The sequence below is a fragment of the Pituophis catenifer genome, unplaced genomic scaffold, assembly GCF_029215685.1.
Source record: "Pituophis catenifer annectens isolate HBS135680 unplaced genomic scaffold, rPitCat1.0.hap2 SCAF_1, whole genome shotgun sequence".
Classification (NCBI taxonomy): Eukaryota; Metazoa; Chordata; class Lepidosauria; order Squamata; family Colubridae; genus Pituophis; species Pituophis catenifer.
This window is the reverse complement of record NW_027256881.1, coordinates 240,505,804-240,575,061: the sequence shown is the minus strand read 5'-3', so window position 1 is coordinate 240,575,061 and position 69,258 is coordinate 240,505,804. Positions and strand designations below refer to the sequence as shown.

At 37.9% G+C, this 69,258-nt stretch overlaps 2 protein-coding genes across 3 annotated transcripts; one reads left to right on the top strand and one right to left on the bottom strand.

Moving 5' to 3' along the window:
• Positions 1-8,535: 8,535 nt before the first annotated feature.
• Positions 8,536-32,667, bottom strand: INCENP (inner centromere protein). Of its 2 annotated transcripts, XM_070957339.1 has the most exons (18): positions 32,531-32,667; positions 31,916-32,023; positions 26,900-27,654; positions 25,186-25,234; positions 23,681-23,714; positions 22,270-22,366; positions 19,884-19,941; positions 17,905-18,019; positions 17,687-17,821; positions 16,855-16,890; positions 14,472-14,581; positions 14,262-14,382; positions 12,905-13,027; positions 12,091-12,263; positions 11,785-11,899; positions 11,564-11,662; positions 9,899-10,049; positions 8,536-8,777 (listed from the first exon to the last, which is right to left on the bottom strand). In XM_070957339.1, exons 1-18 carry the CDS (start codon positions 32,665-32,667, stop codon positions 8,572-8,574), a joined length of 2,622 nt encoding a protein of 873 aa, XP_070813440.1. In that variant the 3' UTR covers positions 8,536-8,571. The 2 variants fall into 2 exon arrangements, with proteins under 2 accessions (XP_070813440.1, XP_070813443.1); XM_070957342.1 differs by lacking the exon at positions 16,855-16,890.
• Positions 32,668-35,952: 3,285 nt separating this feature from the next.
• On the top strand, positions 35,953-60,335 carry LOC139327500 (inner centromere protein A-like). Its single transcript, XM_070957338.1, is given in 20 exon segments — positions 35,953-35,993; positions 35,995-36,060; positions 36,636-36,776; positions 38,273-38,389; positions 39,113-39,828; positions 40,980-41,028; positions 43,625-43,655; positions 45,264-45,381; positions 45,733-45,826; positions 47,674-47,809; positions 48,645-48,764; positions 49,582-49,593; positions 49,857-49,966; positions 50,181-50,301; positions 51,464-51,550; positions 52,497-52,594; positions 52,973-53,054; positions 53,638-53,742; positions 59,191-59,350; positions 60,121-60,335. Coding segments are annotated over 20 exon segments (2,619 nt in total).
• Positions 60,336-69,258: the final 8,923 nt, after the last annotated feature.

Sequence of the window (69,258 nt, the reverse complement as noted above, 5' to 3'; positions counted from 1 at the left end):
ATGTTAATAGTTTTGTCTGGTTCAATTTATCTCCTTTCAAAATATTTTAAATGATTTTGTTATCGGAATGTTATGGACATTACACACATGTTAATAGGTAACTCGTTTGTATTGTTTAAAAGCAGTTCAGAAACTTATCTGTGCACTATGCAGGAGAGAAAGCAGGGGGGCTGGAGGAACTGGTGGTGGAGCTGGGGAGATTTGCAGGAACAGAGAAGGAAAAATATTTTATTGTCCAAAGCACTTGACAGCAGGACAAGAAGTAATGACTGGAAGATTATTAAAGAGAGATCCAACTGAGAACTAAAGAGAAATTTCCTGACAGTGGAACTGCTTGCCTCCAGAAGTTGTGGGTGATCCATCACTGGAGGTTTTCAAAAAAAGATTGGACAGTCATTTGTCCGGAGTGGCATATGTAGTCCTTCCCTGGATAGGGTTTTAGACTAGAAGACCCCCGAGGTCCTTTTCAACTCTATTGTTCTGTGATCTATGTTCAACTGAGTCAATGATCACCATAGTCTCTAATATCTTTTAGAGTTACTTTTACCAGGAATGCTGTAATAGCTTAATTGATATGCCACTTGTTTTGTAAATAGAAGGTTGCTGGTTTGAAGCATACCAAAACACTTTTTAAAATTATGATTTTTCTTTCTCTGAGCTAGTTATTTTCACTTCACATCTATTAAAAGTTCCATTTGTGTTCCATTTCATAGTTTTTATAGTCACCTGATGTAGCAGGATTTCATCTCCAAATAATCCATAGGAATATATGAATGAAATTTGCTACTGATGATTTATTTTCCACAGGTCTTTGTCAAGGGCCTGATTAGTATATAGACTTGACCTTTCTCCACATCTCACAGTTCCAACCCCTATCTTTTTTTAAACTTTCACCTAATCTTCCTAGCTATTTATTTATTTATGAGATTTGTTGCCCAGCCATCTTGCCTTCAAGGAACACTTCCCTTGTTCTGTTCCCAATCTTCCCAATTGCTGTAATTTTCAGCCTTTTTAAAGATGATACAACCTTCAAATTCTTCCGCCTTTCTGAAAATATAAATGTGAACATTAGGTTTAAATGTCACAGATGATGTCTCCATGCTTGAGACATCAGTAGGTTTTTTCCCCTCTGCATTCCTGAGTCGATACCATTGGTATTTGCCACACAATGATCATAAAGATTTTAAACATTTATTTAAATAACTTTCAAGATGGTTAAAACAGATAAAATCAACTATACCCTTATAAAAATTTTTAAAAATATATTAAAAGTCAGAATAATGCCAGAAAGCAAGTCAAGCAAACTCATAAAGCAACATTTTTAAAAGATATATCTCAATTTCTGCATGTGCCAGGAGCATTAAAAAGCAACCAGGGAATGAAATTGCTGCTGGGGAGAAAGAAGACAGCCATGTGCAATCTATGCAGAAATGCAAAGAAAGCCAAACATTTAACATTACAGCCTTATTCCCCATTATAAACACTTCCTTGTAGTGTTGTGGCCCTGGGCTTTCCTAGTGACCTGTGGTCTTATATTCCAAGTCTTTTATAAAGTCAGTTGATATGAGGAGACAGATTAATTATATATGCGCTAAGTCAGGGGTTTCCAAATTTTTTCAGGCTGTGGAACTAGTTAAACAAAATCTGGAGTTCATGATGAAGAGGTAAAGTTCTAGCGATGGAAAGTTGACTGTGTTCAAATAATTTCTCTCCCTGTTTCCCTTAGTTTCTCATGGAACTCCATCAGGTTCCCATGGAACTCTAAACTTCCCATGAACAGTCTGAAATCCTTGGGCTAAAACATACCATACATATGAATATAATGAAGGCGTATTCCTATTCACAAATAAATCTAATATTTGTCCTTTTGACCCAGGATAGGATTTATTGGGAGCCATTCTACTTTGAAACATACAAAATCCACACAGAATAACCAATAACCAATGCTTGGAAAAGGCCTTAGGCTTAGAGGAATTACATTATATCTCTAAACAATATTTCAATATTTCAATATTCATTTCCAAATCCCCACAGATCTCTGTGGAAATAAAAGTGGATCTTACACATAAAATAGCCTTGGTAGTACAGTGGTCTAAGGCACCCTGTTATTAAGCTGGTTGTTAAGACCAGCTGCCTGCAATTACTGCAGGCTCGAATCTCGCCAAGGCTCAAGGTTGACTCAGCCTTCCATCCTTTCTAAGGTAGGTAAATTGAGGACCCAGTTGTGGGGGCAATAAGCTGACTTTGTATAAATATACAAAAGGATGAAGGCTATTGCTGAGCACATTGTAAGCCGCCCTGAGTCTCCGGAGAAGGGCGGCATATAAATCAAATTTAAAAAAAAAAAAACATAACAAATACTGCACAAAAAGAAGTAGAAGGCACCAAAAAAGCTGTTGTAAGGATGAATTTGGGCTACTTGCTGAAGTGAAAATATATAGCCAATGTATAGGAGATTGCTATACATTGCTATTTATATGGTGCCACAAAACGCAATCCTTGTTTTTTCTAGCATTTTTTTTTTAAATTATTTTATGGCAACACAATATCCAGGAGGATTCAATAAAAAACATGGCATTAAATATTCAATATATTATTGTTAGTAATAGTTTCTAAGTACTACGCCAAACTGGACCTAGCCTTATGTATACCTAAAATTTATTAATAATGTATATAGCCTTAAGTATTATTGATGTCTATTTCCTTAAAGAAAGGTACATGGAAGGAATGCGCCTAGAGGCTTCTCTTTAAATTAGATGAACCAAATCTGATTTTGTACTAACTCTACAGATTATCTACCTATACTGTAGCATACCTGTTTGTCACATTGTGGGTGGAGCAACCCTTTCTTTTTCCTCTCTATATATAGAGATAGATACCTTACTTGCAGTATAGCACATCCTGATTTTCTTCCTCTACTATGAAACTGCCACTGGTCCTTCTGCTCCTCACCCTGGAATGTAGCTGTTACTCTGGTAAGCATTATTACAATCGCTGGCTCTTGGCTCACTACACCGAAAAACCACATGTAAAATAATTCAATATATCATCTTCATTAATGCCATTGATAAATGAGATACAGTAGAAACTCCAGAAATGACCTTCTAAACCAGGACATTTCAAACTAATGCTCAAGGCAGGCAACATCTCTTCTCAGGTATCTGCTCCTCTGGCTAGAGGTAAGATGAAAAAAAAGGCAGTCATAACGGCAGCTGATGGTTTTATGGTTTCAGGATTCTGCTCTTATGTAAACAAGTGGATCTATCATAGTCAGGTTCAGCTTTGTGTTGTGCTGTTGAAGAAAATGTATAAACTGTCCCCCAGAAATATCAACCAAAATAATAAAGGTCAGCAGCTTATAAACTGCTAAAGGTTTGGAGAATGAGATTCATATGCAATGCATACTCTTTATTTCCTGTGATTTGGAAGAATAGTTGGGTTCCCAACGGATGAAATCTACTTACCTTCCCTACCAGTTCGCAAGTGCATGCGCCGCTCGTGCGCATGCATCATGTGTGATTTTCTGTGCATGTGCAAAGCCTTCTGTGCATGTGCAGAGGATAACACCAGGAAATAACGACATCCAGGCGGTGGGCAGAGCCTTGCGCTGCCACTGCTACCGGTTCTCTGAACCACCTGCCGCCGTTACTGGTTCGCCCAAACCGGTGCGAACCGGTAGCATTTCACCCTTGGTTCCCAAGAATCATACAAAGATGTATATTTGGGGGAAGAAAAGTGGTAGGATAAATGTAAATGGTCCTCCTGTCAATATTCTGGGCTTTTGAGTTACCTTCTGTCTTGAGAGGAATGTGGCAATTAAAAAATGTGGGTGGGGGAGTGAGAAGAGGCCTTCCTAGAATGCTAGGCTTTCATGCTGGCTTATGTATTTACTGTGTAAAATCCATAGTCTTCAAAGTAGAAATTTGATTTTAAATACATGACTATATAGAAGGTTCTAAAAGGAAATACAGATAGCTCAGGGTTGAACTATGGAGTCCTTGGAGCTCTCTGAGCTTTATTGTTTGCAATTATTCATTGACCAACTAGGTAATATCATCAGTACACTGTTTAAAAAAATCAGAACCAGAATTAGAATAAGAGAGTTGGAAGGGACCTTGGAAGTCTTTTCGTCCAACCCTCTGCTCAGGCAGGAAACCCAATACAATTTCAGACAAATGGTTGTTTAATCTTTTCTTAAAAACGTCCAATGTTGGGAGCATTCACAACTTCTGGAGGCAAGTTGTTCTAAGAAAATCTTTTTTTTTTTTTAAATACACCTATTTCTTCTAATCTCCTTTTCATTTTATTTCCTCTCTTAGCTTATAGCCTGTGCAGCTCAGTTGAAAAATTCTTATTTTTACTGTATAGAGGACCACAGGCTGATCTGCTTCAAGAGCTGCAGCTTTATAATCCATCGTATTTGGAAACAAAGATCATAAAGAACATAAACGAGTTCGCTGATGCTTATTCACTGCAGGAAAAAGAAGATCTATATAAATTGGTGGTAATTGCACTTTTTTCGAACTAGACCCCTACAACAAGATGCAGAATTTCTATAACATTTTTTCGTAAGCAAAATGATATTGATTAATGGAACATGCAATTTATTCAGCACCGTAAAATTATCCATTGTATTTTATTTTTTTACCTCCAACTCTTTTTCCATCTTCTCTGGAAGTTAACAGTGTTGTGTCAGATACCTCAAAGCTTTCATTAGATATACTTACATAGTTAAGATGTTGTTGCATTGCGCTAATTATAGCAAATGGTCAGTTTTCTTGGCAGTGCTACAGAAGTGACTGGCTAAAGTTGCATTTTGGAATTTTTTTGTGATTTATCAATCTAGCCAATGCCTTTGGAATTTCCCAGTGGTTTCCCCCATCCAAATACTAACCAAGACTGACACTGATTCTGAGTGTCACAAATTCTGAGATCAGGCTAGGACGGTAAATCAGGTTGAAACCAACAGGTTTATTTTGGAATAGACAAATGTAGATTTTTATGATTTACATACAAATCACTTACTTACTTACCTAGATACTGACTATACTTGTATGCTACCTATTCCTAAAGGCTCTAGGGCAGGCGGTGAACAGTAATAATAATAAAAAAAATCCTAACCCTCTCATCCCCTCACTCCCAAATACTTATTTAAGGCATAAGCCTTATGGAACCTAGTGGCATTTGCTTCTAAAACATGCCTGGGATTACAGTCAATTTCCTCTTTCTTTTCCCTTCAATATCCTGCGTAATCTTCTTTTATTACAGGAAACAGTGCTGGCTTCATGCTGAACCTTTTGCAGAATTCTGGCTTTTGCAACAAGCTAATGCAAGATGCTGAATACGAACATCAGGAGTTGAAAAACAATCCATTTTAGAAATGTGAATCAGAAATTAATCAATTCATTTAGGGAATCTCTGTGTGTGCTGCTATTTTTTCACACTGGCTGGATCTTGAATACTTCCTGTTTTATTAAATCAATTGCCTAGTATTTCTGCATTTTTGTTTCATTTACTAATGAGTGATAAATGTCTGCCATTGGTACACTTACCGTAATTCTAAAATTGGTCTTGTGGATTGAAGGAACACAATCACTAGGGGACTCAGCATTTTCTCCATCATGGACTAAACATCTGCACTGCTGCACCAGACAGCATGCATATAAACTTGGCTCAATGCTTTGGACCAACTACTCCAATGTCCCCCCACACCTTTCTCCAGTAGAAAACTGGAAAGGTATACCCAGCGCAGAACATAATAGGATGGAACCTCAAGGAGTAATTTAAGTGAGGTACTGCTATTGGGCATCCCCCAAAGTTTGCATATCTCAAACCTACTAGCTTGAGGCAAGATACATAAGACTTGGCTCTTTTCCTTGTCTCTAGACTGCAGTTTTGCTAATCCCTAGATAAGATTAATAGATCTAATTTAGGGTTTCTTCTTCAGCTCAATTCCTTTCACATTTGGGTTTTATCATTTTTAATGCCATTTAAGCCATCCTGTTTTTGTAGAATGGGCAGTTTTAGAAGTCAATCATTAATCTACAGTAGTGCTATGCACAATAAAGGTGGGAATATCAATTGAGTTCATCCAGATTTTTTGTTCTGATCAAGACTGCAATCCACTAGCAAAGAAAGTGAGAAGCCATACTAAATACAACAATGGACAACAATGCAGTTGCAAGCTAGGCTTTATCTCCATTGTAGCAGGCACATTTCTGAACAATGTTGTATGATTATGTTTACTATTCAGACTGAACTCCAGTTGCTAGGATGTACTACCCAGGTTTTTTTTGCATGTTTTTTCTCTCAGCTGAAAATTCTAACTAGAGCCAAGGTACTGGAAAATTTACTATTTTATTATGTATTACATTTATTATGGTTTACCGCTCCAAACCTTAAATCTTTAATTTAAACAGTTTAAATATCCTTAAATGTTTAATTTAAAGCTTAAAAACCATGAAACAAGACATAACAGCCTGGACTAAGAGAATCAATCCCACACACATCCAAAAAAAAACCCTTACAATAGAGTCCTTGCAAAAATATTACTCCCCAGCCTCTCTCCCTACAAATACTTCAACCTGCTTTGGGATGATTTTGGCTGCTGCCAGTTATCATCACAGTTGCTGTAAAAACTGCATCGGTGCCATATATAACATGCTTTTGTCAAAAGTAATGAGAACATCACTATAGCTCTGGATCAGATAAGTGATCTGATTCCTTAGGTGGCCTTAACTGGGTGTGGGGATGAGAGGAAGGGTGTGCCATGAGGAAGTATCCTTCATATCAAAGAGATTTCAACACCCAGATTAGGGCACCCCGTGGATGGGTTTTAAGTCTCCATCCAATTCAATTCACCAGTTATCCATGTATGTGGACTCTTCTATTGGGAATTCTGTATGGTTGATGGTTCCTAATAAAGCCAGTTGTCCCCTTAGCCAGAATCTCAAAAGGCAATTCTTCAAAGATGAGGTGTAAATAGTGGTATATGCACCCTATGATGAACTCTTGTCAACCTTGATGACTCAAGCACAGATTTGGTTGGATTTCATCAACAGGAGGGAAGCAATGAGTTTTAGTTCCAATTTCTTGGACCAACCTTTAATGTGGACTAGAAAGCTATACAAAGCATAGCCCAAGAAGTGTCTAAGACAGTAAGAAAAATAAATATATATAATGAAATTTTAAATTGCTAGTGTGGGATTTTTTTAAAAAATACAAAAACTATTTTTAGTGTTTTAGTATATTTCTCCTGGGTATTAAAAATGGAATCAAATACATAAATCTAATTTTACATCCACAAGTTCCTACTATGTATAAACATGAGATATGACCATATATTCTCTATACAATAAAAAAGCTGGTAAGTATATTGGTTTCTAAAAACAAACTACCTGCCATTTAGTGATATGCTCTACTGGCTGATATTTTTTTCCTCAAAATTTTCAGATGGTGTTTTTGCAGAAGCATTCCAGAACAATCTAAATGACAGAATTCATGCATTGTGTTAGCTCATAATTGTATGGTATAGAAATGTAACTTGTTGCATGAAACTTTTTTTATTTGTAACTATGGCTTGTGCCTTAGAACGAGGGTGGAAGAGGAGCAACTTTGCTAAGGCAAATATATTATGGGACAAAGTAATCAAAAGACTGATGCAATTTATTAAGGAAACTAGAGATTAATAGCAGCCAATCCTATCCATAGCTAGACTGAAAACTAAGCCCCTTTATCAGCAGTTGCATTCTCTATCACAGCAGTCCCCTACCTTGCAGCTTGGCAGGGGGGACGGGGGACTGGGCCACATGAGTAATGGTCCAATTCGCATGCGTGTCGGTCTCCCGCTTTGATGGCCTGGTTGTGAATAGATCACAGCTCAGTAGTGGGCCGTGGACCCCTGCTCTTTCACGTCTAACAATAAAGTTCAAAAATATATAAGATGACCTTAGGCATGCTCCATGGTGCATTTCTATCCCCTCTGCCCCCTTCAAGGGCTTGATCTCTCCCAATTTATATTCACAGTTATCTAATGATAGGTTAGAATGAGCAATTACTGAAAGTCATTCAATGCCAAGTGAAGACATGTCCTTATTCTTGGTCCTACATGTCAATCGTACTAGACAGAACAGATTAGAAAATAATATACTTTATTGAGGTAGGCTATAGAAACAGAATCTTGCATTTCTAATAGTACTGTACCCCCCACCCTTCTTCTTATACCTCAGTAAATCAGGCAAACATTTGGCTGAGCTGCTTCCAAACATTATCTTGCTTCCTAGGACTTAAATAATGTTTAAAACCTCTTTGCCTAGGTAACGGTTTGCATATGTTTCTATCAAGGTCAACTCCCTTACTCTCCACAAAGGTTTCCAATAGCTACACAACGTAGGATCATTCTAATATTGTTGTCAATCCTAGGTCACTTAGGCACTGTGAGCACAGACAACAACTTCATTATATGAGTATAATATTTATTAATATGGATAAAAGAGTGTACAACACTATTAAAAAGCAACTCATTTTCTCCTTTGACAAACATAACCAGACACACATTAGACTGAACAGGCATCAGAACCTCTTGAAGGCAGAAGACACAGATTTGCCCCCTTGGAAAGGTGGAGAATTCCACACTGCAGAGCTTGTGCGCTTGAAATAACGTGGCTTGCTCTTATCGAAGATTTCTTCCAACTTAGGACTCTTCACCACTCCAAAGAGCGCTTTGGTGTTTGGTGGATTATAATATTGATGCAGGATTACTTGGCTTAGTTGATTTCCTAAGGAAGGGAAGAACCAATATATTGACTGCCATTGATGGTTTGTATTGTGAGGTTTCAGTTCTTAAAATGCACACAGCAAGGGTTCCCAAGGAAGAATGGATTAAATTTTCCCCGGTCTCACCGAGGAAAGGGTCTTCTTTCCTCATAATTTAAATTCACACAAAAGACAGTAGCAACTATTATGAACATTTTAAAATGAAAAAAACAAAAACCAGATTGAAATTAGAATTGATCTTGATTTTGTTAGCAAAGCATTTCCTTCCTGAAATATTTTTGAACCATTATAGATTCCTACTAGAAGCAGTGAAATCTGCCTGTCAAAATATACTTAACAGAACTGGCCAATAAGAGATGGACATCTTATATACAACTTTAATTGTAAATTATCTGAAATGTATTTATGCTATTTCTATAAAGTATTTTCTCTATATTAAAAATAAAAAGTCACCATTCTAAAATCAACAGGAAATAGAAATTCTGCTTCCTAGCACATTTTAAAAGTGTATTCACAAAGTGTGCAAAAAGACCAAGCTGCTAAATCACATTTAAAAGACTATGTCAAGTCTTCAGGTACATAACAAATATCGTATTGTCACATTACACAGAATTTTCATATTTTTAGTAGCCCAGATCTTTAGAAGAAGTACAATTCCATGTTGTATTAAGCTCTGATTTGTTTTTAAGCAAGCATGTTTAGAAGATGCTTGAAAATCTTATTAGACTACAGAAATAGTTACATTGGTCATATCTAGTCCAGCATCTCACTCACTCTTCCAAAGTACTAATGGCTATTACACAGCTTCTGAGCACAGATGTTCTGTTCAGCACTCAAGGCTAATGCAGGATAAAGATGTTTTCTGTAAACCTGTCTGCCAATTTTTAAAAGCATGTAAGGTGAACTACCATATTTTGTGGTAACAGTTTCCATAAATACTGAGAAGCCTTCCACAACCTAGCACCCTCCTCGCATGTTACTATTTTGTCTCTCTGAATTCTTAGCAATTATAGAAGCTGTACTTTCCATACATCTGCAGAACACTGGATTAGGAAGATCTAACATCTAAGGGAGTGCTTAGCTATAATGTGACTCAAAGAAACACAGATGGGTTTCAACATACCAGAAGCCCAAGCAGGGATGGTTTTGCGGGGCTGACTCTCATCATCTGTTGAATCATCACTGTTCAAATCCATTCCATAATTATTTATATCAATCTTGGGTTGTTTGGGGCCTTGAGGTGTCATTGGATATGAATTACAGAGAGGTGAGTTCTAGAAAAAAGAATGTCAGCAGCAAAATCAAGTCACTGGAACTGGATCCTGGAACTACTAAAAGAGTTACAGCACATGCTAGAGGATATCTGCTAGTAGTTTCCCACTATTTCACACAAGAGTAACCCACATAATTTATTCATCCTCATTCCCAAATAAACTCTCTAGTTCTTCCAACAATGGCAGCAGTAGGTCCTAATTGTCTGAGCTGCACCCTCCCTTCCTTTTAAGCAGTTTTGGACATTTGTGGTAAAGCATAACCCAAAGATCCGAAGTTCCATTCTATTTGATGAAAAAAAAAATATTCGAATAGCCTTATTTTTCCATCAACAAGCTCTAGGAAGCAGGGTTTTTTTAAAAATACAATGTACAAATCCAGATATTTCTTTCTAACAAGTTTATTTTCTTTCCTTAGATTTTAACTTGATACTTTCAAGTTTTTCCAAATCTGTGAAAAGATGTCTCAGAGAGACACATATAGAAACACAGTAAACCCCCTTCCCCAACACAACATACACATAGAGGGAGGAGTGATGGGAGAAGCAGATTTGATATTAAAATGACAGGGCAATAAAATAGGCCATTTTTATTTGTTATTTTTAGGACCAAGGCTATTTTATTCTGATTTATTCAGTGTCAGATTGTGTTTATTGTAGAATAATTAATTGGGAGCCACTCAATTTGTTATAAGATGGGCAATTATACCAGGGGTGAAATGCTCCCGGTTCGGACTGGATCACCCAATCCGGTAGCAATGGAGGCGGGTGGTTCGGAGAACCGGTAGCAAAAATTCCTCCCCCACCCCCATTCCCCAGCTGAGCAGCACAATCATTAGAGGCTTTTTTATTTTTAAAAGCATTTTTTCTACAATCTCTTTGGCCAAAAAAACGCTTTTAAAAGTAAAAAAAAAAAAAGCCCCTGATGATCGCATGGCTCAGCTGAACTCATCAGAGGCTTTTAAAAGCATTTTTTCTACAACCTCTTCGGCTGAAGAGGTTATAGAAAAAATATTTTTAAAAGGGAAAAAAAGTCTCTGCCGATCAGGCAAGTCAGCTGGGATTGTCAGAGGGTTTTAAAAGCATTTCTTTTACAACCTCTTCAGATGAAAAAATGATTTTAGAAGTTAAAAAAAAAAGTTGGCCATGCCCACTCAGTCATATTACCCCCCCACACACACACATACCAAGCCACGCCCACAGAACCGGTAGTAACAAATTTTACATTTCACCACTGAATTATACCCTTTAAATACAACACCACCAACAATAATAAAAAGTGACTGCCTCTCCAGATGCTGCCAAGCTACAATTCCCAGCAGAAGTGTATACAAAGAGATGTTTCTATTCAACAATTGAAAAGGTGGAATTCTACTTTATTGGCATTACTAAAAATGGTTCTATATTTTAAATCTTAAGACTGCTAGAGGTAACCTGCTTTCCAATATAATCTTTAAGACCATATATTTAGGGTTATTGTTACTTTTTGCTAATTATTCAGGGCAATACTGAGGTTACCTCAATAGTCACGGTTACATTCAGTTGCTTATTAGCAACCTTTGCCTGAGCCTCTGAAGTTGTTTTCAATAGTTCCTCTTCTTGCTTCCGTTGCTCCTGCTAAAGAGACCATACAATATTGAGAGAGGTCAGTGCTGTTGCTCCACAACAGGATCCAGATGAGGTGGATGGAGGGCAAACATAACAGAAGACATTCAGAGAGAGATGGAGGAGTCCCTTACCAACTTCCACTCTTTTTCCTCCATTTCTTTCCTGAGCCTCTCTTTTTCTTTAGCTGCTTGTAAAACCTCCCTCTGCAAGCGTGCAGCCTTTTCTTTTTCTTGCTGTTCATGCTTCCTGTAAGCAAACACACTACAATTACCATCTGAAGAGAAAAGCAATCAATCTTTTCATCATTAACATGAACCCCATGGCAGTCCTAGCTATACTTCCAGGTACCCTAATCATATATTTGTGCACCTCAGAACCCTTCCCATGCCTACTTTTATGGGAATTCATGGAAGAATGCTCAGCTACTCTGTTCTTACCGCTGTGCCTGAATCTTTTCCTGCTCTTGCTTCTTCTCCAGTTCTCTCTTAGCAGACAGTTCTTTTTCTCTTTCCAGCTCAGCCTGGTGTTGTTCTGCAATCTTTCTTGCTCTTTCTTGTTCCTCCTCTCTTTTCTTCTGCATCAATTCCTTATGTCTACGTTCTTCCTCCTCCTAGGAAAAGATCTTGTTATTTTCCAACTGAAAGCCAGTTAATCTGCAAATCATAGAGGAGTCACGGAAAAAATCATACATCATACTAGCTACATCTCTTCCATAATCACATATGAGATTGTGAACTGAAGCATCCTGGGGTTTTTTTGCTACTCAATTCTCAATATGTAAGATTGTAAAGAAAAAAAAGAGGCCAAAAAATTATTCCAATTATACACAGTGACATTTTGAAGCTTATCTTGACTATGGGGGAACAGTTTCTCAGAAAAAAGTTCTATATAGGAAGCAAGACTAAACCAAGAATTGAACTTGATCTTCCTAGTGGGTGCACTTTTGCAACCACTATACTAATGTGGGTGCTATCAGGCAAATGACTCATCCAAGTGCTTTTTCCATTGCTATGATTTTGGATGGATTCAAATCTGCATTGGATGAGATTAGTTATAATCTATTTTACAAACCAGGTTTTCCTTGATGCTCATGATATAAACACATTTAATCTGGGTAATCTAAAGACTTCCCCAAATCAGCAGAAATTAAAAGAAACATGTCAATAACAAATAGGAATGTATTCATTTCCCCTTCTTCAGTCCCCTAGGTCTACCACTGCCCTGCTTTTGCCAATTAACCCTCTACTTTACCAGTTGCAGTGCTCTCTGTTTGCGGGCATCTTCCTCTTGCTTGCGCCGGGCTTCAAGTTCTTCTAGCTTCTTAGCCACTGCCCTTTTCTTAATTTTGCCTTCTGCCATTTTTTCCTCTCGGACCTAAAATACACAACTTGCCTGGTACATAGAACATATTTTGTTCAAGATAATAACAGAGCAGATAATACATTATGCCAACTGGGCAAGCAGTATTTCCCCATCATGGAGGGCTGTAGCGCTTAGGACCATGCCACAAACACATAGAAGGGAGTTTTGTTTCCAGCTTTGAGAAAAAATGGGGAAGAGGGTGCTTTGTTTTTCTACAATTTTAATGTATTCCTCACCTCAGATTATTAGAAAACAATTCTACTAACATATCGGTAGGAAAGCGTTAGAGTAAGTACAGAAGTAAGAACCATAAAAGGGTCTTATGATCTATACATGGATGGGAGCCTCTAGAGTTGTAAAGCAGCGGCTTAGAAAAAAACTAAGTCCAAAATATGAATGTGGTGTGGAATTATATTGAAAAATTTGGAACCTAGTGAAGTATGAAGAACATGAATTTATTCAGCATGGGAACAGCAGTAGCTCAGAAGATGTTCTGCTGTATCCAAGTTAAAAGTTTCTACTGTGTTTTCCAAAAAATAAGCCCTCCCCCGAAATATTTAACCGCATGTGCAGCCAGTCTCCGCCATTTCCTCTGGTTAGGGTTAGGGAGATAGAGCTGGAAATCAGGTAAAACGGAAAGAGGATCCCCGTCTTACTCCACACGCCCCCAAATAATAAGACCTCCCTGAAAATAAGGCCAAGCGCTTATTTCAGGGTTCAAAAAATTAATAAGAGTGTCTTATTTTCAGGGAAACACGGTATAGATGAATTCCATCAATGCTATGAGGAATCTGATAAACATGGTTCTGGGCGGCCAAGGTTTAATTTATTATTTAAGAGTTGATTATGATCATATTTCATTGTTCTATGCATACGTTGTTTCTGTTTTTATTACTGTTATCTTCTTTCTAAGGTTTAGTTTTATTCTTTTGTTTTTTTGCATTATCATTTATTACTGTATTGGATTATTTTCTTTTTCTCTTTTGTTACAGATTAAAAAGCAAGTTTTTTTAAAAAAAAAGGAAATAAAAGCTAAAAATTGATATTTTCTTTGTACAAGTCTGAAAAATCTGATATAAATAGTAATGTGGTATAAAGACAAGGAGTAGTTCTGAGCTGAGAGGATAAGAACATAGTTTTAACAATCTTACCTGGCTTTAGCAGAAGATACAGTGCTAGCAGTATCTTACAGCTAGATACTATGTAGAGATCCCATCTTCCCCAAAAGCTCTCTCACTGCATTTACCTTCTCATTCTTCTCTTCATGCTGAGCCAACTTTTGTTCAAGTCGTTTTTTCTTTTCTTCTTCTAACTGCTCTACTCGCTCCCGAGCCTGCAACACCTTTTGTAGGCGCTCTTCACGTTTACTGAGGGCACACAGGAGACCAGTTAGAAGAAAGTCAAAAAGATTGGGAGAAATTACAAAAGGGGCAGCCAGAAGGACTCAAATCCACACCGTTTCATCTCCTCTAATCGCCGTTTCTTTTCCTCCTCCATTTTCCTTTTTCTTTGATGCTCGGCCTCTTCTTTCTTCCTCAGATTCTCTAACCGCTGCCTCTCTTTTTCCTAGATAGAAGAAGAGAGGGAAGAAGCTCATCTTAGGATCTTATGAAAAGCTGCATTCATTTTTATTGTGACTGTAAAGGTCCTCGCTGAGGTGAAAGGTCAAAAGCAGAATTGTGGTTTTAGCCAAAAAAAAAAAAAAAAAAAAAAAAAAAAAAAAGGTAACCTACTCTAGTGAACACATTTCATGGTAAAACTGCAATGGATTCAGAAACTACTGTATTTTTCAGACTATAAGACACAGCAGATTATAAGATGCACCAAGATTTCGAAGTGGTAAACAAGAAAAGTTTTTACCCTCCCTGGCCCCCAGGAGCACTCTTGCAAGCCTCCCAAACCCTCTGCACGTTCCATTTTTCACAAAAACGGGATGCACAGAGGGTTTGGGAGGCCTGCAGAGTGCTCTTGGGGGCTGGAGAGGGCAAAAATGTGACACATTGGAGATTTGGAAGCCAAAAATGGGTCCGTTTTTCACAAATATGGGGCACGCAGAGGGTTTGGGAGGCCTACAGAGTGCTCCTGGGGGCTGAGCAGGGCAAAAAAGCCCGTTTTTGGCCTCCCAAACCTCCCACACATCGCATTTTTGCCCTCCCCAGCCCACAGGAGCACTCTGCAGGCCCCCAAACACTCTGCACATCCCGTTTTTGCCAAAAATAGACCTGTTTTGGGCAAAAACAGAACCCGCGGGGCAGGATTTCAGGAGGGCAAAAAAGGCTGTATTTGGTGTATAAGACGTATCAACATTTCCTCCCTCTTTTGGGGGGGGGGGGAGAAGTGCATCTTATACTTTGAAAAGTACAGTAAATAAACCACCCTATTTGGAAGATGGAAAGTTTCTGAGGGTATCAAGGATTATTTTTTCCTGGACCATGATGTTCCAGCCATTTATTTAGGTTGTTAAAAGCTTTCTGAAATAGATTAGCAGAAATAGGTATTCTTAAATATTTTTGAGTCAATACCAAGACAACTGGTTTAGTGAGGCCTGGGGGGAAAAATGGTGGGATATTCCAGAGTTCTTCTCAACATTACTTCAGGAACAGAATGTTTTCTGTGTATACAAATTAATAGTGCCAATTACTCAGAATTTTCAAAAGGGGGGGGGGAGGGAAATGTAAGAGCTTAAGTAGTTGTTTGCAAGTCCAACTTTGCTCCTGTAAGTCATGTTCACTGCCACTACAAATTCCTGAAATTTTCAAGCAATTGGCATAAAAAAGAATCAGGACTGGGGATTTAAAACAAAGCCTTGATAAAACCCTAAACATATCACATATTTAAGTTTTAGCATCCTTTACAGGTTGCCCTCAACTTATGCCTGCTGGACCAGTTCTCTTCCACTCAAGGAGGTCTTTGGGACCTGAGGTTTCCGCTGTCCTTCAGAAGATATCTCTCCCCCCGCTGGCAGCCCTTTTGCTTTTGGAAACAACTAGGCCAGTGATGGCTAACGTTTTCCGGACCGAGTGCCCAAAGCACGTGCGTGTGTGTGCGAATGTGGGCACACGTGCCCAAACCCTCAAAATGCAATGCACGCACGTCTGCCATGCATGCGCCCCACCCCCCGTGCATGTGTGGCAAAGAACTGATGACCAGCTGGCTGGCAGGAGGCGTGCGCAAATGCGCAGCGCAGTTAAACTGGGGCGACAGCTCGCATGCTCACAGAGAGGGCACTGTGTGCCACCTGTGGCACACGTGCCATAGGTTCACCATCATGGAACTAGGCAGTTAGGCCAAGAGATTGCTAAGCAAAAACCACAACTCTGCTTAACCATTTTACTTCAGTTTTCCTTTGCTTTGCGGACCTGCCAACATAGTAAATGTGAGGATTGATCATAAAGTTATTTTTTAATCACCATTTTAATTGCAGAGTTGCTAAACAAGGCAGTCGCTAAACAAGGACTACTTGTACAAATATACTAAGCATGTCAGCATGAATGTTGTATTTTATTTACACTTCACATTGCACACCTTAAAAGCAGCTGTATTAACAATATAAATGAAGTGATCCAAAGATAGCCTAGTTTTTTTGTTGCAATTTCTTAGCTTGAAAAATGGATCTAAATTGAGACATGAATTAGATGAAATAATGTACAATATTCTGAAATATTGAAGGCTATCACAATAAATAGTACAATTCTAATAATGTATATGCACTATCTGCTTTTTAGTAGAATTTAGTTGAAAAACACTAATATGCTGGGCTTCCCTTAAAAAGATCTCTATGCAAGTTAGGACAGCTTTGGACAACACACACTGGGTTAATTATGCACAAATGCACCTACTGTAAGAGCATTCTTGTTACTTACAACAAACCCTCCCTGTGTAAAGAAAAGATTGAGAAATGGTTAATAAATATATTCGGGTGTTAGAAAATCTTTTCAGTATCTGTATATTGCCCGCAATAGGGCTGAAATAGGATCCTGCCCTACTACACATTTTGTTAATTCAGACTGAATTAGAATCAATAAGAGCAACCTGCTGGGATATTTAACTCAAGAAGCAACAAAGGACTGAACTATCTGCCAGAAACTCATATGGGAAGAATACTGAACTTAAAGGCTATATACAAATTTTGCATGAGGCAAAATTATTGAGCTTTCAGGTTTAACAAAGAGCTAAATCTAAAGACATTGCTCAGAATTTCAAAACAATCCATCTCCCAAACCCCATGTTTGCCTTTCAGTTTCTTTGGCCCTTTGCCTATCGACTTTCTTGCTGCCACTAGTCCACAATTTCACCTGTTCAGAAGTTGCTTACCCTGGTCCTTCTTAAACCTTGTTTCTTTCATCAATTGTTCACATTCTTGCTTTTCAACCTCGCTCTTTTACTAGCTCAACTCAACTGAATATAATCATACAGTACTTCAAAGCTTTTCACTATTTGAACCCAAAGAGCTTCAAGCAGGGACTTTCAAACTGAACATTTGTGTAAACTCCTGAGTTAACTATAAAAATAAATGCAATGTGAGATTATGTTTTTAGCTAATCTTAGTAACAAGACTAAGAACTTGAACTTCTTGATGTTTACAACTTTTGAGGAGGGGCAACTTCCACCATCAATTCAGATGTCCCTCCCCCCTTTTTTTGTCATTAAATACAGAGTACTTTAAATTACCCTGGGAGTGAAGCGGAGTGGAGTGTTCTGCCGGAGGAATGATTTTATTGTGTGGTTTCGATTTACAGAGGCAGGAGTCATCAGCATCTGGTTCTTCTGCACTGTGTGCAAGAATGTTTTGAAAGGACGCACAACCTGAAAAACCCAGAACATTATCAATCCATGGAAGTCAATCCTTTGTCCTGGGTGTGCTTTCAGGGATATAATGCTTGTCTTACCTTGCTGGCAGGACACTGAGGAGATAGAGTCTTTTTTCTTGGTGGGGAGAGCTCCTCTTCTGTGTGCTGTCCATCATCTCTATCACTAATTGCTCTCTTATAGCTTGGCTTTCTCCTGCAAGATTATAAAGGGCTCATTGGACATCGCGACTCAGCCCTAACATTTCCTTGCCTCGATACAGGTGGCAAACATAAAATTTTATATCCTGTGTCTTTCAAACTCACAAATTACTCAGGGGCAAAATAGCTGCTTGGTAACTATTTAATGAGATAGAAGTCCAAGATCAGCTACTTAGGATTTAAGACTGCATCTAAAACCCCTTAACCTAAAATTTGAGATACAAACAGGGGAAAGGATACAGTGTCTTTATAAGATTATCACTTTAGCAGCCTATCAGTAATTGCCTCCCATATAGTACAGGAAAATTAAATGCTAAGGCTCTAGGGAATTTTTTCTTTTTTCCAAGAAAATTCCCTTGAGGTTTCAAAAGAAAAGAAAAGCCCCCCTTTGGTTTTAACTATCTGGAAAGGTTATTATTGTTCTTTTCTCCCATTGGTAGCTCCCGAGAATAGTTTCCTTATGTCTGGGATGCAGAATAACCTGCAAAGCTTATTAAATACTAACTGTCATCAGCATTAAGCAAAGGTAATGCATACTGAGAGATGTGGAGCACTAACATCTGAAAAACTACATGAAGCCCACCTTGGCAGGGGGTACATAGAGGCACCACTGGATTATTTTGGCAGGAAGCTGGTAGAATCCCTGGGGGGACTGCTCTGTGGGAGGCTTCTGCTGAGCATTTCTTAGTATTTGTGCAGATGGCTGGGAAGACTAGCAGCAGGAATTCCCTCAATAGCTTGGCCTGAAACCAATGACTCTTTTTTGTCCTGTGACTTGGACCTGCTGAGCTTTCTTCTTGGTGGGTTTGCTACATCACACACTTCACTGGGGGTGCTGTGAGAAACAGAGGCAAGGAAAACAGAAAGAAACTGTGCAGCCTTTTTTCCTATCGAATTTAAGATTACAATGCTCTGAAAGCAGAGAAGTTTCAAAATCCTTGAAAGATTTGGGGAAGAGGATTGCATCTGTTCTGAGCACACAGAAGAACTGGGAAGGAATATAGCTTTTGATATTAAATCACATAGTTCCCTGCAATTAGCTACAAAGATTTAAAACTTATTGTGATTATCATCAAGTTGTTTTTAACTCCTAGAAACCAGTGATAGATTCTTCTTCATGACAATCTATCTCTAACCTGTCCTTTCAAATATCCCAATGGTGCACTCGTCACCACTGTAAGTGAATCCATCCTTCTTGCTGCTGGTCATCCTCTTTCACCATTCTTAGCATTACAACTTTTTTCCAGAGAGCTGAGAACTCTGGTTTGATTTGTTCAATAATCCAACTGTTTGTTTTTCGTGACTGTCCATGGTATTCTTGGAAGTCTTCTCTAACACCAATGTTCAAAGGTGTCATTTCTCTTCCTAGCCTGCTTTTTAAAATCCAGCTTTGACTTCCATAGAGTGTCACAGGGAATACCATGGTCTGCATGATTTTGATAGTATTGATATATATGGCATTTGAATATCTTTTTCAAAGTCTTTATGGCTAGTCTAACAAGTGCTAATCTTCAATGTATTTCTTGACTGCTTTTGTGTTTACTGTTGAAGTGATTGATCCTGAAAGGAAAAAGCTATCCATTACTTCAGTATCTTCATTGCCAATTCAAAGGCTGGTTGCTCTACCTATTGTAATTACTTTTGTCTTCTTTTTTAAATTTTTAATCCCATTTCTTTCCAGTTTGCTTTTTGACTTTCAGTATTAAGATTTGCAGATCCTTTCATTTTCAGCTATCTTTACTAACCCTGACTACCTTCTATACTCAAAGAACAAAGTAGAGAGGTTTCCTTTCTTATTTTCCTCCATCTCCCTAGATCAGTATTTCATAGCTTTTGTCAAAAAGAAGTAAGAAACATACCGGGCACTTAGAGGCTGCTTTTGTAACTCATCACTCATTTCAGAGCTGTCTTCTGCATCTAAAGAAAAATAGAGGATGAGCATTCAAGGGTTTGACCGAGTTAGGCAGAGGCAAAGTTGTTTCATCAGCAAATAAACACTGTGTTTCTCCAAAAAGATGATTTTCTTTTGACCACCGAAAAAAGGGCTAGGCCTTCTTTTTGGAGAGTTCTAATTATTGACTCACCTCGCACCAGTGGCATTGACAGCTCCGCCCAGAAGCCTGCTGCTGGCTCACTTCTTCGGCGGCCGCTTGCTGCCACTCGCACGCATTACTCCGGCCTCCGTTTTGCATTTAGATGTCTGCCAGAAGGCACCTTCAGCTGATAACAACTCTGTTATTGGCTGCAGATGCCTTCCGCCTGGCATCTGAATGCAAAACGAAAGCCAGGGAGATGTGTACGAATGGCGGCACACGGCCGCAGAAGATGTTGGGGTTTTCAAGGCCTGGTAAGTAGGGCAGCTCCACCCCCCATCCTCACCCTAGCTTATTTTTTTACCTGTGTGCCTTGCCCCACCCCCTGCACCCCAGGGTTGGGGGGGGTCTTAATTAGGGCTAATTTTGTGGGTGGGGCTTAATTTGATCGCATGCATTCAAAAACATGATAGGGCTTCTTTTCAAGGACGGTCATCTTTTTTGAGAAACACAGTAAATAGTCAATTGTCAGGGCAAAATATTCATATGTGTACAAATTATTTTTTATAGAAAATACAAGCTGTTTAGTGTAAACTAAATGATGGTAAACCCATGACATGCTGTCAAAGGTGACATGCCACAATGTTTTGAGTGAGACACCAGCATTCACTCAACAACTATTCTCAAAAACATGTCCATTTGTTGTGTGATTTCTGGAGGCTGCACAAGCATGGGGTGTGCTCTCAAATGGCCTCAAGTGCCTCCATAATCAGGAAAAGGGTGAGCGGGGAGTGAGGGATACTTAAGAATGGTCTCAGAGATAGCAGAGGTCACGGAAGAGCATTCACCTAAGCCACTTCAAGAGCAAAGGTTTTGTTTGACCAGGAACAGCCCTGAATAGGTTGCAGGGCCTGGCTAACACAAAGACACCACCTGAAGGCAAGGGATGCACGTTGGGAGTGCTTAGCCCTGAGGCAATAGTACCAATCCCAAAGGGCCACAGGGAAAAGCACAAGGTGGCCTTTTGGGGGGACAGGGGTGGCACTAGAACTGAAGTCAAGGCCTGGCATCAATTTATCTAAGAAGCAAAAATCCAAATGATCAGTAGATAGCAAAGTTTTAGAGATTTGATCCATGATTGTTGCAACCCCATTATGATAGGTATAAAGTCAAGAGAGCAGCAACTCAAGTTTGGCCAGTCAGCTTCTTGGCAAAAAAAAAAAAAAAAAAGACTGAATAAAGACTCTAAGTAAAAGGTTGACACTCTAATATAAGAGATGCACAGGTTTTTAAACCAATTTTCCGGTGAGCACCTGCGCTGGCCAGCTGATCGGCGTGTGCGCATGCGCGGCAGTAACCTGAAGACTTGTCGGCAGTAATCTGAAGAAACCGCAAGTACATTCTCCAGCAGATGCACACCCCTGGGCAATCCTATTCCTGGTCTTGGCCTAGATAAGTGCACACAAGTGCTCTCTTTTCGGCACTTGGTGCCGCACGCGCGCACCCTTTTTGGCACTTGGTGCCGAAAAGGTTCGCTATCACTGCTCTAGACCTTCTTAAAGGCCAGTAGAGCAAAACACATTTCAGGGTGAAGGTTGTTTGATATGGCAGACACAAAAAATATGCTTCCTGGGCCCCATAAGGTGATAATGTTTAATTGATCCAACCCAGAGCACCGGAACTCTAGTTTTAAAGGATGGCAAAGATAACTAGAAACAGTCTTGCAAATATCCAGCTGACGCACCATGAAAGGCATTATAGGCAGCCATGTTCTGAGATGCACTGTTACAGAGGCACCCATGTTGCATAAGCAGCTACATTCTGGAACAATTTTAGCTTGAGTTATCTTCAAGCTCAGCTTGAGATGAAGAAGATACTGCAGTACTCCAGAAAGACTAAGGCATGAGTGACATTGCTAATTTCATTTTGTATTAGCTTTTTATATTGTTTTGGCTTTACTTTTTTTTATTAGGTGCTTTACTTCACAGAGCAAAAATGCCAGGTATAAATGAAATCTGATCACCAATGGAAGATGGGAGATTTTCCTCCCCACCCCCTGAAATAAAACCCTTATTAAAACTATTACTATTATTAAACTTGCCCTCAAATAACTGGATTAGTACTGAATAAATATGGTTAATGTTTGTATTCCTTAGGCATGTCCCATCTGCTTCAAAGTTGGCTACTTTTGCTACTTAGCTAATATACTGACCTTCCCTGTCTCCTTTATGCTGTTTTTCTTCGGATTGGGAAGTCTCTGGCATACCAGTCTTATTAGAACAAAGGGTTTTGTTGAGATTTTCATCAACCTATGATAAAGGTAATCACATTTTGAATTCCTTTCCAAGCAAGGTACATAGAATTATTAGTTGACTGAGCTATTGCTTTAATGGTTTAACCTAAATTTAAGATGCTTCTGAACTGAATGTAGTACTATAATTTTTTTAATTGAAATTTACGTTTCACCCACTGAAATCAATGAGGCTTAAGTGGCAGAGAATTCTTCTTTTATAAGTATAATTAAACCAAAGTCCAATGCCTGGTTCAGAAATATCAAGCACAAAAATGGGCCAGAAATTTTTCACCGCAGGTTAAGTTTGGTGGATTCAGAAATATTTGCTTTCCAGATGATCTGACACTAGCAAGAATCATAAGGCTCCCAAGATATAATTTGTATATTCTTTCAGATCAATGACCTTTGTGACAATAAAGATTAATAAACAGCTTTTTAGTTAGACAGTCACAAATATGATTTTCATGTCACTTTAATACAAACTGCTTTAAAACAATAAAAAATAGAAAAGAACTTAGGAATGTAAAGCTCCAAACAGAAACAGTTGTTTTTATTGTACCAGTCATCTCCAGAACAGTTTATGTAAGAGATTATACAACTCTCCATTATTATGAATACTATAATACACACTCATAGGTTCCTACTTCCGAGAACCAAAATGTTCAAGGCTTGGCAAGAAAAGTTATGTGTTCTTATCTACACGCCAGACTCTGCTCTATAGTGTCAGTCACATTACACAAGGAAGAATTACATTTGTCCAAGGGTAAGCTGCATATGAATTTTCTCATCCCATAGTACAAGCTCACAAATGTGGTATGATGTAGGAAAGTATAAATTTAATAAGCAATTATATGGTACCAACCATAAAAAAGTCAAACTTCTATCATTTAACGATGAAGTAACCGTTTCCTTTGGAAACACTAAGAAAATACATTTATAGATGGCTACCTGAAATTTAACATGTGCTCTGATATGGGACAGCGAATAGTCCCAGTAGTATTACAGATGTGCCTTTATCCTGGGGACAGAAAATTATTACTAAATATATGAAATCTGATCAGTTAGAAATTATCCAGTTGAAGTTCCAAAATGCAGTTCAGTAGACAGAACAGAGCCAAGCATTCAAAAGAGATCCTTTGCAACGTTTGTTAATGACAGCAAATCCCTCCCATTCAAAAGACTTCTTTGACAGGCTTATATAAGCACACATACACAGTTAGAGTCAGCCTTAGAAGTAGCTACACATTCTATCAAAGTGGCTGATTAATACTTTATGAAGGGGTGCTCTGCTTACATCAACATGCTTTTATAAACATCTGTTTTAACTTACCTTCTGAGAATGAGACATAGAATCTAATGTTGCTCTATGAGAGAAAAAAAGAACAGAGAGATATATAATATCGATTAACTACAGATTTCTTTTTAATAGTAAGATTTTAATAAAGGCTGTGCAACGCTCACAGATTCTAAACAGTTCTGTTACTCTCTAGTCCAGGGATCCCCAACCTTTTGGTCCTCAGGGACCACTAAATTCATAATTTTAAATCCCACAGACCACTAATATGATCTGCCTAATGACTGGCTGGTTGGGTGTGGCTAGGTGACTGGGTGGGCGTGGCCAACTCAATGTCACTCGCGTCGAGGGGTTCCTCACCGGTCTCTACTTGCCCCTCCCCACCCAGCCCCTCCTCGCCTTCCTGCCCGGGCTCCTTAGGGCCCCAACAGGAAGCAGTTGTTGGAGCTAAGCAGCCACCACAAGAAAGAGTTGGCAAAACAGCTGGCTCAGTTCAAATTGGATCTTGTCAAGACGGAGACTCAGCAGAAGCACCCCACTGAGGGCTAGGAGCATAGGCTTTCCAAGCAGAGGGAAGACCTGTGGGAGTGCAAGGCCTGGAGGCTCAGCGGGCTGAGATGGTCAGCCAGTTCCAGGCCATGATGCAATCCCACTGGAACAAGGTCCTCCGGCTCTTCACCACCAGCGGTGCTTCCCTCCAGTCTTCGCCCAAAGCCCTGCACCAGGAGGCCAAAGCAGACCCCATGTGGGAATTTCTGCCCCCCTCTGACCCACACAAAAAGACCCCGAAGGGGGAGACTTTCCGCAGCAACACGAACGTTCATTGCATTTATTTGTCCTAGGGGCCGTAGTTTGAGGACCCTTGATTTAGTCCAATATAAAAAATGCAAATAATTTTTCTGAGGACCACCAAAATTTTCTCATGGACCACCAGTGATCCACGGACCATCAGTTGTGACGGCTGCTCTAGTCCATGCAAAAACTTCCCTCTATCTAGATTGTGTTTTTTCCAGAGGTTGGCAGTTTAAGATTCCAAACTAGAAGTAGACCGAAATGACCTAGGTAGGGTGTTCCAGACCCCATTGACATACATCACTGTACATTAGGCTTCATGGAGAATAATTAAAATGCCACACAAGAATGCAGAAGAATCTATTTTGATAACTAGATTGTATTGTAATAAAGCTAAGAAAGTGAAAGAATTTGAAAGACTGCTGTGTGTGAAAAGCAAGCTCTAATTACCACAGGCAGTATTCAAATGTCTTGTTCCTTTTTTCCAGTCACTCTACATAAGGAAAATAGAAATCATTTGCTTTAATGCAAGAGAGTTTCCACCAATTCTTTCTTTTGTTGATCTAGTATTTATTTTTATTTACTTTTGTTCATGTCTGAGCATCTCTTTGACGCCATGTAATAAATGAATCAAAATGATTAAATAAAATTAACTGCTTATCAAAGATATTCCATATTAAACTACAGTAGCTGTCTTCAATCAATAATTTATTACTTTCACAAAACCTCTTTGACTGAAATAAGCTTACCTGGATTCAGTACTTTCTTTATCCGGAAACACTTCCTTAATAGCCTCAGCTGAAAGCACAAATAACATTTTATCCCCCACATAAGCTAGACCATTAAAATAAAACACAGCAACTACAAATATATGTTTTTTCTATTACATTTTTAGCAGCACCCAGGCCAAAAGATAACTCACTGAATTAGTCTGGGTTTCAAACACATGAAACCTGTTTAAGAAATTTTAGGATATTCTGAGACCAGACTTTTTTTCCCCCCCAAACCAGAAATTTGAGTTATTGAATTCTATTGAATGAATTTTATTTTCCGTAATGAATATTTTTTCATTTGTTAAAATATTTTTTTTACTGGCTTTTTAAAGTTTTAACTACTTTTGCCAGTTTCTGATATTTTTTAAGGATCAACTTTAAAGGTGGTCCTTGACTTTCAAACATTTAACAATGGTTCAAAGTTATGAGGGAGAAAATCACTTGAATTTACAACCATCGTACCAGCACATGTTCACAATTCAGGCACTTGGCATCTGGTTCATATTTACACCTATTGCAGCATTCTGCAGTCACACGATTACAATTTGCAACCTTTTGGTTTGCTGTTTTCCAGCAAAAAAACCCACTCATTTGACAAACTGGATTCACTTAACAACCTTATAATTCACTTTACAACTGTTGTAGAAATTTCCTACATTCAGGCCAGACTTGATTTATGATCACAATGATTTATGATACGAATTCTAGTCCCAGTTGCAGTTGTAAGTTGAGGACTATCTGTATATTAAAAGAAAAGTGGTTTATAAGAATGAACTTTCTCCTGTTGAGAGGCTTCTCCATTGAGAATACCAGCTACAGCTATATTACACTAACTCAGCTGTGCTTTATTTGTCTAATACCTATACCCTGTTTTCCCCCCAAAATAAGACATCCCCTGATAATAAGCCCAATCGGGCTTTTGAGCGGATGGCAATACAGCCAATCTTATTTCAGGGTTCAAAAAAATATAAGATAGGATCTTATTTTCGGGAAAACATGGTAGCTATCCATTTCACAAACATGTGACTGGTGGCATACAAAATGATAAAAGAATCAATAAATACTTAGTACAATTACCATCATTAAAAACATTTAAAAATTTAAAAACAAATTTTCAGAGTGCTCACTTACTAGGCCCTCCTGAAAGTCAGTACAGCAGAGAGATATTAGAATGAGGGACTTTTCTTTGGAGTAGCCCCAATCTGATTAAATCAGTTCCATCTAGGGATACTTTAAGGGAGTTTTGAAAATACTCTAGACTTTAAATAAACCATGCTGTGTTAAACACTTTCACTCTTAAAGTATAACTATAACTTTGGGAGGGATGTGCCTTCAAGTTGGCCTTGACTCTGGACAACTGCCTGGACTAGTCCCTGCAGTTTCCTTAGCAAGATTTCAGAAGTGACTTGCCATTGCTTGCTTCCTAGGGCTGAGAGCTTGACTGGCCCAAGTTATCCAGATATGATGGAACTAGAACTCACAGTCTCCTAGTTTCTAGCCTAATGCCTTAACCACTACACCAGACTGGCTCATATCTAGTTTGAAACTGCATTTAAAAAAAAAAAAAAAATGAACTTCTTTAAAAGTACAGTATTTTAATAGTTTGATAGAGAAATTTATTTTGAATTATATCCTCTGAAAGGACCACGCTTGGAATGGACTTATAAAATTGAAAAGAAAAAAAACTTACTCTTAGCATGCGTACGCACAGATGACTGCTGGATAGATTGTTTGGATACAGTCCTGCTACTGCGTCTCAAGACAATTTGTTCCCTTTTAGTGCTTAGTGAGTATCTGTTGGCCAGAGAGGCTCTAGAGCTTGTGGAGGCTCTGCCCATCAGGCTTCGGCGTACTGAGCGACGGCTTCCTTTACAGACAGTAGGTGTTTGTGGAGATTCATTTAAATTCAAAGTGGCTTTGGGTTCAGATAGCGGCTTATCTGCTTGTTGCTCTGGAAATAATTTTTCAACGCTGGCCGCTTCATTTTCAATAGTTTTGGAGAGACACACATTTGCTATCTTCAACTTACATGCTGTCCGTCCCACCTCTTTTTTTAATTTTTCCTCGGGAGTGTCTTGGATTATGATCACAGAATTTTCAGACAAGGGTTTTGATCTCTTAGCAGGTGATGAAGACAAAGTATGGCTTAAGGCAACCTTTGCTAGTTGAGGTGGCGTATTTTCTATCTGCCCTTCTGCACTGCGCCTCTCGTTGGCACTAATTTCTACTAGTGGTATCCTCCCTTTGGCTAAATCAATAACTGGATTCTTAACAGCAGCAACTGAGAGAGACTTGAAAGACCTGGCAGCCTGTGATCTTGTTACACGAACACAAGGAGAGATGTTCTCTAGTTCAGCTTTCTGAATTTCTAATTCTTTTTTGCGCTGAGTATTTTGGGAAATCCTCTTTGAAGCTCTTATCCTGGCACTGTTTCTTTTAGATGATCTAGTAAAAGAAACATACTGTCAAGTGCACAATGCCAAAACCAGCACTTACTATGAGTAAGCAGAACAAGTCTCCATTTAATTTTTCACACAGTAAAAATGATTGGGAGGAAGCAGTTTGCTAAAATGAACTAGGCAAAACATTTTGCTGATCTAAATAGCCAATCTTTAAAACATTTCCTCAAAATTACGGTGAATACTATTTTACTGAGCAGAAAATTCTAAAGAAATTAATCACATCATACATATAGAAGTCATTTAGTACTACATAATCTACTAGGCAGACTCTACCTAATCAATGAGCTCTAAGGAGCTGCCTTCCTTTAGAACAGGGGTGTCAAACTCGATTTCATTGAGGGCCGCATCAGGGTTGTGTTTGATCTTGGGGGCCCGAGGTGGGTGTGGTCAGCTCAACATCACTCGTATTGGGGGCGCCTGTAGAGGCCCAAGCACTTGCCAGCGAAAATGGGTTCCCGAGCTCTGTTCTCAGCTGCCACGGACTCCTGCAACCCTCTGCCAAATAAAATAAAGCTCGGGAGAGCCAGACATAGCCCCCCCGGGCCTTGAGTTTGACACCCCTGCTTTAGAAGGTCTAATGGAAGTCAAAGCAATTTTTGATGGTCCCTGAGTAGTGTTTGCAAATCTCTAAATCTCCTCCCTTTTTGGCCAGCAGCTGGCATTCAGAAGGCATTCCATTAGCTGTTGTGTGCTCTGTGATCAGAGTGAATATATTAGCTATCTTTCAGAATATATAGATGGTCCCAATCTGAGCAACTTTAGGCAATGAACAGGAAGCAAACCAAAAACAGTTCATCCTAAACATTAAAAAGAACACAATAATATTGTATAATAAATAATAAGTAATGGCAAATCATCTGGGCATGAAGAGTACACTAAAAGATTTAAGAATTTTTCTGAACAAAAGAGCATGAGCCAAACATGTTGTCTTCCATAATGTAAAGAGACTACTACCAAGAATACCTGTTTTCTACTCCAGATTTCAAGGGAGGGTAAAATCCCTACAACATCTTCCTCAACATTCGGACTTGTCAGATAGACTCATACTTCATAAGGCACTCCCTGATATATCTGAGTACCATGCCATCTAGGGCCTGGTAGTCAGTGTGCTAACCTCAAGGTAAGGAAATGTCCTTGATTAGTAATCTGGCACCAGCACTGTGTAACAGCTGCAGTTTTTGAGTTGTCTTCAGAAGCATTCCCAATATTTTGAGGAAGATTTCAAAGAGATTCTTCATTCAAATATCTGTCAAAGCTAAACTCTCCTTCAAAGATTCACCCAGTCCTACCTAAAGTTACCTAATGTCAAACTATCATAGACTCAGAGCTGAAGAAGCTTCTTGGATGAAAAGCGAAACGTCTTCAAAGAAAAACCAGAAAGTCCAGTTGCCTCTTGAAAAAACACCTTTGGAACAATCGTGACATGGATTTCTGAGAATCTCCATAGACAGGCTCTGAAGTCCTTAACAATATATCCAATACATACAATCAAGTAATCAGAACTGCAAACACCCAGATGACTACCATGCTAAGCATTTTCTGTATCTCTTTTGTTTCCATCGAAGTGGTGATCCATATTTCTACAGGCCATATCTGGTATCTCAAAAAATCCATTTTATACTTATGAACCAAATAGTATGTTTGAAAAAATTCTGTAGAATCTTGGGACTTCTGTCCGTCAGCAGGCCAACTCTCTCCAACAGCACATAACTAGATAAATTTGTCAGAGAGAGAAAGCCCGGGGGGGAGGGCGCGCCGGGGATCAAGTTCAAAAATTGGCTGGATCAGAATTGGAGATGTGCTGGGGGGGGAAAGAACTCTTAATATATCCCTATGAAAGTTGCATAGCAACTTTGAATCATAATTCCAAGCATCATTTTGAAATGCCTATTTGTCCAAAGCACACTACTTTTCAAATCTGTTGCCTAAAGGAAACTGGCTATTTTAAAATGGTAATGAAAACTACTTATTTGGGAGGGCTGAGTTTGATTTTTAAGTGCAGCAGGAAATGAAGTATTTTAAAAGCCCCTCTGTGACTGTTGGGTTCCCTAGAATCAGTTCACATTTCCTCCAAACAGTTACATCTAAAAATAACCTATAATAAGCTATTATTCTACATAGAGCAATTCTTGCTCATTAGAGTCATTGTATTTCATATGCTTTTATTAAAAAGAGGTGAATGCAGCCTTCAATTATCATCTTATTTTGCATGTTTTAATGTATGGCCAACTCCACTGACATTCAAGAAACAGTTCCATACATTTGAAACAGGACAACAGCAAAGACACATGAGTTGTGCTATTTATTTATTAGACTTGTATGTCACTTATGTTGCCTAAGTAGCTATGCCATCTTCTCAGGGTTTTTTTTCCTTTTCAACACTGCAGAGACTGCATATATTTTTGTGCCAATATAAGAGTGCATAGAGTTTCAAGCTGCTTACAAACAAAAGAAAATACAGACATGCAAGAACACAAGCTGAATTCCTGGGCCATGCAACTCAAGCAGGCTCAAAATTCCAAAGACCTAAACTAGCCTGCACAAGTTTGCTAAGTCTGTCTTCAGAGGTTGTGGCAAGTTGTTTCTTATCCCCAAACATTATATCTATTTGGCTTACTGTTCCTATGATGTGTGAGCTCATTTCATTATGAATCTATAATCCATATAATTTTAATTATCTTGATTTTCTCACCATCCACTTAAAGAAAATAGTGATCAAAACAAAGGACTGGTTGCTCTCCCAAAGGTGCTTTTTCAGGAGGCAACTGGACTTTGTTTTTTCTTTGAAGACATTTCACTCCTCATCCAAGAAGCTTCTTCAGCTCTGACAGGATAGTGGGGAATGGAAGGATTCATATTCCTTGCAGACAGCTGGTCATTTGCATCCTTTTAGAGGGTCACTGAAGCACTTGGGGGTTTATCTATGTCCTCAGGGTCACCTGAGTAGTGTATAGTTTTGTAGTCTGCAATTTTTTCTCCCGGGAAATCCATTCCTACTCCAAAGGGTGTATTCAAAAGGTGTTCATCCCAAATTGTATAGCTAAAAGTCTATAGAGATTCTCAGATGCCTCGTGAAAGAGCACCTTTGGGACAACCATGACCTGGATGACTGAGAATCTCTACAGACTGGTTGTTCTGCAAGATTTGTAAAGAGGACAGGGATAAAGAAACAAAATGCTGAATCTTCCAAAGATCTTCTGGCTCATGCAACCCAAAAAACACCACAGATCTTTTAGTACATCAGTCAAGCGTCTTTAAAATTGGTTACAATTGAATTCAATTGGGGGGGGGGGAAGCTATGTAAATCCAAGCTTATCGTAGGTAGATTCCAATCTTGAAAACTCACAACAGGGAGACTTCAACTCAGTGGATCAAAGACCTCACCTAGAATACCATTATGCTGAATATTCAGAACTGTCCATCAACAATACATTTCTATCTATGGGGATTTCTACAGGTACACCAAGATTCTGCTCCTGTTCCCACCATCCATCTGGACAGTACATCCTAGTATCTGACAGGAGAGGGATTTGAGAATAAGGACTGAGTCTATTAATTATGAGATCATCATATACCGGTACTTATTTACAAATGAAGATAGGTACTGTGTCTATGTCTTGTAAGCCATAAGCTGTCTCATTAAAAATGGTTTTGTACTTTAGTTTATAGTTTGTAAACCATTCCCAAATGATAAATTTATTCAGTTTACTCTAGATACTCCTAATCCTAACATTTTCCACAATTATTTATTATGCAATTTGTTTGCCTCCCACCTCATGTCCAATGACTCAGGGGGGGAGGGGGTTTACAACATAAAAACATAAAAAATATTAAAATCATCAATTATAAATAACACAGGTGATAAAATCATTAAGAAAAGATGGCAAGAGGGAGTGGGACAGATGAGGAAGTGGGAATAGACTTTAATTACTCAACCACCTCCAGTGCGAAGGTTTCTTGATTCTCCAAGCCTTGGAGGAGCGTGGGAATCAATCTCACCTCAGGGGGTAAGATGTTCCAGAGGGCAGGAGCCATAGCACAGAAGGCTCTTCTCCTGGATCCCACCAGTCAAAATTTCTTAGCTGATGGGATCAGCAGGATGCCCTCTTTGCTGGTGCGGGTGGGGCAGGCCAATCTCATCGGGGTGAGACAGTTCTTCAAGTAGACTGGATCCAAATATCAACTGGAATTGTACATGTAACCCAAATATTCGCATAAATTCAAACATGAAACAGAAATCCTACCTTCTTGTGGCAAGTTGATCATTCTTCATAGAAGAGAGACATTTTTTTCTACTACGATTTTTCTGAGATGGGGTTTTTGGCATCAGCTCTGGTTCTCCATTAAAGCTACTACTTCGACAAAAGAAATAACAATTTAACCATATTTGATAGGTGCTTTTATTAAAAATCCTGTCAATTTTTCCTAGGATATTTGCTGACCACTAATTTAATTGTTCAGATTCACAGTTTTGTTCAACAAGAGGATTGATCATTTTCTTTTTTAAAAAATCATATTATAATGGTAGAACAATCGAGCCATTTGGAGATCTGTTTCAATGAAGGCTGCTGGTTGGTGTGGTTTGATGTTAGCACCTTTTTTGAAAATTAGAAGCAAAGGACCAAATACAATAACTAGGAGATAGGACAAAGGGCCAGGACCAAAACTACTTACTTTTATATATATTTAAATTGAATATAGATAAAATTGTTTCCTGTATTCAATTATTTTCTCCTATTGTTTATAAAGATGTACATTAAGAATTTGAGACTGAAGAGTTTCTGGGGGCTATTATTGTTTGGCTGGGTAGGTAGAACCCACCTTTTTAGTACCATTTCTAGCAATTTGTTAGTTCTTACCTCTTAAACATCTTGATAGCTTCTTCAAGAATCTCATCCATCCATACAAAATCTCTATCATGAACATTCTGGATAAATTCTGTGAGCTTTTTATTTGTCTCCTCTTCTAATGCCATAGGATTCAGCATATTCAACATGTTTTAGCCTGCAAAACACAAATAACAACTTCTGAATAAAGTCGCAGAAAAGCAAGATCGCCATTATAACATGCTGTAAATTGCATTTTTCAATGTAAAATTGCAAAAAGTAACCTTTTCTCAAATTCCATACAATTTTTTTAATTTTACTGTTTATTAATTTTGAAGGCTTGTTTTATTTTGGTTAATTATGTTATATTTTTTCTTTTCCTTATGTTCACTATTTAAGCAGCAATTTAAATGCTTAAATAAATAAACAAACCCTAATAATTGTAAAATACTTAATCATCTTTGATATTATTTTCCCCCAGAAACATCTAAGCTGCAGTAACCTTAAAACCAAAATCTGTCTACAAATACATTCATCAATTTTAAATGCACAGTGGTACCCTGGTATTTACTGTTAATTCCTTCTGGAAGGTGTGATGAGCATCAAAAACAATGACTACCAAACAATTTTCCCCCCATAAGCAATAATAATGTAGTGAATCACAAGTCAGCCAACAACGAAAGTTCTAGCTTGTGCATTGAATACCAAACAAACAATGAGTATCAGGACAAAATTTTCATGTCAATATGTGTTGAGTACCAAATTCAAGGAGTTTTACAGCAACAGGGTACCAAAGTACCACTGTAATTTTATAATATTAATATTTAATATTAATATTTACTATAAAATATATACTGTATAATTTACTTGGGTTTTCAAGTGCTGTGAATTGCAACTTCTTAAAATTTTAAAATAAATCGACTGCTTCCCCAACAAATGAAATTATTATTTTCATTGACTTTATGGGTGGTCAAAAAACAAATATTCTGCTTTCCAGAATACATTTTGACAGCACTCCCTCTTGCTGCACATGGATGGTCTTTTTTCCACCCTAAGTGTCCCTACCACCTTTACAAGTTGATTGTAATCCCTAAGGTTACAACTCAACCTGCAGAGTTTGAAAATCTTTGCTGTAACTCATTGTTTAATCTTGCTGCCAAAATTGGTTTACAGGAGACAAATATAACTAAAAATAAAATTAAGAGACATTAACAATTTACTTATACAATGTGGCATTTATTTGCTATATATTATAAGTGACGTAGATTTCCTTATCTATAAACCAAATCCCAGAGCAAATAATGCAATTTACTACAAACAGCTCAAACAAGAACAGATTATCAGCAAAAAGCTTGGCCAAACAAAAGCCTTCAAAAACAGTACAAGTCAACTTTTGCAATACAATATTTAAAACACAGATTTGAGATTTCAGCATCTACTTAGTTGATCATACAAGTGGTCCGAATGAAGCAAAATACGACATAACTGGCTGAGCTGGTAACTTATTGGTATAGAACCCTAATTACTAGGAGCTGAAATTTTAAATATAATACTGTGGTGTTCTGCAAGATGTCAATCTTGACAAAAGTACCTGGCCAAAAACTTAAAAAAGTGAACCCATCAAAACATCCTTCGGGGCTAATCCCCTTATCAGAGGCAGGTACTTCCTCATATTCTTTTCCAGGTTACAGACCATTTGGAAGGAAAGACATTTATAGGGTGGAATAACAGCACCGAGACTGTATTTGCACAAAACCAACCAAGCTAGATCTAGATGCAATATTTGCAGGTGCAAACTTGGTTCAGTGTAACTTTTGGTTATACAGTATATATCTACAATTCAGGATGGGGGTCCCAGTAGCCGTTTGCGTGGCTTTTACCAATTTACGATTCAACGCATCATGCAAATGCAAAGCGGATTTATTTCATCAACCAAGTTAAGCGCGCTGTGCAAATCCAGACTTCAGATACCGGCCTCCTTTCAAAACCCTCTTTTCAAATCCCCTAGCGATACTGGACTACAATTTTTATTCCTAACCGAAACCATGCTGGCAGGGCATGATGTTCCGGAACTGCCCTCCACATTGTCCGTTACTCGCCACTGAATCCACCGAGAGCAAAATGAAACCTTGAAGACTGTAAAACCCACCACTGTCCCCACCGTCTGACGATCAAAGAGCCAGACAGACACCGATCGTCCTTCTTTCATGAAACCTCGCTCGGTCGCTCATTCACCGCTCCCGCGGCGGAGGGGCAGCCCGTTTCCTCCGGACCCGGCACAGATCCGAGCGAACCGCCAGCCTTTCTTTCTTCCAGCAACGGGCGCGGGCAGGAACATCGGCGAAACAGCCACTTGTGGCGCCCGCTACAAATTTCAAAGAGCGTCACACTGCCAGAGGTCCAATCAGAAGCGGAGTTTTTAAAGGCGGGGATTACTATTGGCCGAGTAAGGGAAAGAAGAACGCCCCAGCGGCAGATCCGCTCGATTCCGGGGGAGAGGCTTTTCGGTGTCATCTGGAGGAAAAGGAGTTGCGAGGGCGCCTGCTGGACGCAGAGGAAAAAAAAGCCCGTAATGCACAGCCAATGCAATCTCATTAAGTACAATACAAAATCGTGGCAGAAAAGCCGTGCGGTGCCTTCGAGTCAGCGTTGACTCCTGGCGATTGCCTGGACTACTTCCTACAGTTTTCTCGACATGGTTGTAGCTGATAATGCAGAAATCAAAAAGTGAAGAAATCTTTTAATAGACTCGATTTAAAAACGGCAGCTCCCTTCTCAAAATAACTCTGCAGTTTCTCCACCTAGTTGAGAAAGTGCGCAGAGAAAAAAGGCGACAAAAGCCCCCTTTCCCAGAAGGGAAAAGGGGTGCGAACGAAAACGAATCCAGCGAAGGGAAGCGAAGTGCACCCTCTTTTGTTATGTGACGAGGGAGCGCAACGCCTCGAAAGGTTACCTGCGGGCAGCTTCCTAAAGATGTTGTAGACTGTAGAGAGGGAGGTCTTCAGTTGCAACTCCTTCCTGAGTAGGTCTTATAACATCTGTTGGTTTTTCCTTCCTCCCCCGAGGCCGTTGCTTTAATCTGACTTCAAAGCCCCTCTAAGGCAGGTGGTCTCCAACCTTGGCAACTTTTAAGACTTGTGGACTTCAAGTCCTAGAATTCCTCAGCCAGTCATACTAGCTGAGGAATTCTGGGAGTTGAAGTCCACAAGTCTTAAAAGTTGCCAAGGTTGGAAACTCCCCCCCCTCCCCCGCTCCTAAGGCACCTGAAACGAAGCCGCCATCCCCTCCCCGCTCTTTTGCGATTGCAGCCTGATCAGACTAATTCAATGACTCTTCTCCCTTTTCTTTCCGTCCTTGGGTTTAAACGTGCAAGGGAGCGGAGTTAGTCGGGGCGCTTTAATTTAGAGTGAAAACCAAAAAATAAAAAAAAATAAAAAAAATTCAAACTATCGGAGATGAGACGCTGCCTGAGATGGTTTCCAGCGGCGCAGCGAGCGCACGCCCACATTACGCGGGAGGCGCTTTGTGTGTTTGGCTCAGGTGTTGTCTGTTGTTCAAGTGGGGTATGTTGTTGCAAATGTGTGCTCTCTTGCGGAAGAATTGACTCGTTTTTTATGTTGTTGTTATTTGAAACCTGCCTTTATTGTTATTAATGGAAAGGGGAAAATATTTATTTATAGGTGGAAGGAGGAAAAAGTGGTTTTTTTTTAAGTTTGTAGGACATTAGTTATTTTTCCCTCAGGTCTGCATTTGGTTCCTCTGTGGTTCTTTCTGTTAAGTTTTTCAGATAGAAATTGTCAAGAAAATGAATGTGCCCCCCCAAACAACTAGCTAGAATTTAACTAAGTCTTCAGGGGATGGTTATCTGTAAGTGTGATTGTGGGCTTCTTAAAAATGGTGTCATTGCACTCTCTTATAGAAAAATTGTAGTATTATTACTTACTTTGTTACTTACTAACTGTAGAAATCAAATCAAGATAAGAAACCCAAAAAATGAGAAAGCAAAAAATATCATGTTTGATTTCTTCACTAAAAATTTGAGAGTGTGGCTGTGCACAACTGACTTTCACATCTGAAAACAAAATATTTCTTTAACATTCTGTTGTCTTCGGTTCTCCTTTTCCTTTGTTTTATGCAGCATCATGGCTGAAGCAAGACAACCCATTCACCTTCTAGATGTTTGCAATCAAAAATTCTCAGAATTCCTGTTCAATGCTGAACATAAGTGCTTGGTGTGGTTGAGAGAAATTGAGGAAGAAGCCATGAAGATATTTGATAGGTATAGAATCTTGAATCTTGCAAAATGGAAAGAATGTTAAGTTTTTATACCGAAGGGCTGTAAATTGATTTGGGGGTCATATTTACACAGCAAAGTTTATTGCCTAGGGTGGGATTTTTTAAAATGATTTATGGAATCCTAGAGTTCCAGGAAAACAGTTGGGAGTTCTGAGAGTGAATAAAGGCAAAACAATAATAAATTACTTGAACCCAGCTATCATTAGAGCATGAATGTCAAACTCGATTTCATTGAGGGCCGCATCAGGGTTGTGTTTGACCTGAGAAGGGGGGGGTATGGCTGGGGTAAGTATGGCTACCTTGACATCACTTGTGTTAGGGGTGCCTGTACTGGACCGGTCGCTCTGCCAGTAAAAATGGAGCTCGAGAGGGCCGCGCACAGTCATTTTGAACTCCATTTTCGCTGGCAGAGGACTGCAGGAGGCCGTCGCAGCCAAAAACAGAACTCGGGAGGGCCTCGCCTCCATTTTTGCTGGCAGAGGCTGGTCCTTCACTTTTTCCAGGGCAGCTCCGTGGGCAAGATCTAAGTATCCCTTGGGCTGGATGCAGCCTGTGGGCCTTGAGTTTGACACCCCTACATTAGAGCTTTGTCTCTTGGTCAGTGATTTGGGTATTTATTTCTAACCAGTAGGTCCTGCAACCTGAAAACATTTAAAAACCTGTAGCACAGAGCAGTGTTTCTACTACAGGTAGTCCTTGACTTATGACTACAGTTGTGCCCAAAATTTCTGTTGCTACGTGAGATAGTTGTTAAGGGAGTTTTGCCTCATTTTACGACCTTTCTTGCCACAGTTTTTAAGTGAATCACTGCACTTGTTAAGTTAATAGCACGGTTATTACTTGAATTTGGCGTCCCCATTGACTTTATTTTCAGAAGGTCGCAAAAAGTGATCACATGAGCCAGGGACACTGCAATTGTCACATATATGAGTCAGTTATCAAGTGTCTGAATTTTTGATACATGACCATGGGGATGCAGCAATAGTTTTAAGTGTGAAAAATGGTCATGTCACTTTTCAATACCGTTGTAACTTCGAATGGTTACTAAACAAACTGCTGTAAATTGAAAGCTACCTTATTCTGCAAGAAAAGCAAAATACATAGATTCCCATTCTTGGGAAGGAAAGCAGGCCTTTCTTATACCAGTCACTGGGAGTCAGGTGACATAAATTTAATAATAATACTGGACTTTCTTTGTCCATTCTCTTCCAAAAAAGTCTTATTAATTAGGAGTTTATTAATTATGCTGAGTTAATGATTCCTTTGTTATCAATGTAAGGAATACAAGTTGGTCAGATAATAACATCAAGTTACATTTCAGCATGGGTCATCTAAGCAAGACTTCCCTGTACAGACTTCCCTGTATTGATGTTAATTGCAGTTCTTGAGATCAATAGTTTTTTTTTTATTATTATTATTATTATTATTATTATTATTATTATTATTATTATTATTATTATTATTATTATTTTGGACCAGTAACAACTTTAGTGCTGAACCTGAACTGATGCCCAAAACCCCATCTCAGAAGAAGTATCGGAAAAAGAAGCGATCTTCATTGTTTAAGGATGAAAATAAAGAACTAATTAGAAAAAGGTAGAAAAATAGCTAACAATATTTAAGCTTTATATTTTCGAATTGTACCCAAAGGTCTCAGGCTGTATGGATTTTTCTTGTGCTATAAATTGCATATATTCTCCAGTCCCTCTGTGTATCTATCCATGTAAAAACACCATAAGACACACTTCCCCCCCCCCCAAAAGAGGGTGGAAATGTTGGTGCATATTATACACTGAATACAGCCATTTTTGGCCTCCCCAAACCCCGCCCCGTGCGTCCCATTTTCACAAAAAAAACAGTTTTAGCAAAAATGGGATGTGCAAAGGGTTTGGGATGCCTACAGAGTGCTCTTGGGGGCTGGGGAGGACAAAAATGTGACACGTAAAAGTTCCTTATGTTCACTTCTTTTCAAGGAAGTTTCCTCCCAAATAAGCATGCAGTAGTTAATCCTATCTATTTTGTATTTTTAAGACACATTTATGTGCTCATGCATTTGTCTAACTACACCTAGTAGTTTCTATACCAATTTTAAAATATGTGGACTTAAGATATGTGGTTGGGGGATTCTCAGAGTTGAAGTCCACATATCTTGCCAAGTTGCCAAGGTTGAGAAAAATTGTTCTATATTTTATTAGACGCCTAGTCAATCTAATAAATATGTGATGTAGGAAATATAGAGAATTATTTTAGTTTTTACGAGAACAATTTTATTGGAATTCTTTTAATTTTTGAATTAATCATTTCTTTCTTTTTTTTAAGATTATCTAAAGGACATGGCAGTGTAAAGACTGAATCCTTTCAGAAGCTTTCGCCAAGAAGAGTACTGAATAACCTCAACGTAGGAGATGCAAAATCTTTGCCAGATATTATGACCAACTCTTCTAAGGGAAGTTCAAAAGTACAGTCTGACAAGATAGCTAGGGATCCAGTAGGGGAATCACTTGTTCCTGGCTGCTGTAAAAATGGTGAAGTAGAAGAAAAAAGAAATGAAGTCATGAATGGAATCCCTGAACTTTTTATTGTGCATTCAGATAACCATTTAGCTGATATTTCGAGGATCACTGAGATTCCCACCATGTCAGACAGTCCTGCAATGGTAGTTCCAGACATCACTGATCCAATAAAGGCAGAAAAAAATGGGATTAAATCAAGATTACCAAGTACACCCACTCTAAAAGAATCTTTAAATGGGAAGCACACACCTGGAAAAGAGATTCCACCCCAAGAATTAGTTAATAATTTGGATCCAGAAGGAGAACTTTCCCAAGGCCTGAAAGAAAGTTCTGCTGCCTCCACAGGGTCTTTGTCAGGCCATCGTCATCTAAGTAGACCACACAAAACTCCAAGGATCTCACTGGTGGAAAAATATTCGCTCAGCAGTAAAAGAAAAAGCACAATTCGAAAATCCATCAGCAGGACAATTGCCAGGAAGCAAGCAGCTCAGGACTCATCATCTGCTTCAAGTCGAGTAAGCTGTAAGTGAAGGCAGTTAACCATGTCATTATGCAATTGTTATAAGTTGGAGGAGAGTTGATAGGTCCAACTGTTTTTTCCCATAAAAATATGATACAGGGCTTTCAAAAGGGACATCTTACAATGCTCAAGACACATTCAGAGTACTTTAAATGTAAGCATTGCTTACATTTCCCACTGAAGTTAACTTGCGGACGTAGAAAACAAGAGATGTGAGTTTGAGTATGAAAGCCAGCTGGGTGACTTTGGGCCAGTCACTCTCTCTCAGCCCAACTCACCTCATGGGATGGTTGCTATGGAGAAAGTAGGAGAGGAAGGAGCTTTATGCATGTTCGCTGGCTTGAATTACTTATAAAATAATAAAGGTGTACTAAAGATAAAAAAAAACAATGCAAAATTTCATCATTTTTTGTCATGCATGGTGAAAGTGTAAATGGCTTGTAACTGGATCATCTGATGTAGTCTGATTATTTCACATATGATATATCGTTCTTTACAATTCAGAGACTTCAGCATATTTAAAACTATATCTACTGCAATATATTCTAATATATTAGATTAATATCTGGGCTTGCCTCTTTTCTAATCTTGCCTCTTTTCTAATTCAAATTCGATATGGATCTGCAGAGCATTATTTGCATCCAACTCTATGAAGTCAAACTTAAATCATGAATTTTTCAGTTATTTTAAAGTGTTCCTAGTCTTTGTTGGTAATATATTTCCTGAAAAACTATGCTTTGTCAGCAGAATTTGCATGCTTATAATAAACATTATTACAGGTACGCATAATGTACCTTTTATGAAAATCCAAATGAATATAATTTTTGGAATGAATAACCAGCTCTGTTTCCACTGGAACTGTACTGATCAAAGCTAAGCTTTGTTTGACAACATAGGTCTATTTCGCTGGATGAATGTAAGGAAATAATAATAATAATAATAATAATAATAATAAGTATTTGCCAGTGACTTTCCAGAGACTGAGTGGTTTACAAAGTATTTAAAAGATAAAAACAAGACAAAAATAACAAATGTTGTAAAGTGCTAGAATTCGTCCTGCATTGGGTGTGCAGTTTCTTTTTTTATTGAAAGCAATACTCATAGTATGTACTCCTATACTTACTATATTTATTCTAACATTTCCATTCTCCAGGCCATAGTTCCACTGAAGTATTTTTGAATGATGAAAACCACAAACTTGGGTAAGCAAATTCTTGAAAACCTTTAAAGGACTTTGATAATTTAAACCTTGCCGAACTTCATCTAGAATCAACAAATATTTTCTGAATCTGTTGTAAACTTTTGAAATAGTTTGAAATTTTTTTAAAAATGTTTGATTAGAATCTTATGGTTCTATTTACATACAGTATTCAAAATTAACACCATATTAAATGATTCAGAATCATGTAGCATTCAGACATCTGATTAAGAAGTTGTGTTTTTCTAGAACTGGAAAAGAGGTTATTCCTGGTGGTCATCTCTTCTCCATCAGTGCCACAACTCTTTTTTGAGGAATGGAGAAAAGATTATCATAATACATCATTAGATTGTATAAAATACAAAACAACAAAATTTTCCTAAAGTTTGTGTCAATGGGAAGAAAATTATCCAAGGTTTAAATTTGTGATGGGTGGGTGGGTGAATGTTATAAACACATATATAGATGTACACATCACTTTCAGTTTTTTTCTTGTTTATTTACTTTGGTTTAATTCTTGAGTTTACCGGTGTAGGTATTTATATTTTTTTGGGACAAGTATTTTCAAGGATTATTTTTTTCAATAGTGCATGTCTTTAAAGGTTGTTGTTAAATGGTCTATACAACCCATTCCAGATATTTCCCATCTTTTTGCCTGTGATCCCTCTTTAAGGACAGCTCCATCTATTAAATAGTTCATTTGTCGACTTAAGTTATCAATTATTGTAGTAAAATTCTTCTTTTATTTAATTTGGCATACTTGCCCCAAAGACTGATCATTGCTTGCATTTTAGGAAATTGTACAATTCAAATCATTTGTAATAATTCTACTGAAGTATTATGTTCCATTTTTTGTAGGATATATAAATGATGGAACATTAGATTTTTTTAAAACAGTTAGATCTTAGATTAACCGTGGCAAAATGCTGGAAAACTAAAATACATTTTAATGATTTATCAGTGCAGGAAATAGCATTTGGTGAAAAATTAATATGGCAGCAAAGAATCTTGAACAATCCTTTAATTAAAAATTAATGGTCAACTGGTGCTCATTTTTGCTATAAGAAAAATAAAGAGATTTTTTAAATTTTGCTTTTGTGCAGATACTAATGTTTCAGCATTGAACAGTATATATGTGTATATGTGGTGTCCCTATGATTATTTATGAATTGTATGTACTGGTTTTAGAAATGTGTTGATTGAGGATATACTGGTTTTAGAAATCTATTGTTTGAGAATTTGTATATATTTGTTGTTTGGAGATGACGCCATATTGTTTGAATCTACAATCTAAAAGATTTGTAGCAAACATTATATATATTTTATATGATTATATGATGCATTGAACATGGATCATATTGAACATTAAGATATTGAAGATGAGATAGATGATGGGGAAAATGGAATGAATGATTGCAAGTTATACCTAAAAAATAAAAATCAGAGTAAGTAAATGAGTATGCGTGCCTTAGGAAATTTACTAAAGATGCAGAAATGAAAGGGAAAATAGTGTACATAGATACTGGTAAAATATAATGAGTAGTATGTGGATTGTTGTGAGGATTGTTTGAAAAAAATGCAAATTTAAGAGTGTGTATTTAAGAGTGTCCTTCTTCCTACTGTCTTATGTGGAAATCAGAGCTGGAAGTGTTAGAAGAAATGTGAATATAAGTTGGCTGTAGTGGGAATGAGTTGCATAAGAAATATGAGTAGTAAAATAGAAAGATGTACTAGTAGGACTAAGAATGAATTGGTGAATGAATGTGGTTTTAATATAGAAGTGAAAAAGAAGCTCTACACATTGTTGATATGGCTACTCAGAGAGAATTAATGAGGATTAAATTACAAAGCTAATATATGAAAGAATATATGAAGGAAAAGAAAAATGAATAGATGAAGAATAGGAAGACACATTCATGATAGAATGGAGTTGGTGAGGTCCTGAAAATGTCAGAGCTGGTAATTTGAAAGAAAAACAAGACCCAGTAAGGAAATCAGTAATGAATCAGTAATGGAAACTCATATGGCCTATAAATGTAAGAAATTATGGAGAACCCTATGAATGATTTTGTTGGAAACTAAAAACTAAAATAAAGCTTAGTTGGATTTCCTTTTTTTCCCTTTTATCTCCTACCTTTCTCTCTCTCTCTCTTTTTTTTACATTTGACTTTTCCCTATATTTTACATAACATTGCTTCTCTGAAAGGAAATAGCGTGGTGGGTATATACACAGATAATCTTGATTCAACAACCACACTTGATATCAGGAAACAGTTGCTAAGTGAATTTGTGACTATGCTTATGATTTTATTTCGACTTTACTTTGCTCTACAGACCTACAAAAGTCATAAATACAAGGACTGGTTGTAACAGTTGTAACTGTGAATCATCACTAAATAAGGCAGTTTTGTGTGTATGTGTGTGTGTATGCACACGCACACATGCAGATGCATGTGTTCACACAGACATCCATTTTCACTGTTTTTTTGCATTGTTGTTTTTATGTTGTCTTTAAATAATGTCTGTTGATCACAGTACATTTAAACAAAATAATGAAAACTGGAAAAAATGGTTAATATTTGCCCAAATTCTCTCTTTAGGCCTTTGACACAGAACGCTGAATTAGGAGAGGTAAGGTCTTGAAGATGTACCTATTTGGGTTTACATAATGGATTGCCTTTTGCTTTTAACGCAGTTCTCTGAACTCTGATCACAATTCTTAATAGCTCTAAAGTTATACAGTTGAATTTACCATTCCAGTTAATTATTTAGTCAAGGTTGTGGGTGACTAGTGCCTCAAGTCATTTATTAGAATGCAAGAATTTTACTTCTATGGAAATGTGAGAATGTCAAACCCTACTGAAATCAATGTATTTAGGTCGGGGGTGAAATTTATTTACCTTCCTTACCGGTTCAGAAGTTCACATGCCGCACGCGTGCGCACGCAGACTCTCTGCGCATGCGCAAAACCTGCGAATGTTGAGAGGGTAAAAAACACATTACTTCCTGGTTAAAACCAGGAAGTAATGACACCTGGGCAGGTGGGCGGAGCCTCACGCCATCGTTACCAGTTCTCCGAACCACCTGCCACAATCACTACTGGATTGCCCGATCCAGTCCGAACCAGGAACATTTCACCCCTGATTTAGGTCCATCTAAATGCATAGGATCTGCTGGGACAGAAAATAAATATGCTATTCAGTATAGCTTTCAACTTCAACACTACAGCTTAATACCCAATATGATTTTGAGAAAGCACTTTTATTTGACGCTTGTTTTTCATTCATATATGTCTTTTGTGAAAAATTAGTGTTGTGAAATTATTTCATTTAAGGGGCTTTAGCATTGTTTAACAGTGAATAATCAAGTAAAGGGAGTAACTTGAAGTTACTACTTCAAAGTGTGGGGTATTCTTAATCTCTGTTGACCTAGGCATGATATTGCTACAAAAAGATTTTTCTATTCCTTTTTATGGACCAGTTTATACGTCTAGGCTAAATTGCAGATGATAGTTTTATGGAGTGTCATTTCAGTCGCAGTCTATGCAGATACATACTTATTCCTCATAGTCTAGTCTTTCTAGACTGTGGAAAGTTTAGAAGAAGTTTTATTTGATCTTTACATGTAACATATATTCAGACTCCTCTTCCTGGTAAGTATTTTCATGGCTTTCACTGGGTCTCTCTTACTTGGTACTAACCGGTAATTTTGCTTTTCTTGAAGATGAAAAATAGAAAATTAACAGGATGTTATGGCATTCCTCTTTTCCTTCCTTGGACAATGTGAGAAATGATTGTTATTGTATTCATATGTAAGTAAAGGCTCCCTTTACTTACATATAGTGGAGCCCCGGATGAAACATGTTAATGTTACTTTTTTTAGTAACAATGTGGAAATGGTTTGCCATTGCCTATTACTGAATTCTTTTTTCCATTTCTCATCCCACCCAAACACTGTCCATCTTTTTAAGAAGAGAGTCAGCTAAGAGCTGCTACCTTCAATAACATACTTATGTGAAATGTTACTTACTTAACAAAAATGAAAACCTTTCTTGCATTTGTTCCCATTGATAGTCCTGCTGCTTTAATTTTTTTCCTTGATTTTTCTAACCAAGTAGTATCTTGACACATATATTCATCTTAAAATGAGAGCCCAGAAATGGGAAAATATGGTAAGAGCAATATTCTTCGTATCTCTTTATTTAGAAAGTGCAAAAATAATATATTGTTTTTTCCTTAGCTTCTGAACAGTCTACAAAAAGAGCCTTGTACTCTGGATGCACCTAGTCTAGTTGTTAGCACCCCTATGCACAATCCAACACAATTTGAGAGGCACCAAGACAAGACTTGCAGTAAAGGTAAATAATGTCATGGACAGATAGGAGTTTTCATTAAATGCTGTTAAAACCCACAGGCAAATTATTCTGCTTTTCCCTATATAATTAGTATGTGTATGATGTTTGTCTAGACTTTTATTTTTAAGTCATAACATAAACATATTTGCTAGTATATTTACCACCTTGTCGCTATAATTAAAAGCATTTTATGAAGCAGTTTTGAATCTTGATATAGTTTTTTTACTTATATTAGTGCTACTAGGAATAAATTCTGTCTACAATATATGCTTTATTTCAACTGAGCAGTTTTTATTAGGCAAAAAGATGGATTTTGTGGCAAGACCTCTCTTACTAATTGTGCTTTCCTTGCAGACAGACTTGAGACTACCATTACTGATTCCCACATCAGTAATTTTGAAGATTTATCCAGGAACAACAGTCCCCATGAACAAATGCAGAATATCCGGTATTCCTTCCTTCCTTCCTTCCTTCCTTTTTATTTATTTTATTTTATTTTATTTTGAATTTGTATACCGCCCTTCTCCCTGAGGACTCAGGGCGGTGAACAGCCAAGTAAAAACATCAAGTACAAATATTAAAATACAATTAAAAAGATAAATATAAATTTGGCCCCATTAATTAAAAACAATAAACAAACAATTAAAAACACTTAAAAAATTAGGCCAGCCCGGCTTGCTGGAAAAAGAAGGTTTTAAGGGCACGGCGGAAGGCACCGAGGTCTTGGATTCTCCTTATCTCTGGGGGCAGCTGATTCCAGAGGGTAGGTGCCCCCACAGAGAAGGCCCTCTCCCTGGGGGTCACCAGTCTACATTGTTCCTTCCTTCATACTTCCTTCCTTCCTTCCTTCCTTCCTTCCTTCCTTCCTTCCTTCCTTCTTCCCTCCTCCCTCCCTCCCTCCCTCCCTTCCTTCTTCCCTCCCTCCCTCCCTGGAATGGTTTCTCAGAATTCAGAACAGTAATCATTGTGAGCAGTTACCTAAAACTGCTTCAGTTAGAAAGAGCTATTTAGAAACTAGCTAGCCTTTATATTAGATATTTATCTTTTAGATTATAAGCATTTTTTAAATAAAGATTTCCTGTAAACTTGTGCATTTTTCTGGTAGTCAGATTGTTATAGGTATTATAGTCTAGATTGCTTCAGTGAGAACCACCTGTATACATAATACTGCAATTGCTTAGAGAAAAACTGAATTTAGAAAATTTACATAAATATGTCATTGAATTTAGACAGAGTGAAATGATTTAATAGCATGGGCAACGTATCTTTCAGGGTGCACGATTTGAAATAATATTGAAGTTAATATCTGTGTTTTTACTGTGGTTACTGCTGACTTTCGTCTCAAGTAGCATGTTGGAGAACTTGCTAATAATTAATACTTAAAAGAATATAAATCATACTATTTTGATATACATTTACCTGTCAGTATCACATTTATGAAATGAAATATGAATGGTTTAATTCTATCAATAAGAAATTATCTGGAACTACAATCATTTCATGAAATTGAGTATTAGGGTGTTGAATTTAGAAGTGACTATTTGCCAGTTATCTAAACATTTTCCTATATCAAATTTTGGAAGAGGGGGGATTGGTAAAAAGGTAAAAAAATGGAACATTATGGTTTGAGTATAGAAATAATAGCTACATATACTAATTCTGTTTAGTCTAGTGGTTGTGGCATCAGGCTAGAAACCAGGAGACTGTGAGCCATGAAAGTCAGTTGGGTGACTTTGGGCCAGTTACTCTCTCTCAGTCCAGCTCCACTCATAGGATTGCTGTTGTGGGGAAAACAGAAGGCAGAAGGAGTCTGAGGTACCCTTTCACCTCAGTATGTTCACCACTCAGAGTTATGCACAAAAATATTAAAGGCAGGATATAAATAAATAAATTTCTGCTATAAACAATGATATAATATTAAAATAAGAAAAAACTGTCATTATAAATGTGGTCCATAAGTAATGGGTTGAAATCATTCACTGGCTTTTTTATGAAACAGAATCTTGTGAACGGTTGGACTCACAGCTTATGAAAGTAGAACACTTCATTTTCAGTGCTTTATAGGCACATACTTACATACATCCCCTCTCCTTCCCTCTTTCTATTTCTCTCTTTTCACCAACTTTAAGACTTTTTCAAGATTTTTCACTTTTCCTTTTGAAGAGACTAGTTTTTGAAGGAGAACTCCCAAACTTTTTGGATATGCTGAATAATTAAAGTCTAAAGTTAATCCACTAAGCAAGATTATGTACATTATGTAACAGAGAAAACTTTGTGAATTCTTTTTTCCCCCAGGAAGCAAAGTTATAGACAAGCAGTGGAGGACCTACCTGCTCCTTCATGCACAGAAGATAAAAATCCTAGTCCTTTCAGTCATACAACCACATCCATTTCTGCAAAGAAAATGCTGCCAATGTCTGGCCCGTCCAAGGTAGGTAAATATCATAGAATAGAATTCTTTATTGGCCATGTGTGATTGGACACACAAGGAATTTGTCTTTGGTGTATATGCTTTCAGTGTACATAAGGAGAATAAAATACATTCATCAAGAATAAAAAGATACAACACTTAGTGATAGTCAAGATTACTAATAAGCTATAAAATTGTACTAGGAAACAAATAAAAAAATATAAATTGAAAGATACAAGCAACATGGTTATAGTAATAAGTGGGAAGAGATAGATACTAGTAAGGAAGAGAAGAATAATAGTAATACAGTCTTAGTAAATTATTTGACAGTGTTGTGGGAATTAGTTGTTAAGCAGAGTGATGGCATTCGAGGAAAAAACTGTCCTTGTGTCTAATTGTTCTGGTGTGCAATGCCCTATAACGTCGTTTTGAGGGTAGAAGTTGAAACAATTTATGTCCAGGATGTGAGGGGTCTGTAGATATTTTCACAGCCCTCTTTTTGACTCGTGCAGTATACAGATCCTCAATGGAAGGCAGGTTGGTAGCAATTGTTTTTTCTACAGTTGTAATTATCTGTTGAAGTCTGTGTTTGTCTTGTCTGGTTGCAGAGCCAAACCAGACAGTTATGGAGGTGCAGATGACAGACTCAATAATTCCTCTGTAAAATTGGATCAGCAGCTCTTTGGGCAGTTTGAGCTTTTATTAATATACTCTTATGTTATATTAATATAAATATACTTTTTAATATTTTATATCTATCTATCCATAAAATATTACTTTTATTAATATACTCTTATATTAATATACTCTTGTGGGTAATGCCTAAGCAGTAAAAGCATGTATACTTTTCTGACAGATAATACGACCTTTCAAAAACTTTTTTCAAACCATGCAAAAGAATCAGCTTCTCAAATCTCCTGGGTCTTCAGGGAACAAAGTCCCCAAACATAGTACTCCTTGTAGATCTGCGACCAAGGTAAGAGGTTTTTTCATTTAAGTTTAGAAATAATAACAATCTCTATATCAAGAACTCCTGCTAAAATTGGTTAGAGAAACCAGATCTTTGTGGCAGAGAAAATATTCTGCATGATGCAATCTAACTCCAGTTTCAGTCATGTTGTAGGGCTAAGAGTCTCTCCCTCCCTCTCTCTCTCTCTCTCTCTCTCTCTCTCTCTCTCTCTCTCTCTCTGTGTGTGAGAGAGAGAGAGAGAGATAAAATGAGATAAATATAAGAAAACTAGCTACTAATGATATTAACAATGATACAAATGTATTATTATAACACAGTTCTATGCTTAAAGAGTTAGAGTGAACACATTGATTCTATCAAATATTAGAAAATGGCACTATGAGAATAGAGGGATGTCCATTGAGGAGACCTGTAAGAGAAGCTGAATGTGGTCAACTCTGTTTCTCCCTACACCTGCCCCCTTCTCTCCCGTCCTCCTGGAGAAACCAAGTTGAAATAGACACCGGTGGGGGTGGGGAGAGTAAGTCAACAAAGAAAGTCTCTTGTTTTGCCCAGGCCTACTTGAAACGTATCTGAAATTTCTTAAAAGTAGGGGTTGAGTATACAGTACTTTCAGTGCTGAAGTCCTTGCCTGCTATGTGTAGAGGATAATGAAGGTATTTATTCTGAGCCTGCTGCCATATTGCATTTTTCTAGTCTTTTGCTTCATCAGTTTAGACAGGGCTGTTATTCAATCACACTGATAAATGAAATGAAATAGTCATTAGGCATTTGTGTTCCTGGAAGTTGATTTGTATTTTCTTTCCATGTTCGTTCTACAAAGGGGGAGTTTGTTGTAAGTAACTATCTTCCTTATTTTCTGGATTGTGATCCTAGTGCTTCAAATTGTTTAAAAACACTTAACTGCCCTAAAACCACTGTTCACTCTTATTTTGGAGATGGGTCATTCTGCACGTGCTGGTGTTTCATATTTGCACTGCCACATTTCCTTGGTGTGATTTAATCTGAATAGAAAAAATGGAAGAAAAAATAGTTGGCAATTGAGCAGCAAATGGTCACAGCAACTTCAGTTAATATAAATCTTCATTAACATCTTAGGAAAAGGAGCGCCAGCGTCTGGAAAGTCTTCGAAAAAAACAAGAAGCAGAGCAACAGAGAAAGCAGAAAGTGGAGGAAGAAAAGAGACGTCGGTTGGAAGAAATAAAACTGTTAAGTACCAGTACCTGTTTATGCCCCCATGCAAATAGGGATTACGCTAACAAATTTCTTTTAGCGATATTGTTGTTGTGTAGTGCAACTTTTGTAGACCATGGACACTACAGGAACAGATACATGTTTATAAAAATAATAGCAAAATTACCCATTTTGTATCGTGAGCAATACAAAGAAACTTCAATGTTGTGCTTTCTACATATTACACAGAAAGCGTGAAGAGCGACTGCGAAAGGCATTGCAAGCTCGAGAACGAGTAGAGCAGATGGAAGAAGAAAAGAAGAAGAGAATGGAACAAAAATTTTCTCAGCTTGATGAAAGAAATGACAAGGTGAAAAATGGCCTGACAACAGACTGTCTTCATATATTAACAGTTGTCTTTTAGCATTTAATGTTCAAACATCATCTTAGGCCAGAAATCTAACAAAGAAGCAGCTGGTACATTGTGTTGGGTCGTTCCACTTATGCTATGCTTGAAAGCATCCACAGAATGGGAACCCACCATTTGTTGAGATAATCAGTTCCAATTTCAGTTTGCTGTTACTGTTAGGATGTTTTTTCTAATATTCAAAATTTCTTTCCTATAATTTAAATCCATTATTTTACATTCTGCATTGATAGAAAACAAACCATGACCTGTGACTCCTTTGCTACCAAGAAAATCACATGGAAGTAGCCATAAAACAACCTAGAGTTGAAGGAGACTTTATGTTAGCTTTTAATGCCCCTCTAGTCCTAAATCTATATTTCTTATAGCAATAGCACATAGACTTATATATTGCCCCATAGTGCTTTACAGCACTCTCTGAGTGGTTTACAGATTCAGCATTTTACCCCCAACAATCTGGGTCTTCATTTTACCAATCTTAGAAGGATGGAAAGTTGAGTCAACCTTGAGCCTATTAGGCTGTTTGCCTGCAATACTGTATTCCAACCACTGTGCCATCAGCACTTGTTACGTAATGTACCTCACCAGTCTGTCAGCTCCAGTGTGCTGTCGGCATGGAGCTGCCATTCGTGGGGGGAGGAACGCACAACCTCGTTTCAGCCCAGCATCTGCTTCGTCGAGCCTCCCAGGAACTGACAGGATTGGCGGGAGGGAATAGCTCGGGGGATGACATCATTATGGCCAGCCGGAAATAACAAGTGGATTAACTGTTTAGATGCTGGTTATAAATACTCGTGAGTTAACTGTTTAAATGCTGGTTGTAAATATCAAGAATTAAACATAAGCCAACTTCCGGATCACGTAGGAGGGAGCAGCGTGCATGATTGGTTGGGTGGTGATAACTAATGGATAAATGGTGGTGGAAAGCACAGGGCAGTAGCCCTAACAAGATTTTCATCTGTGATTCTCAGTAAGTGCCAAGAAGTGATTAAACTAAGGTAGCAGCCATCCAGGTTTGTCTCCTTTTATTTCCTTCTGTTTGGAACCTGACACAGTCTTTAGCACAAAATAAAATAGATAGAATTTTAACAAGTTCTTTGCACAGATGCGAGAGGAGAAAACAGCAGAAGAAAAGGCAAAGAAAAAAATATCTATAAAGTCCGAAGTCCGAAAATCAAAATTTCCACAAATGGTAAGTACTATATTGACTTTCCAGTAAAATGAAATTATTGAGAAGGAGGCTCTGTATGCTACAGCTAGAATAGGGAAACTCCAAAGGGGCTTTAATCATGACTAAGAAGTAGTGTTTTTATTTATATATGATCAAAAGTATAAAAAGCCTTACAAATTGTTTAATTGCTGCCTGCTTGCTGTTAAACAATATCCAAACGGGATGAAGGATGAACAGATTGTATAAATAAGTGTACCCTGTTTCCCTGAAAATAAGACATCCCCTGATAACAAGCCCAATTGGGCTTTTGAGCCCAAGCGCTAAAATAAGCCCCCCCCGAATATAAGCCCTTCCCAAAAATATTTAAACGCCTGCGCAGCCAGTCCCCGCCATTTCCTCTGGTTAGGGTTAGGGAGACAGAGCTGGAAATCAGGTAAGACAGCAAGAGGAGCCCCGTCTTGCTCCACACGCTCCAAAATAATAAGGCCAAGCGCTTATTTCGGGGTTCAACAAAATATAAGACAAGCTCTTATTTTCGGGGAAACACGGTAGTTAACTTAGTGTAGCTTTTTAAAATTCAGTAGAATTGCTTTGTATCTCATATTCATGGACCCAAGCATTTCCATGTGTTTGGAGATAGAATAAATGTAGAATTTTCTAGTTGAGACACTATTTTCTTTGGGTCTTGAGGAATGGTAGAGTATTCTGTTCTTGATGTGACAATATATATTGGTAAGATTTGAAAAATAGCTGTGCCATCTCATTTCTAAAATTTGTTTTTAACATATATATATATTACTGCAACAAAAATTGTTTATATATATATATAGTAGACTTCTCATCAACATAATACTGTAAGTGTTCTTGTTTTTCCACATATATTTCCGTGGTTGTTTGCGTGTGTGTATGTGTGTATATATGTATTTTTGCAAGTATGAAAGACATTGATTCTCTATGCTGGTTTCAGGAAGAAGGGCCAAAATTTCAAGAACATCCAGAAAAATGGAGAACAGTTGGAGAGATTAAGAAAATGCTGGAAATCAATAGTACAAGACAAGAAAAGGGGTGAGAATTTTGTTTCCTTAATGCTATAAACTGCCCAGAGTTGTTCCAATTCAAGATGGGTGGCAAATTAATTAATTAAATAAATAAACAGTCAATCAATCAATCTCTGAAGGTTTAAACTATGGGTAAGTCAAAATTCAAGGAATTACAGGAGACACAAAAACAATCAAAATTGAAAATGATGAACCAAATAACCAACTCTGAAATGATGTTACTTCCTTTGAAGGTAACATCCAGGAAAGCTATTCACATTTGTGGAAAGTTTGCATTCCCAACCCACTTTTTTTGGCAAGGGTTTCACAGTGATCCCAGGGGAATTTACTCCCAAGCAATCAGTGCACTGCAAGTATTTGTGAATTAACTCAGCTTTGTTTTTAGGCACCAAAGGCATCAAGATAAAGAGAAGCTGGTGAAAATTCAGGAACTCACTGTAGTTAAGGAAGAGGAAGAAAATGTAAAGGTATGATCGCTTACTGAAAAGCCAATATTGGGAGGGGGGAATAAGGTCAAGCAAGCTTTTGCCAGCAAATAATATTTTCAGCTGCATTTCCAAAATGTATGGCTTCCGTTTCTCCCTTCCGCTTTGTTTGTGTCTGAAAGGAATGACACGTTTGCATGTCACCTACTATTCTAGATTTTTAAGGGAGATAACAGATTGTTAATCACACATTTCCTCATGTGATTTATGGAAAATGAAATTATATATACTTAAAGCAGATTATACAACTGTAGTTGGTTTTGCCCTAGGACTAGGAAAAAGGCAGTGGTTATAACTGTAGTCCTTCTTGACATACAAACAATAATTATGATGGAAGAGAATGGGGCAAATGTTGGATTTCACTGTGTGTTTCTTTAGTCAGGTAGCAAATAAAGCAAAAAAGAAAAATCTGAGGACTCATTAATGGATTACTTTAATGGAGATCTAAGAAGAAAATGGTTCTAAAGAATAGATAGATTGGCATATGTTGTTTTTGTGTGAAATTACTACTGCAAAATGATTACATTGGTTGGCCTGGTAACTAAGAGTCTTCTCTGGTTAATAGGAAGAAAAGAATCCTGCCTCACTGGCTCAGCTGCAGCAGGACAAGACAGCTGTGCAGGTGGAAAAAGTCCCTGCTGCATGTGGATGGCTGAATATAACTGCTCAGGTGAGTAGGAACTATTTTGCAGGCTTCTTCTGCAAGATGAGAAATGATTGAGGCCTGCAGTCAGTTATTTAAGTCTTCCCACATTTGCAAATTGCTATGGCAGAAATATGACTTGACATCCTCTTCATCTCTTCCTGATATGTTCCCATGATATTGCCTTTAATTTTTTCCCAAACCATGAAAAAGATTGACCTGGGTACAATATTCATAAGTGACTTGGTGATGAAGTCACCTATTCAAGCACTGCCTAAAGCAGGACTGTCAAACTCCTGGCTCGCGGGCCGGATGCTTCACGCATTGGCCATGCCCACGCCCGGTTTAACGAAGGGGAAAAAAGTTCTGATATGTCACGTGACACTGCCGTGACAACATGAGTTTGACACTCCTGGCCTAAAGAAAGTTTCAAGGCATATTGAATCTATTAGGCTTTGCCACTACTGTGACTACTTGAAAGGAAATCAGATGGCTGCAACAACTTGAGATAGAATAACAGAGTTGAAAGGGATCTTGGAGGTCTTCTAGTCCAACCCCCTGCTCAAGCAGAAGACCCTATACCCGTGATGGCGAACCTATGGCACGTGCCACAGGTGGCACGTGGAGCTATATCAGTGAGCACACAAATGTTGCCCTAGCTCAGCTCTGGCGCGCATGTGTGTGCCGGCCAGCTGATTTTCGGGCCTTCCGGGCCCACTGGAAGTCGAGAAACAGGCTTCCCCAGGCTCCTAGAAAGGCTCTGGAGCCTGGGGATGCCGAAAAACAGGCCTTCCAGTCCCACCGGAAGTTGGCAAATGGGCCGTTTCCGGCCTCCGGGGGAAGGCTGTGGAGAAAGCCTCTGGAGCCTGGGGAGGGTGAAAAACGGGCGTACTGGGCCCACCGTGCCATTGCGTGCCAAAAGCGGGGGGAGCGCAGGGGTGTCACATGTGCATATGTGGGGGGCAGGGCGCACTGAATTATGGATGTGGGCGTGACCCCCCCTGCACGCCTCCCGCTTTTGCCACATGACAACAAAAAGGTTAGCCATCACTGCCCTATACCATTTCAGACAAATGGTTGTGCAGTCTCTTATTGAAAACCTCCAGTGATGGAACACCCACAATTTCTGAAAACAAGGGAGAAGGCATTTTAACTCTCTTCTTGCCAACCAAATTTACCAAACTTTGCTGTAGGAGAAGGACAGCAGAACCTGAGGGTGGAGTCAAGAGAGGAATCAACCTGAAGTTGTTATGTTCCCAAGATTAATGTCAGGCATGAAGATTCAAGACCATACCTTAGGGTTCATATATGCTGATTTATTGCTCATATCTATACACAAGAATCTAGTCAACTAACGGTCAGCACTAAATTTGTCTAGATAAGAATTAATGAATTCAAAAGCAGTTGGACTTCAACCACTTGTAGGAATGGAATGACTCCAGGTTGATTCCTTCCCTGACTACACCTTCAGGTTCTGTGTGGTATTCTCCTATATCTGGTGCATCTCTGGGATGCAGACTGGGAATCTGGGCTACATTCTACCAACAAAATTGAATCAGAATCAGAATCGAACTGGAAGGGACCTTGGAGATCTTCTAGTCCAACCCCCTGCTCAAGCAGGAGATACTATACTATTTCAGACAAGTGGCTGTCCAGTCTTTTCTTAAAAACCTCCAGTGATAAAGCACGTACAACTTCTGAAGGCAAGCTGTTCCACCGGTTAATTGTTCTCACTATTAAAAAGTTTCTCCTGAATTCCAGATTGCTTCTCTCCTTGATTAGTTTCCATCCATTGTTTCTTGTCTTGCCTTCTGGTGCTTTGGAAAATAAGTTAACCCTCTCTTCTTTGTGGCAGCCCCTCAAATACTGGAATACTGCTCTCATGTCCCTCTAGTCCTTCTTTTCTCTAGACTAGCCAAACCCATTTCCTTCAACCATTCTTCATACATTTTTGTCTCCAGGCCTTTAATCATCTTAGTTGCTCTTCTTTGCACTTTTTCCAAAGTCTCAACATATTTTTTGTAATGTGGTGACCAAAACTGGATGCAATATTCCAGGTGTGGTCTTACTAAGAATTTATAAAGTGGTACTAATACTTTACATGATTTTGATTCTATGCCTCTGTTTATTCACCAAGGATTGTATTAGCTTTTTTGGCTGCCGCTGTACACTCCTGGATCACGTTTAAGTGATTGTCCATTAGGACTCCAAGGTCCCTCTCACAGTTACTGTTTTTGAGCCAGGTTTCACCTAATCTGTACTTGTACCTTTGGTTTTTCCTGCCTAAGTGTAAAACCTTGGTTTTCTCCATATTAAATGTCATGCTGTTGGATAGGGCCCATTGTTAAGTCTGTCAAGATCTTCCTGAGCTTGTCTTCTGGGGTATTGGCTATTCCTGCCAACTTTGTGTCATCTGCAAATTTGATGAATTCCCCTTCTATTCCCTCATCTATATCATTTATGAAGATATTGAAGAGTACTGGGCCTAAGATGGAACCTTGTGGTACTCCACTTCTTACTTCCCTCCATGTAGATGTAGTACCATTAAGGACTGCTCACTGAATATGGTTTTTCAGCCAGTTACAAATACATCTGGTGGTGATGCTGTCTATCCCACATTTTTCTAGTTTACCAAGAAGTAGGTTGTGGTCTACTTTGTCGAAAGTCTTGCTGAAGACTAAGTATACTATCAGGATCAGGATCGTAAAAGGAAGACATATTGCTGTCTACCCAAGAATGGGCAAAGAACATTTTTACTCAGCAGTAGAGAAAGATCTGTAAATTGTATATAAAAAGTATTGACATTGTCCAAGGCCTGGAATAATTTTCTGCTTCTAAATTAGAGGGACACTTCTGTCCCTCTGCTTTCAGATAGACAAATATCATTGAAAGTTATCTTGTGTAATTGCTTTCTTTCCTCTGTATGTTTTGTCATCACTCAGATACTTTCTGACATAAGGTGTTGCTTCTAGAGTTCCATACATTCTTTCTCCCTGAAATGTCAGTAGCTTTGCTGTTGAATGAATATTGAATATTTCCATCAGTTAACTTTATTTTTCAAAATATGTAGTTCCCCATGCTTAATTTGGCCATCTTTGATATACTTTCTTTAGTGACTTCTTTGATTTAAATCTTATATTAAGCACTTCCTGGACTACATGCCTTCTGCAAAATGTTATCCACCTGAATGCAGGGGAGGAATTTCAGTGCTATAAGCAATTGTAGGTTCTGCAATATTGTATATGATCACAAGAGGGCATAGGAACATGGTGTATGAAGTTCACTGATTGCTCTGTTAAAGGGAAGGGTTATTATGCTCAGTATAGTTGCTCTGTGAGACATAAGCTGTATTTTCTAATGTAGTTCCATTTTAAGTAACCATATATGTTCATATAATTATAATGATATCCACAAGTGTCTATGAAAGTATTTTCTGATATTGCTATTTTGAAATTTCAAATAATTTTTAAAAGGCATTTTGCTTGGAGACTAAAAATCTGGGTTTAAATTGCTCTGTCATAGCTGGATTTATTTTAATGTGTTGTTATACAAAGGACTTCAGCATTTGCAAGCTAAACATTAATCTTCCAGTTCTGTGGAAAGTGCAACAGAAGATAAAGGGCTGAAAGGATTGAACATAAACATGAGTTAGAGAATTAAAAGAAAAAAAAACTTTGGGCTTACTGTTTCACATTCAGACATCTTCATTTTAGCTAAGCTATTGCTAATCAGTACAAGATAAAGCTTAGAATGTTTGAAGTATACCATTAAATGTCCAAGATCTTAGACAAACTCAATTTAAAATATTCCTTGATATAAAGTCTTACAAACTTTAGACACACGTTTATTAAAATTTCAGCAAAATAAAATATTGGAGTATATTAAAAATATCTTAGCATACTGTAGCATTTGCTAATAAAATCACTGGCACATTTTAATAGAAATGCTTATAAAAATATTTGCTTGTCACAGCAATCTAAGCCACAGAACAGGAAATTTATACTGTCCTTTTTTTATAAAGTTCAGCAAAGTTCTCTTTAAAATAGTTATTTACTTCATTCATTCTCATGTTTGGCCAATTGTTATGAACAAATATCCAAAGATATCACTGTAGTATTTCCAAAATTGTTAAATGTTTGTGCAGTATTTTTATTGATACTGTGTATGCACCAAATTCCTTGAACTATTTGGAATGCTATTTGTTGTTGCATCAAAATTGTTATAAGATTTTAGGGAGAATTCCTACTTTACCACTCAAATTGATTAGCAGTAGCTATCAGAGCCTTTGTTTGTAAGATGTACACTGGATGAAATTGGAATGATTTTTTACCACCCACAGAGAATAGAAAAACAGCTTTTGTTTTGGAAGTAAAAGCTTCTTGTAAAGGTTATAAATGCCCCAAATTCTGCCAGTGATTACATGATATATGAACATAGCTGCAACCCTGAATGCTTGTGAAAGATTATTTAGCAGTTCAAAAAATCTGTTACTTTTTGTTCTCCCTCAGTTTGTCTATTCAAATTATCTTCCTTCTCTAGATCTGACCTTATGAAAACCCTATGAAAATATCTCTTTCAAGAATGGTTGCAATAGAAACCTAGAGCACTTTATTTCTTAAAAATTAGAATATGCCCACCAATATTTTGCATCTTATACTAGTTTTAAAAGCAAGATGAGTTTTTAGACAGGCATGTACATTTAACTTGAGTACTAAAGAATCTACAAATTTATCAACATATGACAGTGGTTATAGCTTGAATACCTAAAAAAAGAGGTAGCAGATACTAGACTTTAAGAAGTGAGATAGTAATAATAACAACTAGATTCAGTTCCTTTTCCCCATGGATCCCATGTTTTTAGCATGGGCTGGTCAAAAATTTGATTAAAAATACCTATCAGGATTTTAGTAAGAGAGCCTAGAGTTATTATTTCAGCCATTTAAGGAGAAAGAGACATTATTATGATGGGTTTTTTAATTTGTGAAGTGTGTTGAAGCAAAGTTAGTGCTGGTACATAAACCAGCCAAAATTATGTAGTCATTTGTTCTTTTTTAATACAATTGTTTCCATTTGACATATTCAGATAGAAAATTTGCCTCTACCCACTGTCATCCCCTTACTTTATTTTTAGAAACTTGCAGAGCTGAATCATTTGGGTTTTGTGGTTCAGTCATCTGCCTCTTTCTACTTATTTTTTAGACAGTAAATATTTACTATTGATTTTACTGTATATTGTTGATATTAAGAGCTTCAAATTCTGTTATTCATTTGTCTATAAACGCATCTGGAGGAGAACAACAACCTTTCCATAATCTTTGTGTATATAAAGTCACAATATAACTTTTAGCTGCTGCTTCCATGAAAAAGTTATGCATAAATTTTGGAAAGGCAAGCAGGGTAGTCACAAAGAGCCACTGTTGATAACTGCTGTGTTTGTAACATTAATTTATGCATTCAACCTTGCTTGTATTTTAGAAATCTTATAGTAGGACTTCCAACCGAGTGGATGCCCAAGGTCTGAAAGATACAAAGTCTCTCAAAGTCAATCTGAATGACTATGGAATGGATCTGAATAGCGACGATTCCACTGATGATGAAAGTCAGCCTCGCAAACCCATCCCCTTGTGGGCCAATGGTATATATGCATCTTTCAGAATTACATATTGCAGCATATCTTGTATCTTTTATCTTACTATTATGATAAGAATAAAAGAAGGGAAAAAATAGAGCCAGTCAAAGTTCAGTAAATAATGATATGAAACAGTGATGCTGATGATTGGAAACTGTATTTTTTTCCATAGTGCCATCCTTTTTAGGCCACTAACAAATTTATGTCTTTGTCGTTGAGTTGGAGTGACAAACTTTGTTTGTTTGCTGCAGACCAATTGATTATTATTAGAATTGCTGGAGGAACTTCACATTCTAGCCATTTTATACAGGTAGTCCTTGACTTAACAGCCATAACTGAGCCCAAAATTTCTGTTGCTAAGCGAGAGAGTTAAGTGAATTTTGTCCCATTTTATGACTTGCTTGCCACATTTGTTAAGTGAATCACTGCAGTCGTTAAGTTAGTAACAATGTTGTTAAGTGAAGCTGGATTCCCCATTGACTTGGTTTGTCAGATGGTTGCAAAAGGTCATGTGACCCCCGAGATGATGCAACCGTCATAAATGAGTTAGTTGCCAAGGGTTCAAATTTTGATCACGTGACCATGAGAATGCTGCAATGGTCATAAGCGTGAAAAAGTCATAAATCACTTTTTCCAGTGCCATTGTAATTTTGAATGGTGGTCACTAAACAAAAGGTTGTAGGCCAAGGACTACCTATACATCCTAGAAGTACTTCGGCTGGAGATGTGTTGCTACCTGAAGAATTACTCATGTATGAAAATGGTTATTTCCTCAGGGGTTCAACTTAACGAAGCTGTTACATACCAGTACTACAATCCTCCAGATATCAACAGGTTATTTGGTCACATACTAAGCCCTAAACTAGAGGATATCTTCTATAAAAGTAAGCCAAGGTATTTCAAGCGTACAAGTTCGGCTGTGTGGCAATCGCCACCTCTTCCAGGATCCAAACCAGCACTCCGGATGTCCAACAGCATGAAAAAATACTGAAATTATTTCTTGTCTAGCTATAGTTGTGTTGCATTTGTAAACCATTTTAGTATTTTATATGTTGTATAATAAAGGTTGAAATGTTATATCTATCTATCTTTAGTATGTCAGGTAACTATGATAATTTGCTTCATATTTTGTTCCAAGGGATTCATCATATTTTCTAGCATTTGTAGTAATGGGGAAAATTAACAGTAATCATAATCTGATATATTGCTGGTTGGTCTTTTCATGATGCCACCCAATACTTAAAGATTCTTATCTTTGAGAACTGATAGTTACACTAATTGTAAGTGTTTCTACCAAGCCATCTTGGATGATTTATTTCTGTTTTCTAATTCTGTTCTGGTTTATGCATATTAAACCCAATGTTTTATAATTAGATCAATGCATATAGATTCACTTCTCTAAAAGGATGCACTTTTCTGTTATGTGACAGACAAAATTGCATAGATTCACAAAAAAATAACTAAAATATTTTGCTTGTTTTCTAGAAAGACAATGGGTTCACGGATTTTACATTTCATGATTACAGTACTTGCCTTGTCATAAAGATGTAGTATATATATTTAATTGAAATAACCTATATCTAATATATGATCATTAGTGTTTGCTGTATGTTTCAATATGCAAAGAGATTGAAGATTTTGCTGCTAGTATCTTGATTTGTAAATCCTATTTTCTTCTCTTTGTGTCAGCAATGAAGAGTTTTGCATTCAATGTTTTAAATATGGGGTAGCTTCTGCCCCCCGAGATTTTAATAATCGTTCTTTTGATTTCATTTTTGAGGAAATAAATTTTGGGGTTGTTTCATAATCAAGGAGAGGAAGGATCCTTTCAAAATGAAAAATCATCCTACATCATGTAAGAATCAACATACTTTAATTAGTACCTTCTCAGCAATTATACATAAAATACACCCATATGCGAGAGGTTCAATTCAAATAATATAGGCAACTCTTAGTTTAAAAAAATATTGAACCAAGATATTACTACTTACTGTTCTACAGGGAAAGTGAATCCTGGAGCTGATAGAATTAATGGGAGCAGATTTTCATTGTATCTTCTTTTTTTTTTTTTTTTTGGTTTTGTTGCAGACAGGGACAATCTGTTTAATCAGACAATCTTCATTTTTTCTGTGTCTTTTAAACAGCTTTGAAATTAATGGATTAAAGACATAAATAATATATATGTCTGCATGATAAATATAAATGAGATATTTAGGCATAAATAAAGATGAAGGAGATATGGAAGTCTTTAATTCCCTTCAGTTTGCATCCCTCTCTTATTTTGTTTTTCAGCCATTCATACTAATCTTTATAATTTGTATCAGAATAGATTTCTTTGGTTTTCCCTGTTCCAATTTGGATATGCTTAACAGCAAAGCAGAAGGAAGAAAAATCTGAAACTGCATAATGATGGGAAATTGTTTGGTAATTCTGGAAGGGAGGAAAGAGACAAAAAAAACCACCTTGTTCAAGACTGCCTACTAGGATCATGAGTCACCTCAAACATCAATTTTTTAAAAAATCCATTCCAACTCAGCATCTTTTATTTGCATAAATTTGAGACTTTATGGCCATAATGTAATTTAGTCTGTATTTAAGACTTCACATGTTGACTCAAAATGGATTTTGTTTCTTTGTACTTTTACCAATTGCATAATTGTGGTGGAGGAAGTGTTTGTTTTTGGTATCTGAGCAAAATGGACATGGCATCTAGTATTTAATTATCATTTGGTACATAACACAGCAATCCAGATAATACCTATATTAAAAGCACTGCATTTGCTATCAATTTGTTCCTGAACAAAATTCCATGGCATTAGTTTTAAAATCTCATGTGGCTTGGATTCTGACTAATTGAGAAAATATATATTTCCCCATTTTTTGAGAATGGTTCCCCATTTTTATCTATGGTTGCTATGGATTTGTCTCACACAGTAAACTCCCATATAGTCTGGCATCCTAATCTCTTTCCTACCTTATAAAATGAGATCATAAAATCACATTTTTAAAAACTGGCTCAAGGATTTTAAATGATGATTTTTATATCTCTTGGCCTTCTGTTGTATAGGTATCCTTCACTTAATGACAGTAATTGAGATTGAAATTTCCACTGCTAAGAGGCGTGATCAGAAAATATGATGTCACCTGGTTGCATTGCTTAGCGATGGCAATTCCAACATGTCAATTAGTCAAGTGAATCCCACACCATAAAGCTCAGTATTATATGGTCACCATATTCAACCTCCTACTGGCTCCTCCATTGACTTTGCGTGTTGGAAGCTGGCAGTGAAGGTTGCAAAAGGTGACCAAGGGACACTGCAACATCATAGTTATGAGTTGGGCACCAGGGACCCAGATCATGACGGGGACTCTGTGACTGTAGTAATTACTGTATGACAACCTGTTGTATGTACCACTTGTTCAGCACCATTGTGAATTTGAATGGCTGCTGAACTAGTGGTCATTAAATGAGAACCACTTGTACTGTAAACTGCTGATAGATTAATTATCATTTCAGTTATCACAGAGAGGTTGCTGTAGCTGCCTGCACTTACGGTCTCTGCTACAGTATCTTTGTCATTCTCTCCATTAATAATTAAAGAGCCTTTGCTACTGTCTCTAGGACTTGAACCTTCGTGTTCTAGCATGATAGTAATTATATTTGTCAGCTCAGTAATGTGACAATGACTAACACTGATAAAAATTAAAAAGTAGTACATAATGTTTATTTATTTATTTATTTATTTATTTATTTATTTATTAAATTTTTATACCGCCCCCTCTCCCGAAGGACTCGGGGCGGTGAACAGCCAAAATTAAAAACACACAATACAAATATTAAAATACATTAAAACAAAATTAAATTATCTTAGGCTTCTCCAATTTAAAACCCCGTTACCCATAAAATTCACCAATTAATTTATTTTTTTATTTTTTATTTTTTTAACCCAGCCCGGCTTGCTGAAATAAAAAAGTCTTCAGGGCCCGGCGGAAGGTCCGGAGGTCCGGGATTAGTCGTATCCCTGGGGGCAGCTCATTCCAGAGGGCGGGTGCCCCCACAGAGAAGGCTCTTCCCCGGGGGGTCGCCAGCCGACATTGCCTGACAGACGGCACCCTGAGGAGACCCTCTCTGTGGGAGCGTGTTGGCCGGTGGGAGGTTATCGGAGGCAGAAGGTGGTCTCGTAAATAACTGGGTCCTAAGCCATGGAGCGCTTTGAAGATGAGAACCAACACCTTGAAGCGCACTCGGAAGACCACTGGAAGCCAATGCAGCTCGCGCAGGAGAGGTGTCACGTGGGAGCGCCATGCCGCCCCCATAAGTACCCGCGCGGCCGCATTCTGCACCAGTTGGAGCCTCCGAGTGCTCCTCAAGGGGAGCCCCATGTAGAGAGCATTACAGTAGTCAAGGCGGGAAGTAACGAGGGCATGAGTGACCGTGCATAGGGAGTCCCGATCCAGAAAGGGGCGCAACTGGCATATCAGGCGAACCTGATAGAAAGCCCCCCTGGCCACGGCCGTCAAATGCTCTTCTAAGGACAGCCGTGCGTCCAGGAGGACACCCAAGTTACGCGCCCTCTCCGTGGGGGCCAATGTCTCGCCCCCAATAGTCAGCGATGGCACCAGCTGACTATATCGGGACGCCGGCAGCCACAGCCACTCAGTCTTAGAGGGATTGAGTCGGAGCCTGTTCCTCCCCATCCAGACCCGCACCGCCTCCAGGCACCGGGACATCACTTCAAGGGCATCGTTGGGGTGATGCATGTTAAGCAATGCATCTTCAGATCTGCCTCTGAAGATCTTAACCAAGGTCTTCAGCTATATTGTAAGTGTGATTTGAAATAACATATCCTTTTGCAAAAGGCAATATAAAGTGCACATTTTCTTCAAAATGAACTAAAAAAAAAATAACTGACATGCTGAAAGTTAAGGAAAAGCATACAGGATTATTTTCACGTTTTATTCCAGAACATTTTGGCATGCCTCTGAAGCTTCTTATGTATTATCTAATGAGGAAAACTGCATTTCTGAGAGAAAATATGGACAGCATTACATAATTGCCCTTACAATGCACAATTATAAGGAAGCAAAACTAAAAACCATTTTGTTCAGAGTATATCTTGCCCATATATATCTTGGCAAACCCACAATCATCCCAGTGTGTTGAATTACTGAGAGTTGCTTCAAAGAGCACAACATTCCTAGCCCTTTCTAAGCTCCAAGGGATCCACAGAAATCTATTTAGAAAAATGGCAGAAACCTAGAGATTTGCTTTGCTTTGCTTTATTTCTGACTAGCTGAAAACAACTTCGATCCTTTTGCATTTCTTTCGGTAAGGAAAATGTGAGAATAATAATGGGTGTACCTGTGGATGGGTGGACATGATTTGGTACAGTGTGAATAGGAACAACGTAACTCAATGGGCAGAGGAGGAAGTATTATGAGTAAAAATAGTGCTGGGGAGGGTGATGACAGCTGCAGAGACTAGCAGGAAGGAATTAGAGAGTCTGCAAGCTCACTGGGCCTCAGGAAGGGTGTGTGAGCCACATTCTAGTTGAAGCTTCTAAGGTTCATTTTCAACATACCTGGAAAACAGCCTTACATGTTATTGTAGTGCCATAGTAAAGGCCTAGGCAGACATTCTGCAAGGGGAGAATGTTTATATACAAGGAAATATAACTTGGGAGAAAAAAGAAATAATCAGGCATATAAAAGAAGCCCTTTGGTTTTATTAGCCTTTGTATATTGGTTTTTCTAATGTAATTCCCACACAAATTTTATTAATAATTTGGATAGTTCGACAAATGCCAAACATTTTCTTGTTTTCAAAAAGTACTATTCTCCGCATGGAGAGAAATGTGTAAGATTAACTAGTTTGCTCTTAAAAATTTGTATTAACTTGCAAAAATATTCGTATTTAAATATGACTGTAAAATTTTAAAGCGAGGAATGTCACTGTAACCTTTTTTAATAGCAAAATGCAACAACCAATTACAACACCAGAAAAAAATACAATACTGGTTATATAATACTGTACATTAAAAAATTACATGCATCAGAGCTATTAAAGTAAACTGAACCTAACAAAAGAAAAACTAATACAAATAGATCCATATAGTATTAAATTTAATATCACTATGGAATTACTCTTTCAGTCCTTAAGCTGGTCAAAAAATCTAGAGCATAACAAAAATATTTCAATGTGGAAAGTATGTGTATTAATTATGAATGGGTAATTTATGGCCATAAAGATACAGAGCACACCCACATGTCATTACATGCTGGCCATGAAAACCTATTTACTCTGCTTACCTAGACTGTAGGACAAAATGTTGTCTTTAGTCCAGTAGAAAAAGGAGTCAGCAGAGTAGAAAAATAGGAATAAGAGAACTTCTCTTGGCATCAAGGAAGTTTTATCAGATCAAGCATTGGTAAATACATTGGTAAATACAGCCTGATTATGAAAAATAAAATGACTGGTTTTTCTTTTTAAAAAACCCCAAACCACTGGTGATTTATGATTGGGCTTATTCAGAATTAATTTAAGACCAGAAGTGCCAAAACATGTGTGGGCAGGAAGGCTCATGTTTGTCTGTAAGCAGCAAAGGAATAACAGACTTTTGAGCCAATAGCAGAGGATAGTATATTTGCACAAGTTCTGTTTTGCACTTGTGCTATTTCAGATATCAGTTTAAAATTCAAACACAAAGTGTAATATAATACAGGTTAACACAGATGTTTAGGAGGAAATGGCATCTAATAATATGGAGAAAATTACTGCTAAATAAGTTTAACTGCAACTTGTAAAATTCAAATAAAATAATATTGCTCAAAATAAATTCTTAATCTAAATAATGAATAATTTAATAATTTAAATTATTGGATATGTTCTCTACCTTGAGTTATTTGTAAAAATAAGGTGGAATATAAATAAATAATCTAAAGATAAATACTGCAGCACCATTTCAATCAGTTTCTTCTCCTTTTGCAGTAATTTTGAAATAACAATTTAAAGTGAAACAGTTTGATTTTGAATTTCATTGTACTCTTGATATTGCTTAACCTCTCACAAAGCTCTTGCAGATCCTAGGGTTATTAAGGACTGAGCCAAGCATCCACAGTAGGCCAAAACTGAGGTTATGGTAATTTATCCACAAAGGCTAACTGAGTTTAAGGATCTGTCCCTCCCAAATTAACATTAACTAGCATTTTAGCAGGCAAATCCTCCTGCAGGTCTAATTATTCAGACAAGCTCTACTTTCACACTCGCAGTTGAAATGCATCAAGGAATACAAAGTATTGTTCTTGAAAATTTGGATTGAATTATCTCCATATTTCTTTATAGATATGGTACACATTTGTATATCATAAAGTAATAGGTTTACAGTTCTTTGATCTGGAATAGCATGACCACAAAGAAACCGTAATAATGTTGATTGGCAAATCATTAGAAATATTCTAAGTATGAAATGAAATATTTTACTTTATTATGAATTTATGTGTTTTGCTGTTTCCAAGCTTAGGAAGATTGAAAAACTGTTCATAAGTATTTTAAGAGTTTTTATTTGCTTAGTTTGATTGCTGTTCATTTTTCATTTATGGAGTGCAGCCCCTTTGTTTTACTATAAACAATTTTCATTTTTCTGCCCTACAATAAGCACCTAGGTTTTGCTGATTGAAGAACAAATTATATTCAGGAAAGGGGATGACTGCATGGGTATGGGTAAAGCAAATAGGTACTCTTTGTTAATTAGTGAATTTACTTTTTCTTAGGGCTTGAACTAAAATTAAGGCTTAAATTTAATAAGGCAGAATATAGCCTTCTTTAATTTCTCTTATTATTGAAATTGGGTCTGAGAGTCTTCTGCTTGTCATACACCTTGTACATATGTAACTTGTACAAATTCTCATGGAACATTATAACAAAGCAGTCCCTAAATACATTTATTAGTTTCCTCCACAGTCCCTGATTAGAGATTGAATCAAGTCACCTCCAAATTGTATCTCAAGATTTATTTTTCTGATAGATTAATTTAGAATAAGTTGACTTTTAGTTGATCTTCCTATTCTAAAGTATGCTAATCATCAGCCCAAACTTGTTCTTCTAGCCAATCAATGAGTTTTTCATGAAGGTGTTTAGTTAGTTTATTTATTTATCACATTTCTAGACTGCCATCTCAAATAAAGAGGGACTCTGGGTAGTGTACAGTACAGTATAAAAATATAGAACAATAGTGAAAATGAAAACGTTAACGTTAAAATTAAAAATTTTAAGATTATAAAATTATAAAAATTTCAAAATGTAAGAAAATGTTCAAGAAGGCAATTTAATCCTGTTAGAAATTGGTTAATAGCCAAGAGAGGGCTCTTATCACTTACTAATAACATTTAAGAGACTTGTTGGATGTTAATTAGATAGCTACAATGTATTACCCTTCTTAAATATTGAGACTATAGAAGAATAGTACCATTTTTGGACATATGGATAAAAAGGTGGCTGTCAACAGGGAGTCTATCACTTTGCATTAGCTTTTACTGGAGAAAAAACAAATCTCTATAACCAGCTTTCCTATTTTTTTGAGATGGGTCATATGTTTGGAAGGTTTCCGAACTGAAATTGGTGACCAGGGATTTTATGGTTGCATTTTGGGAACAGATGATGGCAATATCCAAATAAAAATGTCAAATACGGTCACTTCCCAATTTTTTAGTTCACCAGTAGCCTCTCAATTTAAACAGTCCTTATATAGTTTGGATTCTAACCATAAATTCCTAAATAAATATAAAAAATGTATTATCTCCATTCAAGAATTTTTAATAGGGAAGTACTATATCCTTAGTCAAAATACTAAACTAAAATTCCATAAACCTTGATTTGATGGAGAATATACAAACGGCAAAGCTGAATTAGCTCCACTTCATAAGATATATGCCTTAAGGCGTCATCATCTTTGAACTAAATTATTAGGTATAATTACCGTATTTTTCGGAGTATAAGACGCACCTTTTTACCCCCCAAAAGGGGTTAAATCTGGGTGCGTTTTATACTCCGAATGTAGCCCCACCCACTCGCTGGCCCCCACCCTTGGGAGGTTGTCAGCCTCTGCGCGTTGCATTTTCCGGCGGTTTCAGGCGGTGGGGATCCTCACATTGCCAAAAATGAGCAATGTTGCGTGCTGGGAGATGGGTGGTGGAAACGGTTAGGATGCTGCTTGGAACCTGCTGAAAACTGTCGCCGCCGCATTTTCATGAGGGCGCGCGGCTGTACAAATTGCATCGGGGAGGAAAACGCCAGAAAACACGATGCATGGAGGCTCTGCTCTTGCGAAGTTGCTTCTTCTGCGTGAGAGGTGTAAGGCAAGGTGCTCGCCGCCCAGCCTGCCCCTTCTCCAGACAACCCAGGCTGAGGGCGGTCAGCTTCTGCTCCTGGCCCGGAGACGGATCTGGCCAGGAGGGAAGAGAAAGTGAGACTGCAGAAAAGGAGGAGGAGGGTGGGCGGTTTTGCGAATTGCTTCGGGGGATTGGGGAGAAAAAGCACATTCTCCTGTTGCTGGAAGAAGGTCGAAGTTGGTTCCCCCCCTCCCCTTTCTTTCTTAAATTGAACTGCACTGCTTTTCTGACTCGTTGATAAATAATCCTGGGAGAAAGCAGCAGCCGCCGCTGATCCGTTTCGGGTGGTCAAAATGCCAAGTGGCTGTGGAGAGCTGAGAGATTTCTCCTTCACCCCCCCCCCCCCCAGCTGCTCAGTGCATTTCAGTTTAAGAGAGCAAGGAGGGGAACCAACCTCGACTGCGACTGGAGTCCCTCTGAGCACGAAGACCGTTTGGGAGGAGAAGGTGGCTGAGGAGGGAGGAGTGTAGGAACAAGATGCAAGAACGGGGGGGGGGGGGAGAGACTACAGAAGAAGCAGCCCTTCT

Coding starts and splice junctions, on each gene's coding strand:
- INCENP (XM_070957339.1), bottom strand. CDS start 32,667: ATGTTGAATATGCTGAATCCTATGGCATTAGAAGAGGAGACAAATAAA. Junction 17,822..17,904: donor CTCAGTGTCCTGCCAGCAAG/GTAAGACAAGCA, acceptor TGGGTTTTTCAG/GTTGTGCGTCCTTTCAAAAC. Junction 10,050..11,563: donor ATGTAACCGTGACTATTGAG/GTAACCTCAGTA, acceptor TCTTTTTTCTAG/AACTCACCTCTCTGTAATTC.